Source organism: Argiope bruennichi, chromosome 8, assembly GCF_947563725.1.
Source record: "Argiope bruennichi chromosome 8, qqArgBrue1.1, whole genome shotgun sequence".
NCBI classification, from domain to species: domain Eukaryota; kingdom Metazoa; phylum Arthropoda; class Arachnida; order Araneae; family Araneidae; genus Argiope; species Argiope bruennichi.
Genome location: NC_079158.1, coordinates 110165069 through 110227918, shown reverse-complemented (window position 1 = coordinate 110227918; position 62850 = coordinate 110165069). Strand labels below are relative to the sequence as shown.

General features: G+C 31.4%; 1 protein-coding gene across 1 annotated transcript; it reads left to right on the top strand.

Moving 5' to 3' along the window:
* The first annotated feature begins 6739 nt into the window (after window positions 1–6739).
* Window positions 6740–56241, top strand: LOC129981151 (nose resistant to fluoxetine protein 6-like). The gene is made up of 15 exons (XM_056091855.1): window positions 6740–7139; window positions 18075–18247; window positions 18581–18671; window positions 25282–25387; window positions 28137–28342; window positions 29566–29742; window positions 32833–32926; window positions 33250–33342; window positions 37513–37678; window positions 40288–40367; window positions 41417–41563; window positions 43054–43180; window positions 44819–44993; window positions 46533–46675; window positions 55865–56241. The coding sequence occupies exons 1-15, from the start codon at window positions 6797–6799 to the stop codon at window positions 55982–55984; spliced, it is 2241 nt and encodes a 746-aa protein (XP_055947830.1). The 5' UTR covers window positions 6740–6796; the 3' UTR covers window positions 55985–56241.
* Window positions 56242–62850: the final 6609 nt, after the last annotated feature.

The window sequence follows — 62850 nt, the reverse complement described above, 5'->3', positions numbered from 1 at the left end:
TCCTTTAGTTATGTTTATAATTAACAAGTGGATAGAGTTGAATTGGGTTAAGGCTTATATTGGGATTAGGGATTGCAATACCGGATCAAAGTTTCAATACCGGTATTCGGTATTTTTTAAATCATAATACCGGGATACCGGTTTTAATACCGGTATTAGAAATTTTAGAAAAAGAAAGAAAACACAGTTCTATCTTTGTTTTATTTGCCAGTTTTGTTAGAGAGTGTAAATATCACAAAAAATAATTTTTAACTTATAAATTATAACAGTATATAATCACAAAAAAGTAAAGAAAAACCTTTTTATTTAAATCACAAAAAATGTGTAAATATCACTATTCAGTCTGTGGTACTATTACAAATTTTTGAAATGTGATCTTAAAAAACATAATGCAGTCAATTGTACTGTCATTAAGCCTGAAAAATAATTTTGTGTAAAAATTACCAGCTGTCGAAAAAGCTCTTTCGGCATCCACGCTAGTTGATGGTACTGTTAGCAGTGCGCGATATACTTTTTCCAAATATTTACCTCTAAATCCCTCATCTTCAAATAAATCGATGGTTTTGGATATAGCTGATTTCTGTATTCTATTTTGTTTTGTTGAAATTTTTTTATTTATCGCTAATTCTAATTTTTGTTCAAGAGACAATTCCTTTTCACTATCGACAGTAGTGACTTCATAATCTTCTATAATTGAACCGAATTCTTCTGAATGTGGATAGGTTTGTGGGTAAAAAATTTTAAGAAAATTTACTCTAAACTTAATCAGATTTGAATTAGTTATTTTCTTTTCTTCTTTTCCATTTTCCTTTTTAAAATCACTGTAATTATGTAAATACCATAAGACATTTTCTATTTCTGTATGCCTTTCTTCTGTGATGTTTTTCAATGTAATATATAATTCTTCAGATAGTGATGTTCTTTCAGTGACTGCAACAAGAAATTTATTGTTTCATTAGCTGTTAATAAATTAGAATCTATCCGATATAATGTCCCAATAGTCAGTTTTATTGGAAGTAGAGCTGATATAGTTCTGGATATTAAGTCGAATTCACTATCTGAAAAATTAATTTACCGATTTAAGTCGATTATTGCTTTTTTGGATTGGATTTCTCAGTTTCAAAAATCGGTCCATCATTAGGAGTAAACTGTTCCAACGTGTTTTAGAATCTAATATTAACATATATTCTGTTTTATTTTCGGTGAGTATATATTTAAGCAATATATCCTTTTTATAGGGGAACGTTTGAATATCTTAACAATTTTTCGAACTTTCTAAATTATAGGAAGCAATTCTTAATAGGTTAATATTTCATCTTCATTAGCAATATCTTCTTCAACATTTACATTGTCATTATCTTCTTTGTCAATATCACTCTCACTCTTACTCTTTTCAAAGTTGGAATTCGAAGTTTCTATATCCACAGTATTTGGATTCTTCTGTTCTTTATTTTTTTGGTATTATACATCTATTACTCCTAATTGAATTCCATGTGCATAGCACAACTGCTGATTTGCACCAATCAACTTTCCAATTTTTTTCATAATTGTTGCTCGATTAGTCGTTATGAATACAATATCTTTTTTCAGGGATAATCCATGTTTCGCTAATTTAGATTTAAGCCATTAATTAGCTAATAAATTTCGCCCGTTAGGGAGACATAAAAACCAAAACGTATACTAATTTGCTATGTTTGCGATATCTGAACATATGATTGAGGCAATTTAAAAAAAAATTCTAGTAAATACCGAAAAACCGGTGTTTAAACTTGTGAATACCGGTATTACAAAATTGTACAAATGGCTCAAAATACCGGTATTCCGGTATACCGGTATTGCAATCCCTAATTGGGATATATGGTAATGAAAAGGCGGATGAATATGCAAAGTTGGCGGCACAGAAAGAGGGTGTTGATATGGTTGTCCCCAAATCAAATAGTGTCTTAAAATGGGAATTAAGAGAAGAAATAAAGCTACAACGTTTTGACATATGGTATACTATGTCCAAAAAAGGAAGAGTAACTTACCACTTTATTCCTAATCCAGAAATAAAAATAAGAAGAAGCCATCCACTGGTAATCCAAACTATACCACTTCATGGGAGGTTTTCCGCATATTTCCAAAAATTTGGAAGAATGCAGGAAAATAAATGCGTCTGTGGAAGAATCGGAACATTATTTAAAGGAATGTATAGAAATCTCGGAATTAAGAAAGTATCTGAAAGTTGAAAATTATTCCTTAAGTACAGTACTGATGGTGCTAGATAATCTTAAAACTCTGAAGGACATGATGTTAAAAATTGTTAGTTTTTAACCAAATGTTTGAAAGTTTGAAAGTGTTCGCATTTCTGTTGTTGTAAAACGAGAATTTGGAGAAATGTTTAAAATTTCACGGAGATTTTCTTTTAGGGATGGCCTGTTCCTTTTTTTAATAGGAAGATGAGGAGGAATTAGGGTTTATACAAAAACCGACTTTTTGAAAAACCGGTTTTCAAATTCGATATTTCCAAAAAAACCGGTTTTAGCCGGTTTTCGAATTTTTGTCAAAAAAAAATTGAATATTTTTCCCTATTCTATTTTTTTTTAATTTTATTTTAATTTATATAAAATAACAAAAAGCGAAATCAATATCAAAGTCAAAATATAAAAAACAAAATTAAAGATTACATATAGATATTACTTACACAAAATAATGAAAACTCAAACAAAAATTTCAAATAATATTTATATTATTTTCATTAATTTTAATTTCACCTAAGAAAATAGGATTTTAAAAAACATAAAATATCCACTGAACGGTAGCTAAGTCTGGTTCTTATTTTGGACACAATATTGCCTGAAATTGAAAATACTCGTTCACTAGTTACTGAGTTTGGCATCAAATTACAAATCTAAATTTTTTGTTCTTTTATTCGTTTATTCAAATAATGAAAATTGAGCTTTCAGCGTCTTTGGATTTGTAAGTTTTTCTTCAGGGTCTTCAAGAAACTAAACAATTATATTATTTCCGACAATTATTTTATGAACTGCTTTCAAATGATTATGTAGATTGCTCGTAGATGATCCTTTGCAGCTCAACATTTTATCACAATGATTTCAGATTGCCTTGTTTGTACCGAACTTTTTGAAACTATCCCAAACTTCTGACTTACTCATTTTTATCTAAAAATGAAATTAAAGTTATTGCATAAATATTTTTAACGTTTATTTTACAATTTTATTACTTTAACTATTAATATTAATGCAATTTAAAATAATCTAATCTACACATTTTCTAGGAATTTTGAAAAAAACCCCACTTCTTAATTTAATTCCGATGCTTGTTAAAGACATCATTTATGTTAAAACGTTGCGAAAGAAAATATGGAATATTTTAACACCCTGTGTTTTATTTAAAATCCATTAAACAGAAGCCAGAACTTCTTATTTTATACTAATTTTTGATAGAAGAAATTTATATAATAAAATTTAAATTTTAAAATGTAAAATAGAAAATATAAACATAAAAATTAAGCATACTTAGTACTTACGTTATTTTTACCAAATATAACAACTTTATATTTTTTTTTCCAGTTTTCACCTTCACAATATTAAGCAAACCTGTCGTGACTCGAGATGGATCGGATTCTGAGAACACATTTCGACAATTCCATTTCATTAAGGGGTGAGACGCGGAACAATGAGCACATTTGACTTTGGATTTCTCGCATTAGATACTTTTTTAGTTCTATTCTTTTTCACGTGTATGTGAGTGTTATGTCATTTCTGACAGCATTTTATTTTAATTGAATATTTCATATTGATATGGCTAGTTCAAGGGGTGTAAAAAAGCTTTCAGGTGTGATACGAAAAATTTTTTATATGATATCATTAAATAATGTGATCAAGAAGCAGAAAACGGGGAATTATTTATTCCTTTCACACGTTCTTCGAAACGAGTCAGTCAAATTGCTGACGTTTCTATTAGCGCTGACTTCATGCCGATAGACAAATCCGACGAGAAGCAAGAGATGAACTTTATCAAACTTTTGTTTCTCCTAGAAAAAAAAGTGAAAAGGGATGCATGAAAAACAAATTGACGAATTCGAGGCGCAACTGTGCAGTGCGCAAGCACTGGCCAACGCAATTTGCAAAGTTGAAAAAATGTGTTTGCTGCCCTTTGCATAGAATGAATAGCAAATCAAATAAGTTCAAAATTAATTTTTACATAATAATATGAATTCTTAAAACCGGTTTTCTTAATTTAAAAACCGGTTTTCGAATGTGACAAATTTACTTTAAAAAACCGGTTTTTGAAAACCGTCAAACCCTAGCAGGAATGTCAGTAATTGACTATTTTGTGGTTTGGGGTCAATTACCTCGAAGAGAATGTCAATTTGATGAATCGGTCAGTGTAAGGATGAACAATGCTAAAGGAAGCAGTCGGCCACAACAAATCCTGTCGATACTGTTACGTTCAGTAGTGGCGGGGTGGTCGGCTGTACACAAGAAGTCATGTTTATAATATAAAATTTTAAACCTCTGGCTTTTATATATTTAATAAAATTATTTTAAAATCATTTTGAATCGTACAGAAGATTACTGTGTAACTTTAAAAATCTCATTATGCTTTTAGTCTATTACATTGCATCCTAAATTGGAATGATAATTTTTCCTTCGCTGTCGCATTAATTTTAAGAATTTATTTTAAAAAATTGAAGATTATATTGCGTTACTACATTTTATCAAATTATATATTGTTTGGCATTGAAAAGCTGAACTTTCGTGAGAACCGCTGCATTCAGAAATCACGACTAAGGTGAATAGTGAGAAATAAATAAGAAATTCTCTTACTGTGAATCATAAAACATTTTTGTAGCTAAGAGATTCATTTAAATTCAAACATCATTGGCAAAGAAATACCGTTAAGGTTCACGAAAGACTCCTAGCTAAAGAACAAAAGACTGATGATGGGTTATTTTTTTTGTGTGCAATTAAAGAGTCTATGTATTAAATAGGTGGCTGAAACTCTTAGTTCAAAAGCCCCATAAAAGCAAAATTACGAATTTTAAAACATTCTAATTTTATTAAAAGATGATTTTTTGAGAAAAATTCTTGAATGTAAAAGAGGTTCTATAAGCAGAAAGTGAAAGATTTCTTTAAAATTTGACTGAAAAGGGGAAAAGAAAAAAAATGCCTTGTCTTTACAATTATCGGATTTCTGTTATAAAACAAATTTACATCGGTTTTACTATTTATGAAATCACTGAGTTCATTTATGTTTAAAAGTTGACAAAGTCGATTGTTTAAATAACATTTAACTTTATTTGGTAACTTTTAGATATGTTGTAAAGATTGGATAATATAAGCATGGTATGGTGCCCTGGATATTCCTTACTGCCAGAGATTTCACTTCTTTTTTCTTCAAATATCGGCCATCTCAAATTAATAGAATATAATTCAGTTATATCTCAAGAATAAGAGCTCGGTTCTGTAATTCTTCAACCCCCCCCCCGCCCCCTTTTGATTGGAATTATTCCTGCAATGTAGGTTTTCATAGCTATCACAGGAAGTGAGTGTTTGTCTTCTTCTTCTTTACAAAAAAAAAATAACTGATTCTGTAAATACATTAATTAATATCTTGGCCTTCATTTCTTACTTTCTCGTGTACGAAGTATGCGACGATAAAGTACTATAATCAGCAAAAAATTATAACGTAAGATTTTGATGAATGTCCACATTTCAAACCTCCCTGGGGCCGAAAAACACATTTTTAGAATTATTTTGAAAGATTTAGCATCAAAAATATTGATCTGTATCAAATTAATAACAAAATCCAAGAAGGAGCTGACAACCATCTGTTTGCCTATACTTTTGCATGTATATCAGGTGGCATAATATTTAAAAAAAACGACCATCTGTTCGCCTATACTTTTGCATGTATATCAGGTGGCATAGTATTTAAAAAAAACGACCATCTGTTCGCCTATACTTTTGCATGTATATCAGGTGGCATAATATTTAAAAAAACGACTATCTGTTCGCCTATACTTTTGCATGTATATCAGGTGGCATAATATTTAAAAAATTGTGACATGTACAATTCAAAAATTGCTCAAACAGCTTTACAGAGCAGATTTCAGAGCTATGAAATTCTGCACAAATCTACTTTTGGTTAATAGATACTCTCTAAAAATGGGGAAATAAAATATTGATTAAATTTTTAAGTCAAAATTAATCAAACATTTTGCATTTTTTATCAATAACTCAAAGAGTACTACTGCAAAAAAAAAATATACACTACTTCTATAAAAATAATTTTAAAATAATTTTGACCTGCATTCTTTCTGTAATTTCAATGATGTAAAAATCCTTAAGCGTAGGATACAATTATATAATCACGCAGATGAAAAAAAAAGTCAGATAAATCATAGTTGAAGATATCATACTGCGATGTTTTTGGATAAAGGCTTGAATCCCTTAATCTTTAGTCTTCATTTTTTTTTATTTCAACTCTTATCTTTTCTTCCTATGTCACGAATAGATTGTAACAACAAAAAGAAATTCCACATCCAGATTATTTCACTGAATCAAGATGAAAATCAAAAATCAAGGTTGATATTTTCAATTCAAAACATTGATAACAGAGCTAGAGATGATTGTTTTTATTTCGGAGATAAATATCTTATCGTTGTTTCATAATGTCCCGCAATTTGTTAAGTAATAATAAAAAAGCATTTTGATTGTTTATGATACTGAGGACATAGTCACATGGTATTGAAAACAGAGGTGATTGAAATGATGAACGATCTATAAAGATGAAATTAATTAAATACAATATATTAGTTTTTCTCGCTTTCAGTATTTTCTGTGTTTATATCGTTAAATGCCAAAATGGTGAAAGTGAAAATTCATTTCATGATTATGATTTAATCAGATTATATAAGAAATATGCGGAACATGTTAATACATCTCATAGTCTTAAGTTGCTTTCTGAGGAAGATATAAATCTACTAAATGGAATTCAAAAATTTCTTCCGGTTTCCATCAATCCGGAGTTTTTATTGGGTTTGTTTGAAGAAGCTGCTTCGGACAAGTGTGTCAAAGATTTGAAATATGTGTTTCAAAGTTGTCTCTCTCCTGGTGGCTGGGCAATGAAAAGTAAGTATCTACTCACTATATCACATTATTTAAGAACATTAAACAATGGTTCAGTTGAATTTGTATGAGCAATTGTTAATATTAATTTTGTAATTTTTTTAACTCATGAAAAATATTGTTATTGAATATTTAACAGGAAAAAAAACAGACTTTAATAGAAATGTCAAGTTGTAAAACAGAATTAAGGGAAAGTCATATCACCGACTCTCCGACCCACCCGAAGGCACACGGATAACGAAAACTGAAAGACCGGACCGCCGCAACAGCAACACTGGCGGGAACTGTGGTTGAGTCCTAAGGGCCATCACCGGCCACGATATAACCCTCCCTGAAGGAAGTACGTCTCATCATCGATGGGAGGAGTCAGACCCCCCACATTTTTGTGTACCCTCCAGGGTGGTGAGATCCAACCACCATACCGGTAGCATCTCATCCTCATTTCGATATGCCCCCGGGTGTTAGAGTTAAGGGGAAAACGTTCTTAAACAAAATTCTCTAAAAATATAAAAAAAAAATCCCACAGAATTTATTTAAAAATGTAAAACTTTTCTAAAACAATGTATAAACGTCTCAAGCACAGAAAATAACACTAGAAGATAACTTAGTAATTTTTCAGAATTCTTAACGTAAAAATACATTAGAAAAATTGTGAGTCATTAAACATTCATTAAGAATGAAGCATGTTGATTTAAATGCAAATAAGCAGAATGTTTCTTCAAGTACAGAAGTGCAGAATATTTCTTAAATACAGAATGCTGCTTTAAATGGAGAATTGCAGAAAGTTATTTTAGATGCAGAATGCTGATTTAAATGCGGAATGTTGATTTATATGCAGAATGTTGATTTATATGCAGAATGTTGATTTAGATGTAGAAATGCAGAATTCTGTTTTAAATGCAGAATGCTGATTTAAATGCGGAATGTTGATTTATATGCAGAATGTTGATTTATATGCAGAATGTTGATTTAGATGTAGAAATGCAGAATTCTGTTTTAAATGCAGAAGTGTAAAAGGCTGGTTTAAAAGCAGGATTACAAAACTTTGTTTTAGATGCAGAAATGCAAAATGCTGATGTAAGTTCAGAATTGCAGAATATTGTTTGAAGCGCACTTATTATTATTTAAAATTGCAGAATATTGTTTGAAGCGCACTTATTATTATTTATTATTTAAAATTGTAGAATGTTATTTTAAATGCACTAATGCAGAATGTTGTTTTAAATGTCGAAATGTTGAGCATTGTTTTAATTACAGAAATGTAGAATATCTATTTAAATGCAGAATGTTAATCTAAATACAGAAATGCAGAATGCTAATTTAAATACAGAAATGCAGAATGTTGCTTTAAATGCAGGATTGCAGAATATTGTTTTAAATGAAGGATTGCAGAATGTTTCTTTAAATGCAGAAATATAGAATGTTGATTTAAATATAGAGGTGCAGAACTTTGTTTTAAATGCAAAATGTTCGCTTAAATGCAGAATTTTGTTTTAAAATGTAATAATTTCTCCCATGCATGCTTACTATCTTGTAAATGGAATATACAAAGAGAAAGTATTTAAATCCTCTCAAAAATTCAAATCGGAAATTTTCAAACTTGACAAATTTTTAAATTCCCGACTTCCCAAAGTCAGAATACCGCATTTTTGGAATTATATCTATCTGGGAACATAACAACTCAAAAACGCTGTTGGATATACAAATGAAATTTAATGCGGGATCCTTCCACGATATCTATAGATTTGGATCAAATTTGGAATGAAATTCAATCTCATGAAGTGTGTTTTTCTGGCAGTCGGAGCAACCTAATCTGATAATTGCAAAAAAGTAAAGAGCTCGATAGATAAAACTTAGTGCATAGTTTTAGCATTTAAAGTGTAAATCCGAGCCAAAATTAGATTTTCAGGCTTCAAAAACTTGATTGAATTCGGGCTGAACTTTCTCATGCATTTAAACGCGTTAAATCAAAAGTGCAGTGACTTAAATGAATAAAATTTGTTGTGATCTTTTGACTTTAATTTTAGTTCTGTGTCAAATTTTGTCTTCAATAATAAGAAGAAAAGGGGTCTAAAAGGCAGATTCGATTTTTTTACTGTATTATTATGCACAAAGCCCTCGTGTGCTAGGCTCTGAAAATAAAAATCTTACATTTGTGGTGTTAACGGCTTTGCCGAATTTTTTGTACAGGACGACAAGGGATAACACCTATATTAGAGAGTAAGATAAAACTTTTTGCTGATTTAATTTTAATATTGACTAGTTTTTAGAGTATTTAATACTGTAAGTTTACATTTTCTTACAAAAAGCTTCAACAATTACAAAATCAGTAAAACTTATCATCACACTTCCCAAAGAACTGACGATAATTAATTCTCCAATGCAAATCATAAACTTTGAAATGAAATGCGGTATTGAGCTATAGGAATCTTTACAACTTTCCCTTTATAAACTTCTTATAAAAGAAATTAAAAATGTTAACCTAAAATGAATCATTAGTGCTCTGAAAGTATCCTGAAATAAGAATATAAATTGACCTTCTTATTAAAAGAGGAGCATTTAATTTTATCTTTATAAATTTCTTTTTATAAACTTCTCATATAGGAAATGAAAAATATTAACAAAAAATGAATCATTTAGTAGTTAAAAGTATGCTGAAATGTGAAAATAAATTGATCACCTTATTAAAAAAAGGGCCTTAAAATATTCAATGCCTATGGTCACAAAATACCTAAATTCTCATTTTATACGTTGGGTTTCTGGATGTTAGATGACCCGCACAAAGGAAAAACATGTTTTATGGGACATATATTATCGGAACATTTGTGTAAACTAGAACATGTCTTTAGATGGTGATTGAACCTATTGTTAGTGAAGCGTCACTTTTTAAACCTTGACAGATTAGCTATAAATTATTATATTAAAATTTACCTTAATGTTAAAACTGTAAGGTTGAATTACCTCCTCACCGATGACAACACGTATCTCCCATGGAAGAGATCCTTTGTGGGCAATGACAGATCTTAGGACTCATCAATTTGTGCCTTTTTATTATCTCGATAATTTTTATTCAAATTACTTAGCATCTTAAGCGAAGCAAAGTTATTTACTTTGTGGTTATCTTATGCTTGATATGGTATTGTTTGTCATGCAGTGTGAGTTCTAAATGCAGTTTCTCTTCGCCATATTTCAATTTACATTATAAAGGAGTCTACTTTTTTCAGCCTTTTTTTATGAATAACTTGACTGGAGTTTTAATTATGCTATAGCTATCACCTGAACTTTCAGATGGTTTTATTTTATTGACAGTTTTGTTATATGATTATATCTCTTCATTTTATTTATGCAAACTTCAGAATCTAGATTTGTTTCGGAAGGTTTTCTTTAAATTGATCTTTGGATATTTTCAATATCCGATGAAAAATAAGAATTTGTCATTTGTAAATTTTATAAATTAGAATTTCTAAATTTGCTTAGAAGAATTTTTTTGGATAAGTTTAGTTCGATTGCTAAAATTAAAGTTTTAACCGAATGATTTAATTAATATTACATTAATAAATTTTGTATTCTATTACGGGCTAAATTCAACTTATTTTTGTCCCTTACCCATTAATCTATCTTGACAGAGAATACATTAAAATAGGTGTGATTGCAATCTCATGGTGATTGATAATCTAAGACATGAACGATCCGTTTCTTGATTCATTTTCTCATTCTAGTTTTTCTGTGGAATTATTTGTTCTCTAAGGATGTCTATTTCTTTTCATAAACTTGAAACTGCTTTACAATTTAATATTTTTAAAAAGAAATTTCCAAATATGTGCGAAATAAATGATTTTTTGGTGTAATTAAATGTACGAAAAAGATATGTCTTCATTCATTGCCTGATAAATATATGTTTTAAGTTATATAATACCAAGCATAAATTATCAGCATACAAGTAAATGTACTGATATATGCTAATGTTATATACTGTTACGAACCTATAATATTGCTACCCGGCACGAATAGAGTCATCGTAAGAAAGACCGTTGTACGATCGGTCCTGTACGTGCTGAGATCAATGAACTTAGAGCTTGGCGACAGACTTGGCGAGCATTTGGCGGCTTGGCGATAAATTTGGCGAGTTTGGCGACTAAATGGATAGTACCGGAAAGTTCGAGAACTTTCAAGATCCATCCACTAACAACCGAGATGCAGCCAGGTACGCCCTGATTGGTCAGAAGATTCTAGCCCCGCCTCCCGGAACTATAAAAGACGGGCACTCAGAAGCTACGAAGTGGTCGTTGTCGTTGTATTGGTTGTTGTTGAAGTCGTTGTGGTATTCTCGTGTTAGCTTCCGTCATGAACGGTAGCGTTTGCGAAGAAGGTGGAAAGCGCAGATGCGCGGAGACGAATGAAGAAATGATCATTGATGGCAATCATAGTGATCTGCCTCAAACTAAAGAGAAATACACTTGCATCCATTGCAAGGAAAGATTGATGATCCGAGATGCGGTAAAAGTCCTAAGACTTGAAATTGAAGGTATCAACCAAGCCACAAGGCATGCCAAGAGGGAGCAGATTGATTATGCTCACCCGCATCTTGCAGCCATGGAGTCTAGAAGAAAACAAGCGATTCAGGAGATGGAGACCCTTCTGGGTAAGATGAACCTTGTTAGTTCTTGTCAGGACTCGAAATGTGAACACTCTAAGGAACCCTCACTGAACCTGAATAATGATAATTTCGTCTCTCCAACAAAGAGGAAACTTGCCAGAAATAAACCGGAACCCCCTAAAAATGTAATTAACTTAAGCAATAAATTTCAAGTCCTCAATAATATTCCAGTTGAAAATGAAACTCCCAACACTGCAGAACATAAAATACCACCAATAATGTTGAAATATGCAGATAACTTTAATGAAATTTTATCCCAAATTGCCAAAACCTGCGGCAAAACTGTCAACAAACTGAATAAAGGGTTCATTAAAATATTCCCAGAATCGGCTGATCAACACAAAGCCATTCAAAATTTCTGCAGGCAGCAGGGTTATGATTATTATATCATAACCCCCCAAAACAAAAGACCATTAAAAGCAGTCATCAAAGGGCTCCCCCATGAATACGACACAAAAATAATAGCTCAAAACCTAGTTGATAGTGGTTTCCCAGTGACTAGGGTTGTTCAACTTACCCAGCTAAGAACTAAGAGACCTCTTCCATTTTATATGGTTGAACTTAATAAAACTGAAAAAGCCGAGGAAATCTTTAAAATAGAACATCTGGATTACCTTAGTATCACAGTAGAGCCCTACAGAGGTCGCAACCTAGTCTCGCAATGTTATCGTTGCAACTTTTTTCACCATGCAGCGAATAACTGCAACATAAAGCCCAGATGTCTGAAGTGTGGCGAAAGCCACGAAACTAATGCTTGCGTGATAAAAGAAAAAATTGAAACGCCAACTTGCATCAATTGCGGCAAACAAGGGCACATAGCATCTTACCGCGGCTGCGAGGCCTTCCCAAAAATTCAGTCTGCGAGAAAAAATAGGGACAACTATTTTCACAAAAACCAAGCTCTGATCAGGCCAAATGTCAGTTTTGCAGGTCTTTTTAAAAACACAAGCCATCATGAGATGGCGCCTCCATTACACTCTTACCACACAAGCCCACCAGAGCTGGCGCCACAAACCTATCGTCACAAACAAGCCAACAACACCGTTTTAGAAGGCAATGATTTCGCTGACATTATAGAAGCAATGAAAGAACTGAAAAAGCTAACGACCGAGTACCCTTTACTCTTTTCACAGCTTAAAAAACTAAAAACCGCAAACACTGTTATGGAAAAACTGGATATACTCATGAAGGCATTCGATAACCCAAGTCTACCTGTCACTAACTAGTTTTCTCCTGCAATAGCCTTCGCATAGTCTATTGGAACGCAAATGGCATTAACAATAAAATAATTGACCTTCGTAATTTTGTAAATAAGTATAACCCCGATGTAATCCTACTGCAAGAAACCCACCTTAGACCACAAAGAAAAATTTTCCTGGCAAACTATTTCTCATATTACAGTTACAGAGTTAACCAGGCTGGCGGCGGTACTGCAATTTTAATTAAAAATGGTTTACCTCACAGTGAGGTCCCCCCACCTTTACTATAACATGTAGAAGCTAATGTAGTAAAATTAAATTTTAAAAATCAAGATCCAATAACCTTAATCTCTATTTATATCCCCCCTAGTGCAGATAATTCCAATTTTATTTTCGACATCGAAAACCTGATGCAAACAGGACCTAATCAAATAATTTGCGGAGACTTTAACGCTCACCACGTTAGCTGGGATTGTAAGCGTAACTGCCCAAAAGGTAATTCCCTAAAATCATTCGCCCTTCAGGCCGGATTAGACATTATAGCACCGTCCACCCCCACTAGATTTGGGCCTCAGTCAGCCAATACAATAGACCTCACCTTAATTAAAGACTTCCTGTACCCATATGAAATTCACTCCTTACCTGAACTTAGCTCTGACCATAATCCCATCTTATTAAATTTTTTCTTTAAATATTCCCTGCCCAATAATCTTAATAAATTTAAAACAAACTGGAATAATTTTAAATTAACCCTCAGTCAATCAGAAACCCCAAACATTGATGAATTTACAAACCCAGATAAACTTGACCATTTTGTAAACATCTTCGAATCGCAAATTATTAATGCAAAAAATCTAGCCTCCACCCCCATTATAAATAGTCAAAATTTTATTGACCCTAAAATTAGAGACCTAATCAGGGACAGGAACTTTGCCAGGAAAAATTTTCAAAAAACCAGAGACCCAGTCTTCAAGAGACTAATGAACCAAATTAATAAGGAAATTGAAAAACTTAACAATAAAATTCAAAGCAATGAATTTATACACAAATTAATTAGTGTTAACACAGAAGACGGATCAATCTGGAAACTTGTCAAAACTTTTAAAAGTAAAAAACAAAAAATTCCGGTCCTTAAAGGCCCTGCTAGTATTGCAATAACTGATAAAGAAAAAGCAAACTGCCTGGCGGCTAGCCTTGAGAAACAATTTCAACTTAATGAATTGAGCAATTTCACCACAGAACATAATGTAAATAATACAGTCAAAGGCTTTCTCGACTCATTGCCACAAAAATTTATTGATATTCCCCCTCCCTCAACTGATGAATTAAAGGATCATATTAAAAAACTTAATATCAAAAAAGCCCCTGGCCTTGACAGTATTAACAACAAAATGTTAAAAACACTTCCGGACAATTACCTAAAATTTTTAATTAATATAATTCATAGCATTCTCAAATTAGGATATTTTCCCATGTCATGGAAAACAGCTGCAGTTATCCCCATATTAAAACCAGGAAAAGACCCAACTGATCCCTGCAGTTATAGACCCATATCCCTACTCTCTTCTGTCAGCAAAATTGCTGAACAGATAATTCTCAATAGATTAAATAATTACCTAGAAGAACATAATATACTAACACCTGAACAATTTGGATTTCGCCGTAACCTATCTACAACCCACCAATTAATTAGAGCAGTAGAATTCATTGAAGAAGGTTTTGAAAATAAACAAAAAACTGCAGCGGTTTTCCTTGACATTCAGAAAGCTTTTGACAGAGTTTGGCAAGATGGTCTTATATACAAGCTAATTAATTACAACATACCCCCACACCTTATCAAAATTATAATTTCTTACCTCAGTTACAGATTCTTTAAAATCAAGATAAACAATGAATTTTCGGAAGTAAAACCTATTCTTGCAGGTGTACCTCAAGGATCTAAACTAGGGCCAATTTTATTTTCCTTGTTTATTAATGATATCCCCAAGCAATTTAACACTATGTTGTGCATGTACGCTGATGACACTGCAATACTAGCTAGAAACAAAAATCAAAATTTCATTACCATAGCTTTAAACCGACATATTAAATCTCTTGAGGACTGGTTCGTCGAATGGAAAATTGAAATAAATGCTAGTAAAACTGAAGCTATAGTTTTTAATAAAAATAACTGTAAAAAGAATTTCTCCCCAGTTAAAATTAAAAATCAAACTGTCCCGTGGTCTAAGGAATGCAAATATTTAGGCGTTATTCTAGATAGTAAATTAACTTGGAAACCCCACTTTATTTACACAGCTAAAAAGTTTCGAGACCTAACTCGTAAATTTTATCCCTTAATTTCTCGAAACTCCAAAATGAGTAGACAAAATAAAATGCTTATTTACTCTGCCTACTTGCGTCCAGTATTAACTTATGCCTGCCCTGTGTGGGGATATGCTGCCAAGACTAATCTTAGACTTATTGAACGCCAGCAAAATAACTTAATTAGAAATTTCTGCAATATGAAATACTACATGCCCAATGCAAATATGTACTTATGCCTAGACTATCCCCCTCTTAAAAAATTCATTAAAAATCTAGCCACTAACTTCTTTAAAAACATGGATAAGAATGAAAATGAAGCAATAGCTAAAATCCCTAAATATAAACCATCTACAAACTCTAGAAGACCCCGTAATATACTACTTTAATTTATCTCAGCCCCTTAGTTTTTCTTCCTAACTTTTATTTTTTCAAACTCAAATTATACTGTATCTCAATAGCCAATTCTAGCTCACGAGCAGTAAAAACTTACTAAGCCCAACGGCAGCGTATCCCCCCCCCCTTCACCCTAATATCAGACAATCACAATGAGTCCTGACACTCGTCATCTCCAAATTTCGTCGAAGACGGCCACGGCAAAGTATAGACAGCAAAGCACTGTGAAGTCTCTCCTTACCGGGGCTAGGCGCCCCGTCAACCCAACCATCAAGCTACGAAGTATTAGTTGTTGTGTGGATCGTCCGAAGAAGTCGTGTGTATCGTCAGACGTTGTGTGGATAGTCAGAGGCGGTGTGTGGTGAGCAGTCGGAGTCGCCGACAAAATAAGGTATTGGAGGATTAGACGGCAAGAAAGCTGCTGAACTAATGAACTATTAGAGATTAAATGTGCTGCGCTATTACAATTGATTAGCGGTATTTGTAGTAGAAGAAAAAAAAATTTGTAACAATACTTACATTTTTATTATAAATTCTTATGAATTCTTATCACTGTCTAAAAACATCTTTTTCTATCTAAATTTCTACTTAGATACTTGCGGCAGAAATATAAGGAAAAAAAGAAAATAATCTTTAAAGTAACTTTATCTTTTTAACGCACCATCGAGTGTTTCTTAAAAATCCAATAATACTTATTTCACTATTTACACGTTTCATTATTTTTGTATAAATATCGACAGTAATTCAGATTGTAAAACAAAAACGGAGACAGCAAGATTACCTCCTGTAAACACTCTTACATACTTTTTATTTAAAGAGTTAACCCGACATAAAATTGGAAATCTTAGGAAAAATCACGAATCTGTGCATGTCAGTGGCGAAAACTAATTGCGAAATCTTTGATAATAGTGTTACGAAATTTCCGGGGTTCGTTTGGATAGTGGGAGTTATATGGTGTGGAGAACACTCAATCAGCAGGCGGCAGTAGAAAATGAAACAACGACGTTTATTTACACGAAGACACACAGGACAACACAAAGACGACAACTATATACAGCACACAATTATCTTCAGCCGAGACGTGCAGACAACAGCACACAACAGACTCTAATGCAGACCGTAGCGCACAACTTAATTCAGCACTCACTTGACTCCGTCGCTGCTCCGCTAATCTCTGGAAGGCCAGTTCTTCTGTCGATTCCGACTACTCTTCGACTCCACTGGTTCACGACTCAGTTCACCGGTGGTCCACACTACTCTGCTCTGCTCTGCCGCTTCCGACTTCTCAATTCACCGCTCCAGTTCACGACTGCCCGGCAGCTGCGGCTGCTTCCTTATATAGGTCTCAGGAGGCGGGGCTAGAAGCCTCTCAACCAATCAGGAACGTTCGAGGCGTATCTCCGTTCCTACTCGACGTTTCGGGTATAATCCATTTTGGCGCCAAAGTCGCCAAATTCGTCGCCAAGTCGCCAAATGGTCGCCAAGTTTTTCGCCCAGCTCTGGGACCTCCTATGGAACCCACTATGCTGGGAAGCCACATCGCAGGTTCGTAACAATAGTTATTATTTAATCTATGACTAGATTATTGCATTTTTATTGAATCTTCCTACGATCTTTGGCGATTAATTCCGGACATTTAAACTAAAATTTAACATTGAATTGTAATTGTAATCACAAAATCACATACTTATTATTAAAATCATATTATTGTTTATGTGTTTATGAAAGAATAGACCGACAGAAAGTCAACTTTTTAATGGATTTGGTTCAAATTTGATTTCTAACTGCACTTTAGAAGTTAAATCTGTGTTATCAAATTTTATCCATTTAGCTCTTTTCGTTTCGCAATTATCGTGTTTAATTGTATTCAGGTGTCCGGATAGTCAAACTCTCTTTATCAGTTCAGATTTCTTTCAAAATTTGATAGAAATCTATTAATTTGGTATACAAAATTTCATCAGTCTAGCTCAAAGAGTTTTTGAGTTATTTTTGTTACAGTCAGACAGACCGACAGATTGATAAGCATAATTCCAAAAATGTGTTGTTGTATTATTATCGCTATGGTGGAGATAACTATTCAAGTTGATATAGAAATATTATGCTATGTGACAACGAAAATATTTATTAAATGGCTTTGAATATCTGAATCTATAAACGGATTTTATGCATTTTTTTTAATAATGAAACAATATTTTGTGATTTATTATCATAATCAGTTTTTGAAAACGAATTTCACATTTCATATGCATATGCAATTTCACCTAATATCTGTTTCATCGCAAATATAAGAGAATAATTTGTATAAGAATTATGGAAATAAACATTTCAATTTTTGTGGTGTTAAATTTTGGAAATAATTTCTGAACATTTTTGTTTCTTTCCAAGTGCTCGATTCTTATGGAAAGCCCGGAAGTGGTATTTTATTGGGGAACTTGAACTGGCTAGGAGAATATGACGAATGTGTTGGAATTCAGGCCCCGTTGAAGGCAAACGGAAGTGCCGGAGGTTTTCGTGGAAAATACTGCACTCTTCAAGTTTCTTTAAAGTTTGGACGTTCGGTGAGTTGGATTTACAAGAGTAAGAAATTTAGTGCAAATCATAGAATTATAATTCATACAACATACGTATTCTTGTATTTCTCAATTTCCCAACATATGAATTCCTTCCGGGATTCCCAAAGATCCAATTACAAACAATGTGAGTAGTAATATTTTATTCTATTATCAAAAACAACAAAGAGCCTCGAGATTTTTCTTATCAAATAAATTAAATTCACCATATTTCTCGTCTCAGCATACGTTCTGAGATGCTTGGTTATGAAGCTTAGAATATTCTTTTATAATCATTAAGCATTATTTATCTTATTCTGTTCTCAATATTGTTCTTTTCAGTCAATTCCTGTTTCCACGGCTATATGTTTGCCTGATTCTTGTAATCCAAATGGGACCATCTTTAGCACGCTGCAAAATTATAAACTGAATGGTAAGTAAGAAACAATATGTAAAATTTTTAAGAGCCTAATTTCTTCAGAAGTAATCTCACAAAGCATTGGTTTTTTAAAGACAAAAATGAATCGCAGATATGAAAATTGCCCACAGAATGTCTCAAAATCTTTCAGATATTTTTCATAATCACTTTGATTATAAATTCTAGTGTGTTGTGGCTTAAATATTTTTTTACAACAAGAAAACAACAAATCATATTCCCATTGGCTCTTTCCGACTGATTACTATTTAGGATCACTTAAAAAAATATTAACTCAGTATATTTCGATCAGGTATCATATTTGCGTTTAGATTACGTATAAAGGGTGCTCTTAAAAAGTTGCGATAAACTTTCAAGATAAGCCAATCTAGGCAAACGAAACAATTTTATACAGAAAAATACAGGGGGTAATATCCTGGCGATACAGGTCAGAAGTCTTGTTTCTCTTCAATTAAATTAAGGAATTCGAGTCATCATTGTTCCAGTCAAAGGCTTAGCGGAAAAGAATGAAGGTTGCACATCATCATTGATATGGTAAATGTTCTTTCTATCAAGGCCAGTTTGTTAAATTAGTTCAAGTAAGTTAACTAAAGCAGAGCACAGGCATTGTGAAATATTTTCAAGCAGACTAAATATTCCCACCAATTAAAAGTGCATTGGTACAGGAAATTGCTGTATTAGATCCTTTAGATTTAACTGACATGATGTGTGATGACACGGGTGTATTTAAGCATTTTTTTTGTAATATAGCGAGAATACCTTTCAATAAATTTGTTATGTAAGTCATATCCACATAATTTAAAGACAGATATTTCTTGTGGTCTTAACGTGTTCACATGATGCCTACGTTTCTATGTTCCTGTGGAAGAATGATGTGTTTTGGTATCCTTAACCTGCCTTTAAATTTTTGCGCAATCTTTCCGAATTATTCTGTGTTTAAAATTAAAGAAATCGAATCTCAGTACTGAAACAAGCAAAAATCCTTAATAATAAATTAATTATACAAATAAGCTATTAAATATCTATAAACAATAATATTCTTTGTAATAGTTTCAAGAAAATTCTCTTTAGATTTTATATTCATATATTTAATATACATAAATATTTAATACATATGTGGTGGTAACTTCATAAGCCAGATAACAACCTCCGGAAAGGAGTGTACACGTTTGTCTAGTGGCTTTGTTACTCGGCTATGAGCCCTCACGTAGCAAGTTCGAGCCTCAACTTGCATTTATAATACATATTTAAAAATATTATAAATGTTCTCGAAAATTTTAAACATATTGTTACAAATCTGTAATTTTGCTACCCGGCCCGAATAGTGTCATCGTAAGAAAGACAATTGTACGATCTGTCCTGTGCACGTTGAGTGGATGCCGCGTCAATAACCTCGGAGCTTGGCGACAAATTTGGCGAGCATTTGGCTGTTTGGCGATGAATTTGGCGAGTTTGGCGACTAAATGGATACTACTGGAAAGTTCGAGAACTTTCACGATCCATCCACTAAGACCCAAGATACAGCCAGGTACGTCCTGATTGGTCCGAAGATTCCAGCCCCGCCTCCCGGAACTATAAAAGACGGGAACTCTGAAGCGAGAAGAAGTCGTCATTCTCGTGTTAGCTTCCGTCATGAACGGTAGCGTTTGCGAGGAAGGTGGGAAGCGCAGATGCGCGGAGACGAATGAAGAAATGATCATTGATGGCGATCATAGTGATCTGCCTCAAACTAAAGAGAATTACACTTGCATCCATTGCAAGGAAAGATTGATGACCCACGATGCAGTAAAAGTCCTAAGACTTGAAATTGAAGGTATCAACCAAGCCACAAGGCATGCCAAGAGGGAGCAGATTGATTATGCTCACCCGCATCTTGCAGCCATGGAGTCTAGAAGAAAGCAAGCGATTCAGGAGATGGAGACCCTTCTGGGTAAGATGAACCTTGTTAGTTCTTGTCAGGACTCGAAATGTGAACACTCTAAGGAACCCTCCCTGAACCTGAGTAATGATAATTTCGTCTCTCCAACAAAGAGGAAACTTGCCAGAAATAAACCGGAACCCCCTAAAAATGTAATTAACATAAGCAATAAATTTCAAGTCCTCAATAATATTCCAGTTGAAAATGAAACCCCCAACACTGCAGAACATAAAATACCACCAATAATGTTGAAATATGCAGATAACTTTAATGAAATTTTATCCCAAATTGCCAAAACCTGCGGCAAAACTGTCAACAAACTGAATAAAGGGTTCATAAAAATATTCCCAGAATCGGCTGATCAACACAAAGCCATTCAAAATTTCTGCAGGCAGCAGGGTTATGATTATTATATCATAACCCCCCAAAACAAAAGACCATTAAAAGCAGTCATCAAAGGGCTCCCCCATGAATACGACACAAAAATAATAGCTCAAAACCTAGTTGATAGTGGTTTCCCAGTGACTAGAGTTGTTCAACTTACCCAGCTAAGAACTAAGAGACCTCTTCCATTTTATATGGTTGAACTTAATAAAACTGAAAAGGCCGAGGAAATCTTTAAAATAGAACATCTGGATTACCTTAGTATCACAGTAGAGCCCTACAGAGGTCGCAACCTAGTCTCGCAATGTTATCGCTGCAACTTTTTTCACCATGCAGCGAATAACTGCAACATAAAGCCCAGATGTCTGAAGTGTGGCGAAAGCCACGAAACTAATGCTTGCGTGATAAAGGAAAAAATTGAAACGCCAACTTGCATCAATTGCGGCAAACAAGGGCACATAGCATCTTACCGCGGCTGCGAGGCCTTCCCGAAAATTCAGTCTGCGAGAAAAAATAGGGACAACTATTTTCACAAAAATCAAGCTCTGATCAGGCCAAATGTCAGTTTTGCAGGTCTTTTTAAAAACACAAGCCATCATGAGATAGCGCCTCCATTACACTCTTACCACACAAGCCCACCAGAGCTGGCGCCACAAACCTATGGTCACAAACAAGCCAACAACACCGTTTTAGAAGGCAATGATTTCGCTGACATTATAGAAGCAATGAAAGAACTGAAAAAGCTAACGACCGAGTACCCTTTACTCTTTTCACAGCTTAAAAAACTAAAAACCGCAAACACTGTTATGGAAAAACTGGATATACTCATGAAGGCATTCGATAACCCAAGTCAACCTGTCATTAACTAGTTTTCTCCTGCAATAGCCTTCGCATAGTCTATTGGAACGCAAATGGCATTAACAATAAAATAATTGACCTTCGTAATTTTGTAAATAAGTATAACCCCGATGTAATCCTACTGCAAGAAACCCACCTTAGACCACAAAGAAAATTTTTCCTGGCAAACTATTTCTCATATTACAGTTACAGAGCTAACCAGGCTGGCGGCGGTACTGCAATTTTAATTAAAAATGGTTTACCTCACAGTGAGATCCCCCCCACCTTTACTACAACATGTAGAAGCTAGCGTGGTAAAATTAAATTTTAAAAATCAAGATCCAATAACCTTAATCTCTATTTATATCCCCCCTAGTGCAGATAATTCCAATTTTATTTTCGACATCGAAAACCTGATGCAAACAGGACCTAATCAAATAATTTGCGGAGACTTTAACGCTCACCACGTTAGCTGGGATTGTAAGCGTAACTGCCCAAAAGGTAATTCCCTAAAATCATTCGCCCTTCAGGCCGGATTAGACATTATAGCACCGTCCAGCCCCACTAGATTTGGGCCTCAGTCAGCCAATACAATAGACCTCACCTTAATTAAAGACTTCCTGTACCCATATGAAATTCACTCCTTACCTGAACTTAGCTCTGACCATAATCCCATCTTATTAAATTTTTTCTTTAAATATTCCCTGCCCAATAATCTTAATAAATTTAAAACAAACTGGAATAATTTTAAATTAACCCTCAGTCAATCAGAAACCCCAAACATTGATGAATTTACAAACCCAGATAAACTTGACCATTTTGTAAACATCTTCGAATCGCAAATTATTAATGCAAAAAATCTAGCCTCCACCCCCATTATAAATAGTCAAAATTTTATTGACCCTAAAATTAGAAACCTAACCAGGGACAGGAACTTTGCCAGGAAAAATTTTCAAAAAACCAGAGACCTAGTCTTCAAGAGACTAATGAACCAAATTAATAAGGAAATTGAAAAACTTAACAATAAAATCCAAAGCAATGAATTTATACACAAATTAATTAGTGTTAACACAGAAGACGGATCAATCTGGAAACTTGTCAAAACTTTTAAAAGTAAAAAACAAAAAATTCCGGCCCTTAAAGGCCCTGCTAGTATTGCAATAACTGATAAAGAAAACGCAAACTGCCTGGCGGCTAGCCTTGAGAAACAATTTCAACTTAATGAATTGAGCAATTTCACCACAGAACATAATGTAAATAATACAGTCAAAGGCTTTCTCGACTCATTGCCACAAAATTTTATTGATATTCCCCCTCCCTCAACTGATGAATTAAAGGATCATATTAAAAAACTTAATATCAAAAAAGCCCCTGGCCTTGACAGTATTAACAACAAAATGCTGCAAACACTTCCGGACAATTACCTAAAATTTTTAATTAATATAATTCATAGCATTCTCAAATTAGGATATTTTCCCATGTCATGGAAAACAGCTGCAGTTATCCCCATATTAAAACCAGGAAAAGACCCAACTGATCCCTGCAGTTATAGATCCATATCCCTACTCTCCTCTGTCAGCAAAATTGCTGAACAGATAATTCTCAATAGATTAAATAATTACCTAGAAGAACATAATATACTAACACCTGAACAATTTGGATTTCGCCGTAACCTATCTACAACCCACCAATTAATTAGAGCAGTAGAATTCATTGAGGAAGGTTTTGAAAATAAACAAAAAACTGCAGCGGTTTTCCTTGACATTCAGAAAGCTTTTGACAGAGTTTGGCAAGATGGTCTTATATACAAGCTAATTAATTATAACATACCCCCACACCTTATCAAAATTATAATTTCTTACCTCAGTTACAGATCCTTTAAAATCAAGATAAACAATGAATTTTCGGAAGTAAAACCTATTCTTGCAGGTGTACCTCAAGGATCTAAACTAGGGCCAATTTTATTTTCCTTGTTTATTAATGATATCCCCAAGCAATTTAACACTATGTTGTGCATGTACGCTGATGACACTGCAATACTAGCTAGAAACAAAAATCAAAATTTCATTACCATAGCTTTAAACCGACATATTAAATCTCTTGAGGACTGGTTCGTCGAATGGAAAATTGATATAAATGCTAGTAAAACTGAAGCTATAGTTTTTAATAAAAATAACTGTAAAAAGAATTTCTCCCCAGTTAAAATTAAAAATCAAACTGTCCCGTGGTCTAAGGAATGCAAATATTTAGGCGTAATTCTAGATAGTAAATTAACTTGGAAACCCCACTTTATTTACACAGCTAAAAAGTTTCGAGACCTAACTCGTAAATTTTATCCCTTAATTTCTCGAAACTCCAAAATGAGTAGACAAAATAAAATGCTTATTTACTCTGCCTACTTGCGTCCAGTATTAACTTATGCCTGCCCTGTGTGGGGATATGCTGCCAAGACTAATCTTAGACTTATTGAACGCCAGCAAAATAACTTAATTAGAAATTTCTGCAATATGAAATACTACATGCCCAATGCAAATATGTACTTATGCCTAGACTATCCCCCTCTTAAAAAATTCATTAAAAATCTAGCCACTAACTTCTTTAAAAACATGGATAAGAATGAAAATGAAGCAATAGCTAAAATCCCTAAATATAAACCATCTACAAACTCTAGAAGACCCCGTAATATACTACTTTAATTTATCTCAGCCCCTTAGTTTTTCTTCATTACTTTTATTTTTTCAAACTCAAATTAAACAGTATCTCAATAGCCAATTCTAGCTCACAAGCAGTAAAAACTTACTAAGCCCAACGGCAGCGTACCCCCCCCCCCACCCTCACCTTAATATCAGACAATCACAATGAGTCCTGACACTCGTCATCTCCAAATTTCGTCGAAGACGACCACGGCAAAGTATAGACAGCAAAGCACTGTGAAGTCTCTCCTTACCGGGGATAAGCCCCTGCCGGGGCTAGGCGCCCCGTCAACCCAACCATCAAGCGAGAAGAAGTCGTGTGTATCGTCAGAAGTGGTGTGGATCGTCAAAAGTTGTGTGTGAGTGAGAGGAGTCGGAGTCGCCGACAAATAAGAGAAATTAGAGGATGAGACAGCAAGAAAGCTGCTGAACTAATGAACTATTAGCAATTAAATGTGCTGAGTCATTACAATTGATTAGCGGTATTTGTTGAGGAGAAAAATTTTGTAACAATATTAAATTAACAACGTAATGAATCCTGTTTCGCAATGCTTTCAAGAACGATAGTTTTTCTAGAAAAAGTAGTTTTTTAATAATTTTTTTTTCTTATCCATGCAGTTTTTTGAGGATTTATTAGAGAAAAAAATACATTTTTAATAACTAATGAAAACAATACTTAACAGCTCCAAGGCGAAACATTTTTTTAAGGGATTTTACATCGCTTCCAAGAATAAAAATTATTATTATTGATTCTGAAACAGTTCTTTTATTCCAGGATCATTTTCAGTACTGGGGGAGATACTGAAATCAGCATTTAACAATGCGACATTGACTTGCAAAGCCACTTCAAAGAAATTAACTACAGGAGCCATTGTTATAATGTAACTAATTATTTATCATTATTACAGTGCTCAGGACATTTGTTTAAATGATATAATGATTATATATAAGTATATTTATTGATATTTTATTATATAATATGCTACCATGATTTATTACTATCAGTAATTGTATCAGTTCTGCGGTTTTAGAATTGATCCAAGGTGCAATTATATAGAAACTGGAACCACTAAATATTGTTGTGAAATTACCATACGATTAAATTTCAGTCTTATAAAGATTATAAAGATTAATTATAAATATCTTTATTCATTCAAAACCTAATTATATGAACGGTTTTAGAATGAAATGAAAAAAAAAATATGTCAGTTTGAGAAAAGAATAATGGTAGTGTTGTCAATGGTCTGGACGCATTACAATACGGTTGTAACGGCGAACAAAAAGCGATAAGAAAAAAAAATCACCAAATTATAAAATATACTAAAACATGCGATTCACATGCTATATATTTTGATAATTAAAATCGCCAAATTTGCGAATATTTTTTCTTAGAGCTTTTTGGTCACTGTTACAACCGATAAATATCTGCATTCTTTCATTTGTAACCATAATAGTACCATTTGTAACAACTAAATTAGGAGAACATAAGAATTGCATCATTTATGTAATTCTCATCCATAAATATAATGCACCATGATACATAATTTTATTTATGTTTTCCTTTTTTATGAAAATTTTAGAATATTAACAGTTTTCGGTAATACATGCTTATTATGGTTCATGAACCGTTTTTATGTTTTATTTATGCAAATAATACATGATCGACGATTTTTTTTGTTCATTTCTTGAGTTTCATCCAACTTTCAGAATTTCTGCATATCCAAATTACCTGATTACCATTTAATCTGTACAACTGGAGTTCTTTTGTAATTATTTATTCGATGAATATACTGCTGGAGTCGCGATTGAATCATAGTCTTTTACACAATATAACGATAAAATATTTATAATAAAAGCCAGTGAAAAAAGTTTGGCACGCAATATTTAGATTTAAAGACTGCTTGAAATGGGGTTCTATATGACAATGAAAATATACTTTATTATGAAACAGATGCATTGTATCATATGAGGAAAGATACATTATTTTTTTATATTATCATACATATTTTAAAAGAAGTATCTGCGTATATTTTAATTATTATTTGTATTATTTGCATAGCAAATTAATTTATAAAAAGATAGCACTAAAATTATTTCATTCCTTCAATCACCACCTATTTAAAAAAATCCAGTGAAATGAACTATTTTTTGTTATTCAAATTATTGAAATATTAGCCTGGAAGGGTTCCAGGTTCGAGACCCAATTTTTTCGAAGAATAGCCATGCAAGTAATCTTGGTATTCATTAAATCCGTCGGAGTCGGATGTTCTCCCACTGATGTGGTGCGGAAACTTGGAGAACCACTATGGTATTGTCCTCGTCTTCTGATTGCGGTTCAGAATGACGAGATGCGCCCCAAAATAGTCGTAAAACTGTTATTTTAAAACAAGATGTTGATATGAACTAACTAACAGAGAATGAATGTTTTAGTAGTCGTCATCTAATCTTTTGTTTATCAAATTCTTAAGAGCATGGCCTGTCATTGTAATTCGCGATGAAGGTATTGAAATTTTTTCTTAATTTTTTCTGTGAAATAGAAATTGGGGCGTAGAAGTATTCTACGGGACTTAAGAACGAGAGGAAAAGTACGCATGTTCATTGAAGAAGGTCCATACCTCAAAGCAATCATTAATCACTTGGTGAATGAATGGCAGACCAATTAGTCAGTCATCACAAAAAATATCCTTTTATCACTTTAAGAAATTTCTCTTCTTGAAATTTCAAAGTCGCTTTAGGCGTATGGCAAGAAAAGTTGGACAACGAAGAAACTGGCAGAATACGAAACAATGTCCAAGATTTAAATCAGGCATGTAGGATCCTGACGGCCTTCTAGGTATAACATACTTTTGGGTAGGCGGATCTAAATGGGGGAGATCAAGTATGTAGGATGGAATGGAGATGAAGTTATGCTGGTTTCAGAAGACTGGACTTTCTCTTCATTCCTTTTTACCCAATGCATTGTGCTACAAAATGCCCAGCAAGAGTTTTCCAGGCATTTCAACTCAACTACATTATACAGAATAAACTATAATGTCCAGAAAACATCAATGATATTACTTTTAATACATTTCCTATATGATGAAAATAATCTTCTTTCAGAGGGATATTGATTTGCTTTCCACATCGCTTTTAGGCTTGTACTTGTCTTATATAAGAATATGTTATAATTATATTTCATCGTTTCCTTAAAATATAAAAATTTAGCTTCATCTTTCTCTCATTTGGGGACATCTCAGATTTGAGAAAGAGAAGTTTCAGGTATGGTGGTCAGTTCTCGCCACCCGGGTGGGTACAGAATGGTGTAGGGTCGAATGCCCTTTATTAATGATGAGACGGGCTTCTGACGGGAAGAGTTATACTTTGACCTTCGGTTTCAATCTCAGTTTCTACAAATGTCTCAGGGGGGGGGGGGGGGGGTTCGAAGTAGTCAATGTATGATTACCTTCGTCTTTCCAACAAATGAGGTGTATGATTCTGAAAATGGGAATACAAGTAGTGTATTTTTATGCAAAGTCATTGACAGTAGCTTTTACAGACGTTGTAAATTATAATAAGAATAATAACTATTTTTCTTCTTCATTCTCTTTGTAGCATTTTTCTAAATTGCTTATCTTTCATTTATTTTACCAGATTTCTTCTCTCCATATTTGCTGTTCTGGCCTTGACAGGGAGCTCCATTACTGCTTTTGAGTATTTTATGAAAGCAGAGATTTCTCAAGAATGCGAGAATGATACTATGGTTCTTGGAGTGCCAATCAATTCCACAGATTTAAAAAATAAATCCCAAGGGAATGCAGCCATGTTATATGGTTCAAAAGGGAAGATAGAGTTGCCTGGTAACCAATTTGATTTTTATTTTTGAAATAGATTATCAGTTTTTTTTAGCATTTCTTAGAACTTTTTAAAATTTTCTTTACAACTGTATTTTCTCACTACGTCATACTTACATGCCTTGCCCCTATTCCTATTAATTCCTATTAATCATTAAAAAATAATAAAATACTATGAAATTTCAATGTTATCTACTTTTATAAAAAAGTTTTTTCTGAAATGATTTTTATTCTGAAATGTTTCGTTCATTTGAAAGATATAAATTATAAAAGAACTAATGCAATATATTTTCTTTGATGACAAAATTTAAAATGAGTAATATCAACAATAGTTAATTTATGTCCTACTCTAACATTAACCCAAGTAAGTAATGTATTAAGTTATGAATCAAAGTAATTTCTTATATTCTAAGTCCGATAAAAAATGCTAATTTGAGGGGCTTTTTTTCAAATAAATTAAATACAATAATTTAAAAATCTGTTCATTCGATAATAAAATATAATCTCAATGATTACTGTTAATGTATACATTTCAATGAAAGATATAGCTTTTGAAAGATATTACTCTATTTTAATGCAAAACTTGTCATTTCTAATAAAATACAAAATTATTTAAAAACAAGCCTATTTAATATATGATAAAGAAGAATAAAAGATTTTTGTAAAAATCACGTATAAGTTTAATCAAATTATATTATTAGTTCTCCAGTAATTTAAATAACATATCCATTAAAAAAGAATTAAATCTATATAATTTATTGGACCATTTTATAGATTTATTTCGTACTTCTTCATAATTAAAGAACGTTTTATACATTAGGAGAATTGCATTTTGTTTTCAGATTATTTAGAATTCTTTTTCTTTTGCTCTTTTTTTTGTATACTAAAAAAAATCATTTATTTTTTTAAATGATTTTATTAAGAAAAAGATTCGTTTCATATTTGAAAAGAACGAATTCTGTTATCTATTTTCCTCTCCTTGTTGTGCAACAGTTCTGAAATTTCGCATAGTTATTTATTATCGACGACAAAACAATTTTGAAAGTGTAAAAATATTGTTTTGTCATAGAGAATATATAAATGTATGGAATTTCAGAACTTAAATTCAAAATAATTCGAAACGGAAAACAGGTGTAGTTGTATAAGCTCGATTATTTAAAATAAAAATAATTTCTACATTTTTGTGCAAAAGCTTGAGTCTGTTTTTGAAAATTTAATCTTTATTTTAGCTTATTTAGAAAAGTGGAAGCCATTTCTCAATTGCTTTTGCATTTTTACCAATGGCGAAAAATTACTGAATGTCGCAAGTTCTGAAGGACAGCTTCCTTGCCTTCATGGAATTCGTTTTCTGAGCATGACCTGGGTCATTCTCTGCCACACATATGGAAATGTAGCTCATATTGTAAGTGAGTATCTTAGTATCTGTGAGTATCTGTTTCTAATTTTTAATATTGTGCATTTATATATTATATTTGCTTTGTAATGCGCCCATCATTAGAACTGATTTTTTTTTGTCTAGGAAATTCCCAGTGAAATAAAGAAATAAAACTTAGCTATTATTATTTTATCAGCAAAAAACGAAGAAAAAATCTAATTCAAATAAGGTAATTAGACTTACCTTATATTCCAGAGCCGCCACTCTAGATGAGTAATAATATCACATTTGCACAAAAAAAATCCACATTTCTTGAGACAAAACATTTATTCACACTTCACGCACATAAAATAAACAAAATAACGCTTAGAATTAAAGACATCTTAAATTTCAGTTTACAATCTAACCCGAAGACCATATGTTGGTGTTTTTAGTAGGAAGTTTCGGTATCAACTGATTGGAATACAGCGGCTCTGCTGTCGGATTCCAAAGTCCAAGATGGGAGGAGTTTGTGACAACTATAGAGGATATATATATATATTTGTTGTAAATACGACTCCCATTATATCTGATAATATCTTAAAATATGGCTTACTTTTTATATAAAAGGTGGTGAAACCCGACCAATCTAAAGCGGATATGAGGATAGATTGCAAACAGTTGAGCGAAAGTCGGCATAAACAAAACGTAGGTATTTAGCAACGGCTTTCACATTCGTCATATCTTATAACTTCGAAAAATTTCGATGAAATATAATATAAAACTTCTTTAGCGTCTTAAATTGTACTAACGTTCACAGCTTTTTCAACATTTTAGCATCAATTTAGCGTCTTAAATTGTACTAACGTCCACAGCTTTTTCATCAATTTGGCTGGATTTGCTAGGGGTATTCACGAGAAAGGCCGAGCCTCCCAAAATGTGGGAAAAGGCAACGACTAGCATAAATATGTGAAATATATTTATTAAGATTAAAGGACAAAGGACAAACATTACTAACATAGAATATATAAAGATACATGAGCGTGAGCTGTACGTCTTGCAGTCTCACTACACAACTCTCATCTGCTCATAATGGCGGGAAAGCCTTATGTGATGCATGGCACAACATGGCCAACATGGCGCCATACAGGATACGAGATCTTGTCAGCAGTTCCCACATATATAATAGATAAAAAATTAGAAACTAAGAAATCTTCAATTCTAATTGAATTCTGAAAGGATAAATTACATGAGATAATAACGTAAAATACAAAATAACAAACAAAATATACGATATCAGATAATAACAATAAAAGTATTAGATAAACAAAAAAAATGGAAAATGCAAATAAATATAAAATAGCACACACCGTAAGAGTAAAGAATAAAGTAGCAACATAGACAAAAGATAATTTAAAATACTATTAATAATAGAAAAAGTTGGGAAAGTAGAGTGAAGGGACTAGTAAAGGAACATTATACGTATAAGCAATTAATATATGACATTTAGCAAAACATAACACTGCTCAAAAGCACAATATGTAAGTGTTATTTTGCAAAATAGTGTGGTGACAAGCTTATAAGCCAGATAACAGCTACGAAACACGAGTAATTACTTCTGTTTTGTGGTCTTGTTACTCGGCTGCGAATCACAAGGTCCCAGGTTCTATCCTCGCTCATAACAATCCGTTATATTGGTGACCTCGGACGATCATCAACCTTCGTACAGCTGTGGCGCCATCTACCCAAAGCAACCCGAAGTCGATAGACTCACATGACGCAGCAACACAAAGCCGCCAGACTCGCTTGACGCAACAGCAACCACTCACTCACACGCTCTCGCTAGAACGCCTGGCGCTGCTCAAATGGATACAGGCGCATTAGACTCTACAGCTAATACACCACCGCTCAAGAGACATATCGTTTGTCTCAGCTCCGACTCACTGGAGGGAAAGTACTGTGGTGGAAAGCTTATAAGCCAGATAACAGCTACGAAACACTGGCAATTGCTTTTGACTTGTGGTCTTGTTACTCGGCTGCGAACCACAAGGTCCCAGGTTCTATCCTCGCTCATAACAATCCACTACAATAGTCTCCATTATAATTTATTCCATATTCTTGAGCCAAATTTTTCAAGTCTTTTGCCAAGTCAATTCCAAAATTCCCATAATTCTATAACTGTTTGCAAAGAATTTTTCTCTTTTTAGACTGTACTTTGAGCATTCCATCTGTATAATGTCCAACGTTTACTTCATCAATATTGCATTATAATCTGGTGGTTCCCAAAGAAACGGCTTTGCATTAATTTAAAGGCAGATATTTACATTAAAGTTATAAGATTATTCTTAACAAACTTAATTTCGCTTTTGTATCAATGAATAATCTTTAAAAGATTCAATCTCGATGTTGAATTTCCACGTTTGAGCCGTCCCTAATTTAAAAATACAGACAAACCTTTACACTTTCTAGTTTATGAGGCTTATAGAAAAAAAAAAGTACTGTATTTGTCAAAAAATTCAATTTCTAGATCTTGACGAATCTCTCCGTTTTTCAAATTACTTTGAACCTGAAAAACGGCATTTTTAGTATTATGTCTGTATGTCTGTGGGTACGATCGTTCCAAAACTCTTTATCCAGACGGATAAAATTGATGCATGCTCCTTATTCTGAATTTGTAAGTTTCTATAAAGTTTTGAAAGAAACGGAATTTAATCAGAATTTTCTAAATTAAAACTAGCAATTTCGGTTTTATTAAAGTTTGGAACCTGTATCTCGGGTATCGCGCTCACATTAATGAAGTAAAGAGTTTTCGCCTTCATTTGTGAGACAATAATACAACTCACAGCATTATTTTATCTACCAAGAAAGCAGGACCCCGCTTACTTACCTAGTAACTTCTTATTTGCCGAATAAGTAAGGGGTATCTCATATTTCCTATGGTAAAATAGAGTATGGGTTCGAGTTATCTCCAAGCATATGATGGAACAAACATCCTATTGAAAGGATATGATGCTTAAGATTCATCCACAATTCCGTTGTTAGTAATTTTACAACTATTATTCAATGAATTTTCGAATGCCTGATAAAGGCATGGTTAACTTTTTGATCTTCACCGGTTGTTAAAGTATGTTTTATTTTACAGAAAATACTGGAGAGGCAGCTGATTATACAGATCACTGGACATTTCAGATAATTCTAAATGGTTTCTTCTGTGTCGATTCGTTTTTCGTACTCAGGTGAGCATTTATAATTGTCATTTCCATCGTCGTATTTTTAAAACTATGAAAATACTTAAAATTTTTTTGAAGTTGGATTTTGGTTTTATTGAATTGCTTTGTTCAATCATGTATTTTTATGTGCAGCTAATCACACTTCATTTATAACTGTATAAATATTTCCATCTTTGATTCCAATATTTTACATATATACACATTTTTGGATATCGCAAATAAATTAATATTAATGAGATATTAATTCATATCGTAAATGATAGATAGTTTTTTTAAGTATAAAAACAGAATATACAACTATAATTTATTTTTATATTTTTATTTACCAGTGGATTTTTAGTTGGGTATTTATTTCTTCAACAAGCCCAGAAAACTGATGGGGAAATTCCTTGGCTTTATTTTTACGTCCATCGATATGTAAGGTATGAATTTAATTAAGATCTATGTATCACTTAAATGTAATAATAATAATAAATCCCTTAAATGTATCACAAAAAATAGGTTGATTGTTTTTCACTCTTAGCTTATTCTGTGTATTTTTACAAATAGGATGGCCAAATTTGGCTACTTCTCCATCAAATCCAATAAACCAAGCATATTTGCTATGAACTAATAAATAAATTCATTAAAAACAAAATTTTAAAACATACATTCTTATTTATCCGCTAAATAAAGAAATCTTTTTATTTTAATTATTGTTTTCTTTTCAATCTTAAATTTATAATTTATTTCTAAATATTTATAATTTATTTAATTATAATATATCATAATTTTTAATTTATAATTTATTTCTTTAATTTATAATTTATTCTTTTCTTTCTTTATTTTTTTCCCTTCAATGTGTTGTTAGATGGCGCCACCATTTTGTAATTAAAATTAAATTAATTCACTAAACCCAGAAAAAAAAAATTAAAGCAATTTATTGCTATGATGAACATACAGTCGTAGAAAATTTCAAAATTCCAGTAATCATGAAGTCGACGTAACATCGACTGAAAAATTCCATCTTTACAAACATAAAGTAATAAGAATGGAAGATAAGTCTGTGTTTCTGTGTCTCTGTGTTTTTTTTAATATAAGAAAGAAATTTATATCGGTCGCACATTTATTCTTTTCATGCAATTATTGCGATAGTTTGATGTTAAAAATTATTTCTTGTTGTGTAAAGTAAAAACCAAGAACGTTTTGTTTTTCAAAGAATTGGAAATTTTTTTAGTTGATATATAACTGTCGTATTCTTTTTAGTATTTTAAATTTGAAAAACGCAGACAATACTTACATAAAAAAATAAAATAAAAATACGTTTTTTATTATTTTTCTGTTTTCTTATTTACATTAATTATTAATTATTCGATTTATCACCGATTATCTTTAAAAATATGTTTAATTTTTATATACATAAAAAAAATAACTACTACATGAACTAGTTGAAAATTGTCTGCTTATTTCAATTTTATCAGTATTAATGCGAAATTTCATTCTCTAAGGCTGTTAAGATTAGGTAAACTAACTTAACTATTTTCGATAAAATTAAAAACTGAAAACCGTTATTATATCTCCCCGCGTTAAGTCAGAACTCTTTTTTTTATCCGAGTACTTCACATCCAAGTACATATGATATATCGGGGGGGGGGGGGGAGGAAACACGTAACCACGTCAGTGTTAAAAGGACAACGCATACAGATGATGGACGCAGATATCACAACAGAGCGGAGGTAGAAACTAATATTGAGTTTAAAGTACCATCTTTGATTCCGATGCAATTAGGAGATTCTTCCATAGCTGGTACCTCCCCCATACGCATTATTTTACATATAGGAGTGTGTCGTATTGTGATGAGCTATAGAACTTGGGACCTTTTGGCTCGCAATCCAGTAGCATGACCACGATACAAAAGCAATTGCTCGAGTAGCTTAGCTGATAACTGGCTTATAAGCTTTCACCACAGACTCTCCCTCCAGTGAGTCGGAGTGAGACGAACGATATGGCTGTTGAATGGTGATGTATTAGCTGTTGAGTCTAATGTGCCTGTACCCATTTGAGTAGCGCCAAGCGTTATGGTGAGCTTGTGTGGGTGAGTTGTTGCTGATGCTTTTTGCTGCCTGAGTCTGACGACTTTGTATTGCTGCGCCTCCCTTTTTTCTGTGTTGCAGCGTCAAGTTAATCTGACAACTTTGGTTTGCTGTAGGTAGATGGCGCCACAACAGCTGTACGAAGTTTGAAGGATCACATCCGAGGTCACCAATGTAGCGAATTGGCGATGAGCGAGGATAGAACCTGAGACTTTGTGGTTCGCAGTCCAGTAACATGACCACGATACAAAAGAAATTGGTCGGGTAACGCACCTGTTAACTGGCTTATAAGCTTTCACCACAGACTCTCCCTCCAGTGAGTCGGAGTGAGACGAACGATATGGCTGTTGAATGGTGATGTATTAGCTGTTGAGTCTAATGTGCCTGTACCCATTTGAGTAGCGCCAAGCGTTATGGTGAGCTTGTGTGGGTGATTTGTTGCTGATGCTTTTTGCTGCCTGAGTCTGACGACTTTGTATTGCTGCGCCTCCCTTTTTTCTGTGTTGCAGCGTCAAGTTAATCTGACAACTTTGGTTTGCTGTAGGTAGATGGCGCCACAACAGCTGTACGAAGTTTGAAGGATCACATCCGAGGTCACCAATGTAGCGAATTGGCGATGAGCGAGGATAGAACCTGAGACTTTGTGGTTCGCAGTCCAGTAACATGACCACGATACAAAAGAAATTGGTCGGGTAACGCACCTGTTAACTGGCTTATAAGCTTTCACCACAGACTCTCCCTCCAGTGAGTCGGAGTGAGACGAACGATATGGCTGTTGAATGGTGATGTATTAGCTGTTGAGTCTAATGTGCCTGTACCCATTTGAGTAGCGCCAAGCGTTATGGTGAGCTTGTGTGGGTGAGTTGTTGCTGATGCTTTTTGCTGCCTGAGTCTGACGACTTTGTATTGCTGCGCCTCCCTTTTTTCTGTGTTGCAGCGTCAAGTTAATCTGACAACTTTGGTTTGCTGTAGGTAGATGGCGCCACAACAGCTGTACGAAGTTTGAAGGATCACATCCGAGGTCACCAATGTAGCGAATTGGCGATGAGCGAGGATAGAACCTGAGACTTTGTGGTTCGCAGTCCAGTAACATGACCACGATACAAAAGAAATTGGTCGGGTAACGCACCTGTTAACTGGCTTATAAGCTTTCACCACAGACTCTCCCTCCAGTGAGTCGGAGTGAGACGAACGATATGGCTGTTGAATGGTGATGTATTAGCTGTTGAGTCTAATGTGCCTGTACCCATTTGAGTAGCGCCAAGCGTTATGGTGAGCTTGTGTGGGTGAGTTGTTGCTGATGCTTTTTGCTGCCTGAGTCTGACGACTTTGTATTGCTGCGCCTCCCTTTTTTCTGTGTTGCAGCGTCAAGTTAATCTGACAACTTTGGTTTGCTGTAGGTAGATGGCGCCACAACAGCTGTACGAAGTTTGAAGGATCACATCCGAGGTCACCAATGTAGCGAATTGGCGATGAGCGAGGATAGAACCTGAGACTTTGTGGTTCGCAGTCCAGTAACATGACCACGATACAAAAGAAATTGGTCGGGTAACGCACCTGTTAACTGGCTTATAAGCTTTCACCACAGACTCTCCCTCCAGTGAGTCGGAGTGAGACGAACGATATGGCTGTTGAATGGTGATGTATTAGCTGTTGAGTCTAATGTGCCTGTACCCATTTGAGTAGCGCCAAGCGTTATGGTGAGCTTGTGTGGGTGAGTTGTTGCTGATGCTTTTTGCTGCCTGAGTCTGACGACTTTGTATTGCTGCGCCTCCCTTTTTTCTGTGTTGCAGCGTCAAGTTAATCTGACAACTTTGGTTTGCTGTAGGTAGATGGCGCCACAACAGCTGTACGAAGTTTGAAGGATCACATCCGAGGTCACCAATGTAGCGAATTGGCGATGAGCGAGGATAGAACCTGAGACTTTGTGGTTCGCAGTCCAGTAACATGACCACGATACAAAAGAAATTGGTCGGGTAACGCACCTGTTAACTGGCTTATAAGCTTTCACCACAGAAGTAGCGAAAATTTATCCGACAACTTATCATCAACAAACTAGTGGCGTCCTCTGGTGGGAGAACTGAATACTTAAACATTCAATAACAGCTAATATAATCAAACTGTAAGTAATGGATTTTCAAAATCCAATTAAAAATAAGGTGCCAAAAAATGTTTGCAAATAACACAAAATATTGGAATTCTTAGTCAGACACCTGTTATATGTATAATAAACATTCATCAGAATATGCCTATCACAAACTTCGTTTAAACTTATTTTTACTTTTTAAATTTTAATCTAAAAGTACAATTTTTAATACTTTTATTCAATATTAACTTTTATTTAATCTATAAACTTTTAATTAATATTTTTAATTATTTATTTTAGTTAGTAAATTTGTAACTAATGTTTATTTAAAATTTTAAAACTTTAGAGTATAATATGATTTTTTTTCTTTTTTTTAATACTCAAATTAAATTGTATAATATTGTAATGGTTTTTTTTACGTCTCGGTTCTCTAGACTAACGCCAGTATACATGATAGTTGTAGCGTTTTACACAACTATTAGTCCATTTTTGGGTTCTGGTCCCCTTTGGCCTGATTATGACGTGGTCCAGAATTGTAAAGATAACTGGTGGTGGAATTTGCTGTATATAAACAACTTTCAATCTATTAATTATAAACAGGTAAGTGTATTCAAGTCAGCATACTATAATGGTTATTTTTTTTTTATCTTTTTTTTTTTTTTTTTCGTATTGTGATTTGGCATCGAATTTTATCTTCTTTATTAAATTATTTAGACTTAATTCTCAAACTTTTAGAATGAAATGAAAAGAAACACAGAATACATTTTTAAATCATATCGAAATTTTTAGCTTGAAACTACTACTACTAATGTCTTTTCGATTTGAAAATTGAATCTCAGCTTTTAACATATGATTTGAGCACTACTTTTTCAGCAAGTATATAGTTTTGGACAGATGCATTGTAAATTATGATAAAGTTGCAATTCGATTTTATATATTGTTACGAAATTTCCGGGTTCGTTTGGATAGTGGAAGTTATATGGTGCGGAGAACGCTCAATCAGCAGGCGGCAGTAGAAAAAAAACGACGTTTATTTACACGAAGACACACAGGACAGAACAAAGACAACAGCAATATACAGCACAGAAGACAATTATCTTCAGCCGAGACGTGCACACAACAAGACTCTACTGCAGACAGTAGCGCACAGTTTAGTTCAGCACTAGCTTGACTCCGTCGCTGCTCTGCTAATCTCTGGAAGACTCGTTCCTCACCGTCGATTCCAACTACTGCACCCCGGCAGTTGCAGACTGCCTCATTTTATAGGTCTCAGGAGGCAGGGCTAGAAGCCTCTCAATCAATCAGAAACGTTCGAGGCGTATCTCGGTTCCTAATGGATGGATCGGAAAAATTCTCGATGTTTCGGGTATAATCTATTTTGGCCCCAAATTCGCCGCCAAGTCACTAAATGGTTGCCAAGTTTGGCGCCAAGCTCGGGAACCGACGCGACACCTGGACTCCGTCCAATAAAGATGAGTGTAAAACAGTCTTTCTGATGATGGAACCAACTATGCTGGGAAGCAGCATCACAGATTCGTAACAATATAAAACTTAAACAATATTACAACAATCAAAAAAAAATTTTTGAAAATTTTAATTACAAATGCATTGCAGAAATGTCTGGAACATCTTTTGTTAAAAGAACAGATATTTAATTATATTGACCAATCATACATAGTTCTCTTCCAATGGATTAAAATTGCTATCAGTCTCCCTATTTATTGTGGTAAACGCACTAACCAGTTGTGTGGGTGAAACGATATATGTCAAAAAATTCAGTTCTGAAAACTTCTTCTTGCTTACAGCCGACCACCCCGCCACCACTGAACGTAGCAGTATCGACAGGATTTGTTGTGGCCGACTGCTATTCAGTTCTGAAGATTTTCAATTTGAAACTGAAATCCAGTAATAAGGACAAAAGCTATCAAAATTCAAACTATTGTCCTAGGGACTAATGTCCTATTCCGGGGACATTAGTCCGCAAGACAGTCTTAACCTTTCTAGGGGAGTCATTTCTATAGGAGACTTATTAAACGAAACAATTGACCAGATTACTGCAGTTTTTCGAGATCAAGGTCTGGCCCATGTCAAGCGTATCACAATTCGAAGAGATGGTCAGCTCTTTAATATCAAAAGCTGAATTTTGACATTTCGCCTTTTTTTTTTTACCTTTGTTCCTTATCAGAGAATACTTCTTCAATCCTCTTCGATATTACAAATGCCAGGATTTTGGACACTCTAAAGTGCCTGCTATTGGACACTGACTTACGCCCACTAGGCAGAATTGGGTAGCGATGGCATTCAATTTACTTTAATGTACTGTATATATGTTCAATGTACTGAAGGTGTGGTAACTTACTTATTAATTAATGGTGAAGGATTGGCGATTCGTTGGCTAAAATACGATTTTCTTCTGGTAAACTTTGTATACACAGCTTAAACAGATGCTTATTTTCTTCTCATATGTTAGAATCGCGCTCACAGATTGGCGCGTTTTGGTGCTACATTTGGCGAGTTTGTCTCTTTCACTATTAATTAATAAGTGCTGTTAACTGTAAGGGGCACACATCGCATATTGACAAATGTACCCTGCAGGGAAACTTGAAAAAAAAAGGAATTATCTCCACGAAAGTAAAATAAAAGAACGTATATCGTTTTCAGAAGTTAAGAAGCTGATCAAATTCCATCTGCTTTTGCTCAACATTAGTTCCATCTCAATTATAATTTTTTTCTAAAAAAAGAATTTTTCTGGTCATTTCTGCCAATTCTGGTACTAAACCTACTGATCTATCATCTTTGTCTACAACTAGCTCTGACAATTTAACACAAAGTGGTGTGTTTATTTGGAAAAAAAAATTTCTGATACTCCTCAAGCATATCTAAACCCTGAAGATTCAAAATTTCTTACTCATCTAAAAAAATAGACGAAAAAAAAAGGAAAAAAAAAAAGGAGGAAGTCTAAGAATCAGCCTTATTCACAGACATAGGACAAAACTGAAATACCTGTCGATAAACACTCTAAATTTTGGACGATTTCATCCCGAGGTTTTAAATAGTATTTTTATGAATGTTAATGAATCTTCTCCTTCTTATGAAGCAGAAAATACGACCATAGCTTCTAAGTATTTTGTTCCTTTTAATTCTAATAGTTCTAAATATTGTGAACCTGTATTTGTCACACGTATTTTAAAATCCCTTATTATTTACAGTGTATGTCATGGTCTTGGTTCCTGGCAAACGATATGCAGTTTTATGTTGTCAGTCCTTTGTTCTTAATCAGTTTGTGGAGGTATGTGGTAATTTTCATTCATTTTGCTTTAAATTAATTAATTATTTCTGTCAATTCATAGCAATAGCAAAAGATTGCCCCACTTTGAAAGTTATATTGATTCAAAGAGAAACGTTTAAACCTAAAATGATACATCAACTCAAAGTTAACATTGTAAAATTGTTAATACTGTGCAGTTATTTACTCTGTAGGGTGAAAGATCATTATAAAATGATAACGTAGATTTAATATAATGCAAATTTTTAATAGCAAAATTATTCTGTTGGGGGAATAAAAGTACATAAAGCCGTAGGTGACATGACATATATGATAGTGGCCAGTAGGACGTAATATCAACAATAGATTCTTGAAGAAATTTAAAGTAAGTGTTCAATGTATTTACCGAATAGAATAGCACATGCGTTTCTTGTTGTTACTCATACTATTGGATTGTCCCACTTCGGTAAATTTTACTCCATTAACTCTATAAAGTATACTTTAATTTAGAGAATCGTTTTCTTTTATCATCAAAAATCAGGAACCTCCACTTTTATTACAAGATGATTACATTACTTGATCTACTCATAAGTTAGCAATTGACATTTTATTTGAAAATGTTGATCACATTTCATTTCTATATGTGACCACTGTAAGAAAACTGAATTAAATGCCTTTATAACGTCACCAGATGGCTCCATATTTCTCATATCAATTTTAATTAACATTGATGAAAAAATTATTTCTAATGAATACATAGAAAATGGTTCGTATTTTATGCATTTTATAGAATAAATATCACATGTCAATATATGTTCACGAACTGACAATAAATTCTCGCATTGTAATGAAAATTAGAACTGAAATGTTTCTATAAAAAATGAAATTTTAAAACAACCCTCATAATGATTGATTTATAGAATTGAGAAGTTAGTTATACTTCTTAGAATAAATATAAACAATCTTTCAAAGTTAAGGCATCCTTAAAAAATAGCCTGTCTAACTAATTTGTGTAATTGTTTCCTTCTAAATGTGTAGTATTTAGTTTATTAATGGATATCTCATTCCTATAGATGGCCTAAGATCGGATATTCCTTGGTGGGCCTGTTCTTCAGCATCACTTTTGTCTGTAATTTTGCACTTACTTATAAATATGACTTAATGGCAGGCTTTGGAAACATTTTGGAACATTACCAAGACATTCCAAACTTTTTGCCCAGGTAAGATTCTCTTAAAAAGATGTTTAATTCAGTGAACGTATTTTTTTAAAGGTAAATTTTACATGAAGATTAAAATTCTTTCTAGTTAAAATGCAAAAAAATTGTTATAGTCATATACAAAATGTTTTTATCCTTCTTTTATGATGATAATTTTAATAATGGCATTTATTATTATTGATAATGACTTACCGATTTGAACATGCTACAATATGAATTTCTTTTAATATCTATGCATCCAGATCTTTTGCATGATATATTATATTGTTACAAAGATTTTTTCTACAAATACCGTCAATTAATCGTAATAACCCAGCACATTTAATCGCTATTTCAGCAGGTAGCTTGCTGTCAAATCTTGTTACTTGTCGGCGACTCCGACTACTCTCACACACGACTTCTCTGCAGCTTCAGAGTGCCTATCTTTTATAGTTCCGGGAGGCGGGGCTGGAATCTTTCAGACCAATCAGGACGTATCTGAGTGTATCTTGGTTCCTACTGGGTGAATCGTGAAACTTCTCGAACTTTCCAGTATGATCCATTTAGTCGCCAAGCTCAGCACGCACAGGACAGATCTTACAACGGTTTTTCCCACGATGACAATTTTCGTGCCGAATAGCAAAATTACAGATTTGTAACAATATTATAGTCCTATTATTTCTGCTGGTATAGTTTGATTATTTTCCCTCAGACACAAGAAAGCTTAACTTTGGTTGTTTCTCTGATTTTGAGAGAGGTTTAAAATTCGAAAAATAAAGTGATTTCTTCATTAAACTCTATGGAGGAATAAATTTTCCTTTTGGATAATTCATTGTGATATGTTTTAACATTTATATAGTTTCATCAGTTTGAATATGAACAAGTGTTAATATTTATTTATTATCTTTTCCCACAACTAATTAAACAAAGGCTCTAATTAAAAATTGCGATTCAAAAATTTATTCGTTTAATTTTTTAACTAGATCAGAAAAATTATTTATAACAAGATAATAATTATTTATAAAAAGATTGGCTTAAAAATATTTAGATAATAAGTCATGAGCTAGAAGTCACCATAGGTACTAAACTGAATCTATATGGTATAGTTTTCTATTTGCGCTGGTAGCTATGGTTCAGACATTTATCATCAGATATTGTGCTATCATTAGTGGGCTGTGGGGTTTAACTCCATTCAGAATATTCATTTACACAATAAAAAAACGAGTATATGGCTATTGAAATTACTCGACTAAAATAGTTCTCATAATTTAATGCTTAAAAATATTTTTTGAGATAATCATAAAATCAAATTATGCATTAGAGATTTAAATGAAATTAAAGCTGGTGGTCAAAGATAGCTAGCTATTTAATTTAAAAGTTAAATAATTTCAGGTGCTGCTGCAGTTCTGTTACCTTAAAGCATACGTAAAAATTTATTACTCATTTTCTAATACCCATGGTTAATTGATTTTCAGTGAAAAATATATTTCTAAAATTCTTTGTTTTGGTTTCAGAATGAATGCTTTCTACGATATAGTATATAGTAAGCCTTATACAAGAATAGGATCATATCTAGTAGGACTTTTTTTACCATATTATATATACAGAAGAAAATGCAGCAACTCACCCAGACTTAATTGGGTAAGTTTAATTATGCTAACACAGAACATTATGTAAAGAAAGTAAATTCAATAAAGAAAACATAATTTCTACAAAATCCTTTCTTCTCTATATCAAAGGGAAATATTAGACAGAAAACCTTCCCACAAATAAAGTAGAAATCTAGGCCATATTTGAATTTTTGCATATAAAATGGTTTTTGCACCCCATCCAAACAATATAACAGTGGTATCGTACGAAAGATAGCTTTATAGGTTGTTGACCGAATGTTCCTAGATAGTTATTTTTATTGTCACCAGTTATTGGAGGACGTAATCTTAAATTGAACATAGTATTAAAACATTTCAAAACGAAGTATTAACTTTCTTATAATATCGTTTATTGTATACATGCATTTAAGGAGAGACCAAGAAAAGTTTTGCTTAAAAATTTACATAAGCAGCGTGAAGTCTTTTTCGATTTTTACATATACTGAAGCGATATGATACGTTTCGTGTTTTACTTCATTGTATTGTCCTTTAAACTACTTTTGCTGATAAATTAGGTTCCAAATTTTGTATTTATCTTCAGCTGTAATAGTAAAACTCCAAATGTCGTCTATTTTGTTTTCGGTGACTTTTAGTTACAGAATTTATATAGACACATGTAGAAAAGTAAGCAGAAATTCTATCTTTTATTTGATTTAGTCTCAAATTAGATACAGATCTCTAGTTTCAATGAAGAGTTGTTATGCTAAACCCACCTATGTACCTTCTTCCATTTTTGTGATACCCTGTGACTGTAGAAACGAACAGGCTAATCGATTTTGAAGGACTTGATCCATAATTTGATATCAATTTATAACAATAAACAACCATACTCTTTTAACAAGTTCGTTGTGTTTTTCAGCTTTCGTGTTTATAAACAGATCTAATTTCAGAATTGTTTTTTACCTATTTATACGAAACGTTGAGAATCACTAAAATTAAAAGTGAAGAAAATCGGACTTTTTTCATATATTTTACTATGTTTTGTTTTTGTAATGTTGAAATAATACATTCTAGTTTTTCTTCGTTCCGATGTGTTAAAGTATCTACAAGTTTTTGATTTAAAAAAAAATATATTTTAACATTTTTAGAACTTGTTTATCAATAAATCGATTAACAAATTAAATTTTGACTCCATACTGGTAATGCCATCTAATAGTGAATAAATTAAAAATATTATTAAAAAATTCTTAATATTTAAAATAATAAAATATAAGTTAAAATCTGAAATTAGATACAGATCTCTAAATATTAATAAAATCTAATCTCTAAAATTATATAAAATCTAAAATATTTAAATAATTCATTTAAATATTTTCATTTAATTGAAGTGCACTTTTTTAAAAAAAAGTATTTTTATTAAATTTATTTGATTATTTCAGTACTTTAATTTTATATATTTTATTTATATGAGAAAATAAAAATTGTTTCTAGAATTTTACAACTGAAACATATTTCTTTAAAACCTATGATTGCATTCTAAAGATTTTTGGTATATCTCTAAGATTCAGAAATTCCCAAAACAATTTTTTGTGATTCTACATAATACACGGAAACTCATATAAAAATGCACATAATTAAAAAATTGTGAGTTGTAATGCAATTTTTCTTGTTACTTCATTTCTTTTCTCAGGTAACCTTAACCGTGGGTTGGCTAATTGCATCTGGCATAACTCTGACTTGCCAGTTTGGTTTGTATCATCGTGCCGTCACCACCGTTGGGGCTTCTTTCTACAACGCTCTCAGCCGAATTGGGTTTTCAATGGGATTAGGATGGGTCATTTTTGTGTGTGTCATTGGTCAAGGAGGTGAGTTTCATATGCATTGATTATGAAACTGGTAAATGCATTTTTCAGTTTTTAACTGTTAAATGCATTTTGGAATGCATTTAAGTGTTAAAACTGTAATAACTGAAGAACTGTTGAATGTATTTTCTGTTAAATGCATTTTTCGAATTGTTAAATGCATTTTTCAGTTTTTAATCTTTATATTATTAATTTAAGGAAAATACTTTAAATCAACGAGATTTCAAAGAATAAACATAGATACCATGTTCGCTCTTTAAACAATTAAAAGATAGGTTCTTCGGTATTCGACTACCCCTTGAGTAATTGTTCTAGTATTTCCTAGTGTATAATCAAATTAACTATAATGTATGAAAGGATTATTTAAAAGAAGAGAGTAAAATGATCAACAAAGTGTTTAGTATGGAAACGAGTTGGTTCAACAGGAGAAGTGATATCATAATCGTTTATTGGCATAATTGTTGCGTCCACTCTAACGAAATGAGAAAATGTTTCCTAATTCTGTTTCTGTATCGAATTTTCAAGCTAAATTTTTTCGAATACCCTTTTTCTTTCCGAATTTTTTTTGGCATTATACTCTGCTAGCTCATTATTTCGGGGTTTCATCGCCGTGGCTTATGTTTTAAAGCGCAAATCTATTGAGCATATACGATAATACTGTTAAGCATTTCCAACAGAAATCTTCAAATATAACAAGCAATAATTTGGATAAATGTTTTTTAAAATTATTTTACAATCACGGTTTATCTTTTTTTCTTTCTTATTTTAAATACATTCATTGAGATAAATTAGTGTATTTTGATAGAAGAGCCTTTTGCTGCTTCGCAGGTAAAATGATGAGCTTTGGATAAAATAAAATAATTTTTTCGTTCTTATTGGGAACATGGTATCGCATTCTTAAAAGAATACCTCAGGAGACAAAATAACTATTTAGAAATTTAAGGGAGAATTTTACTTCAAAATACATGAAAACATCTCAAGCGTCGTCTCCTTTTTGTAAATAAGACTTAAAAAATATATGATCTATATTTATTGGAATAAAGTGCACATTTCTTTTCTATAAAATAAGACTTTTTTCCCTTGAATTACTTGCTTTAACTTTATTCGTTGCAAAATCAAATATCAAAATTTATCAACTGAAATATGATGGACGAGTCTTTTCCAATCTTACGAACAATGCAAAATCGTTTACATAAACCTATATAATCTCAAAATCATTAATTTGTCCAAAATTTTAAAAATCAAAATTATTTTTAAACTTGTTTTCAACTTTAAGGTTTGTATTTGTTTGTAAGCAATTCAACAAAAGACTATCAAGATTTGAATCTATCATTAAAATGTTCTAAAACTCTTCGAGATCCCTTGCTTTGTTGCGAAGCAATCATTTTAAAATCAAAAGTAAATATAATTTTTTAAGAGACTTAAAATTTTTAATCCAGATTAGAAATTTCTTGAATTTTGCTAATAATAAAATGTTTCATTTACATGTTTTTTGATGAATATAAAATCACTTTGACATATGGATTAACAATTTTTTTCCAGGAGTTGTGAACAGAATTCTATCATGGAAGGCTTTGATTCCACTGAGTCGCTTAACTTATTGCGCCTATCTTCTTCATCCGATTGTGGCGACAACATACTCATCTTCTGTGAGGACATTCATTAATTTTAATCATGTCAATACGGTATGTACGATGATTTATCTAAACATGTAATATATATTTTTTAAATCCTTTTTTGTTCAATCTTTGTAAATGTATTTAAAGGAAACTGGGACGTTTTTGCTGTATAATAATAATATAAAAAAATCTTTTTAAAATTTTTAATCTCATAAAATTTTTATTGATTCCTGAAATGTATAATTTATTTAGCTTGAAAAGCTAAAATTTCATAAGCAGTTTTTAAATAAATTGCAGGAATTAATAAAATAATATCAAATAATTTCCTGCATGTTCTTAAATTAAACTTTTTTTTCCACCTTCAACTTTAATTGGACGAAAATAAAATTGTTTCCATTGCTTAAAAATGTAGAATTTTATGCTGTAATACTTATTACCATTATATGTTTGCAATTAAATTCTAACAAATAACCATTTGTCTACAGATTTAAAATAACAATAGATTTGCTTTCTTTGCACAACTTCAATAAAAATCATAGAATATTGTCAAACATATAAATAAAGTATAAAAAAAAAACTAAGTAAAGATAAATTAAAAAAAAAATTCGTCTTATTTAAGATATCTAATCTGTATGCACACATGGTTAGTACACTAAATGGCCATTAGACCAAAATAGACATCATTTATATCTAATATAGTGCATTCCATAGCAAGTCATGCTTAGTAATTATTGGATATAAACGTATTTAAATTTGAAAGTCACTTGAAAGGCGACTTGTCAATAGATATCAATACAATAAATGGCCATTATGCTATGACAAAGCATTTTTCATGTCAAATTCACTATCGAATAACAAACAATTCGTTATGCTGGTTTATTATTTGATATAATTATTAAAATATGAATGTCTTGTGGAAAATGATTTATCAGTAATTATCAGTACAAGAAATGGCCATTACATTTTGAAAGCCATTCATATGTAATACAATGTAGAATCACAGAAGTTTGCAATGTTGAATAATCATTTCATAAAATAGTATTTAAGTACGAATGTCATTTGAAAGTGGTTTATTAATTGTTATCAATACAGTAAATGGCCATTACATTTTGAAAGCCCTTCACATGTAATACAATGTAGAATCACAGAAGTTTGCAATGTTGAATAATCATTTCATAAAATAGTATTTAAGTACGAATGTCATTTGAAAGTGGTTTATTAATTGTTATCAATACAGTAAATGGCCATTACATTTTGAAAGCCATTCATATGTAATACAATGTAGAATCACAGAAGTTTGCAATGTTGAATAATCATTTCATAAAATAGTATTTAAGTACGAATGTCATTTGAAAGTGGTTTATTAATTGTTATCAATACAGTAAATGGCCATTACATTTTGAAAGCCATTCATATGTAATACAATGTAGAATCACAGAAGTTTGCAATGTTGAATAATCATTTCATAAAATAGTATTTAAGTACGAATGTCATTTGAAAGTGGTTTATTAATTGTTATCAATACAGTAAATGGCCATTACATTTTGAAAGCCCTTCACATGTAATACAATGTAGAATCACAGAAGTTTGCAATGTTGAATAATCATTTCATAAAATAGTATTTAAGTACGAATGTCATTTGAAAGTGGTTTATTAATTGTTATCAATACAGTAAATGGCCATTACATTTTGAAAGCCCTTCACATGTAATACAATGTAGAATCACAGAAGTTTGCAATGTTGAATAATCATTTCATAAAATAGTATTTAAGTACGAATGTCATTTGAAAGTGGTTTATTAATTGTTATCAATACAGTAAATGGCCATTACATTTTGAAAGCCCTTCACATGTAATACAATGTAGAATCACAGAAGTTTGCAATGTTGAATAATCATTTCATAAAATAGTATTTAAGTACGAATGTCATTTGAAAGTGGTTTATTAATTGTTATCAATACAGTAAATGGCCATTACATTTTGAAAGCCCTTCACATGTAATACAATGTAGAATCACAGAAGTTTGCAATGTTGAATAATCATTTCATAAAATAGTATTTAAGTACGAATGTCATTTGAAAGTGGTTTATTAATTGTTATCAATACAGTAAATGGCCATTACATTTTGAAAGCCCTTCACATGTAATACAATGTAGAATCACAGAAGTTTGCAATGTTGAATAATCATTTCATAAAATAGTATTTAAGTACGAATGTCATTTGAAAGTGGTTTATTAATTGTTATCAATACAGTAAATGGCCATTACATTTTGAAAGCCCTTCACATGTAATACAATGTAGAATCACAGAAGTTTGCAATGTTGAATAATCATTTCATAAAATAGTATTTAAGTACGAATGTCATTTGAAAGTGGTTTATTAATTGTTATCAATACAGTAAATGGCCATTACATTTTGAAAGCCCTTCACATGTAATACAATGTAGAATCACAGAAGTTTGCAATGTTGAATAATCATTTCATAAAATAGTATTTAAGTACGAATGTCATTTGAAAGTGGTTTATTAATTGTTATCAATACAGTAAATGGCCATTACATTTTGAAAGCCCTTCACATGTAATACAATGTAGAATCACAGAAGTTTGCAATGTTGAATAATCATTTCATAAAATAGTATTTAAGTACGAATGTCATTTGAAAGTGGTTTATTAATTGTTATCAATACAGTAAATGGCCATTACATTTTGAAAGCCATTCATATGTAATACAATGTAGAATCACAGAAGTTTGCAATGTTGAATAATCATTTCATAAAATAGTATTTAAGTACGAATGTCATTTGAAAGTGGTTTATTAATTGTTATCAATACAGTAAATGGCCATTACATTTTGAAAGCCATTCATATGTAATACAATGTAGAATCACAGAAGTTTGCAATGTTGAATAATCATTTCATAAAATAGTATTTAAGTACGAATGTCATTTGAAAGTGGTTTATTAATTGTTATCAATACAGTAAATGGCCATTACATTTTGAAAGCCATTCATATGTAATACAATGTAGAATCACAGAAGTTTGCAATGTTGAATAATCATTTCATAAAATAGTATTTAAGTACGAATGTCATTTGAAAGTGGTTTATTAATTGTTATCAATACAGTAAATGGCCATTACATTTTGAAAGCCATTCACATGTAATACAATGTAGAATCACAGAAGTTTGCAATGTTGAATAATCATTTCATAAAATAGTATTTAAGTACGAATGTCATTTGAAAGTGGTTTATTAATTGTTATCAATACAGTAAATGGCCATTACATTTTGAAAGCCATTCATATGTAATACAATGTAGAATCACAGAAGTTTGCAATGTTGAATAATCATTTCATAAAATAGTATTTAAGTACGAATGTCATTTGAAAGTGGTTTATTAATTGTTATCAATACAGTAAATGGCCATTACATTTTGAAAGCCATTCATATGTAATACAATGTAGAATCACAGAAGTTTGCAATGTTGAATAATCATTTCATAAAATAGTATTTAAGTACGAATGTCATTTGAAAGTGGTTTATTAATTGTTATCAATACAGTAAATGGCCATTACATTTTGAAAGCCATTCATATGTAATACAATGTAGAATCACAGAAGTTTGCAATGTTGAATAATCATTTCATAAAATAGTATTTAAGTACGAATGTCATTTGAAAGTGGTTTATTAATTGTTATCAATACAGTAAATGGCCATTACATTTTGAAAGCCATTCATATGTAATACAATGTAGAATCACAGAAGTTTGCAATGTTGAATAATCATTTCATAAAATAGTATTTAAGTACGAATGTCATTTGAAAGTGGTTTATTAATTGTTATCAATACAGTAAATGGCCATTACATTTTGAAAGCCATTCATATGTAATACAATGTAGAATCACAGAAGTTTGCAATGTTGAATAATCATTTCATAAAATAGTATTTAAGTACGAATGTCATTTGAAAGTGGTTTATTAATTGTTATCAATACAGTAAATGGCCATTACATTTTGAAAGCCATTCATATGTAATACAATGTAGAATCACAGAAGTTTGCAATGTTGAATAATCATTTCATAAAATAGTATTTAAGTACGAATGTCATTTGAAAGTGGTTTATTAATTGTTATCAATACAGTAAATGGCCATTACATTTTGAAAGCCATTCATATGTAATACAATGTAGAATCACAGAAGTTTGCAATGTTGAATAATCATTTCATAAAATAGTATTTAAGTACGAATGTCATTTGAAAGTGGTTTATTAATTGTTATCAATACAGTAAATGGCCATTACATTTTGAAAGCCATTCATATGTAATACAATGTAGAATCACAGAAGTTTGCAATGTTGAATAATCATTTCATAAAATAGTATTTAAGTACGAATGTCATTTGAAAGTGGTTTATTAATTGTTATCAATACAGTAAATGGCCATTACATTTTGAAAGCCATTCATATGTAATACAATGTAGAATCACAGAAGTTTGCAATGTTGAATAATCATTTCATAAAATAGTATTTAAGTACGAATGTCATTTGAAAGTGGTTTATTAATTGTTATCAATACAGTAAATGGCCATTACATTTTGAAAGCCATTCATATGTAATACAATGTAGAATCACAGAAGTTTGCAATGTTGAATAATCATTTCATAAAATAGTATTTAAGTACGAATGTCATTTGAAAGTGGTTTATTAATTGTTATCAATACAGTAAATGGCCATTACATTTTGAAAGCCATTCATATGTAATACAATGTAGAATCACAGAAGTTTGCAATGTTGAATAATCATTTCATAAAATAGTATTTAAGTACGAATGTCATTTGAAAGTGGTTTATTAATTGTTATCAATACAGTAAATGGCCATTAGATTTTGAAAGCCATTCATATGTAATACAATGTAGAATCACAGAAGTTTGCAATGTTGAATAATCATTTCATAAAATAGTATTTAAGTACGAATGTCATTTGAAAGTGGTTTATTAATTGTTATCAATACAGTAAATGGCCATTACATTTTGAAAGCCATTCATATGTAATACAATGTAGAATCACAGAAGTTTGCAATGTTGAATAATCATTTCATAAAATAGTATTTAAGTACGAATGTCATTTGAAAGTGGTTTATTAATTGTTATCAATACAGTAAATGGCCATTAGATTTTGAGAGGCATTCATATGTAATACAATGTAGAATCACAGAAGTTTGCAATGTTGAATAATCATTTCATAAAATAGTATTTAAGTACGAATGTCATTTGAAAGTGGTTTATTAATTGTTATCAATACAGTAAATGGCCATTAGATTTTGAAAGCCATTCATATGTAATACAATGTAGAATCACAGAAGTTTGCAATGTTGAATAATCATTTCATAAAATAGTATTTAAGTACGAATGTCATTTGAAAGTGGTTTATTAATTGTTATCAATACAGTAAATGGCCATTAGATTTTGAAAGCCATTCATATGTAATACAATGTAGAATCACAGAAGTTTGCAATGTTGAATAATCATTTCATAAAATAGTATTTAAGTACGAATGTCATTTGAAAGTGGTTTATTAATTGTTATCAATACAGTAAATGGCCATTACATTTTGAAAGCCATTCATATGTAATACAATGTAGAATCACAGAAGTTTGCAATGTTGAATAATCATTTCATAAAATAGTATTTAAGTACGAATGTCATTTGAAAGTGGTTTATTAATTGTTATCAATACAGTAAATGGCCATTAGATTTTGAAAGCCATTCATATGTAATACAATGTAGAATCACAGAAGTTTGCAATGTTGAATAATCATTTCATAAAATAGTATTTAAGTACGAATGTCATTTGAAAGTGGTTTATTAATTGTTATCAATACAGTAAATGGCCATTAGATTTTGAAAGCCATTCATATGTAATACAATGTAGAATCACAGAAGTTTGCAATGTTGAATAATCATTTCATAAAATAGTATTTAAGTACGAATGTCATTTGAAAGTGGTTTATTAATTGTTATCAATACAGTAAATGGCCATTACATTTTGAAAGCCATTCATATGTAATACAATGTAGAATCACAGAAGTTTGCAATGTTGAATAATCATTTCATAAAATAGTATTTAAGTACGAATGTCATTTGAAAGTGGTTTATTAATTGTTATCAATACAGTAAATGGCCATTAGATTTTGAAAGCCATTCATATGTAATACAATGTAGAATCACAGAAGTTTGCAATGTTGAATAATCATTTCATAAAATAGTATTTAAGTACGAATGTCATTTGAAAGTGGTTTATTAATTGTTATCAATACAGTAAATGGCCATTACATTTTGAAAGCCATTCATATGTAATACAATGTAGAATCACAGAAGTTTGCAATGTTGAATAATCATTTCATAAAATAGTATTTAAGTACGAATGTCATTTGAAAGTGGTTTATTAATTGTTATCAATACAGTAAATGGCCATTACATTTTGAAAGCCATTCATATGTAATACAATGTAGAATCACAGAAGTTTGCAATGTTGAATAATCATTTCATAAAATAGTATTTAAGTACGAATGTCATTTGAAAGTGGTTTATTAATTGTTATCAATACAGTAAATGGCCATTAGATTTTGAAAGCCATTCATATGTAATACAATGTAGAATCACAGAAGTTTGCAATGTTGAATAATCATTTCATAAAATAGTATTTAAGTACGAATGTCATTTGAAAGTGGTTTATTAATTGTTATCAATACAGTAAATGGCCATTAGATTTTGAAAGCCATTCATATGTAATACAATGTAGAATCACAGAAGTTTGCAATGTTGAATAATCATTTCATAAAATAGTATTTAAGTACGAATGTCATTTGAAAGTGGTTTATTAATTGTTATCAATACAGTAAATGGCCATTACATTTTGAAAGCCATTCATATGTAATACAATGTAGAATCACAGAAGTTTGCAATGTTGAATAATCATTTCATAAAATAGTATTTAAGTACGAATGTCATTTGAAAGTGGTTTATTAATTGTTATCAATACAGTAAATGGCCATTAGATTTTGAAAGCCATTCATATGTAATACAATGTAGAATCACAGAAGTTTGCAATGTTGAATAATCATTTCATAAAATAGTATTTAAGTACGAATGTCATTTGAAAGTGGTTTATTAATTGTTATCAATACAGTAAATGGCCATTACATTTTGAAAGCCATTCATATGTAATACAATGTAGAATCACAGAAGTTTGCAATGTTGAATAATCATTTCATAAAATAGTATTTAAGTACGAATGTCATTTGAAAGTGGTTTATTAATTGTTATCAATACAGTAAATGGCCATTAGATTTTGAAAGCCATTCATATGTAATACAATGTAGAATCACAGAAGTTTGCAATGTTGAATAATCATTTCATAAAATAGTATTTAAGTACGAATGTCATTTGAAAGTGGTTTATTAATTGTTATCAATACAGTAAATGGCCATTACATTTTGAAAGCCATTCATATGTAATACAATGTAGAATCACAGAAGTTTGCAATGTTGAATAATCATTTCATAAAATAGTATTTAAGTACGAATGTCATTTGAAAGTGGTTTATTAATTGTTATCAATACAGTAAATGGCCATTACATTTTGAAAGCCATTCATATGTAATACAATGTAGAATCACAGAAGTTTGCAATGTTGAATAATCATTTCATAAAATAGTATTTAAGTACGAATGTCATTTGAAAGTGGTTTATTAATTGTTATCAATACAGTAAATGGCCATTACATTTTGAAAGCCATTCATATGTAATACAATGTAGAATCACAGAAGTTTGCAATGTTGAATAATCATTTCATAAAATAGTATTTAAGTACGAATGTCATTTGAAAGTGGTTTATTAATTGTTATCAATACAGTAAATGGCCATTACATTTTGAAAGCCATTCATATGTAATACAATGTAGAATCACAGAAGTTTGCAATGTTGAATAATCATTTCATAAAATAGTATTTAAGTACGAATGTCATTTGAAAGTGGTTTATTAATTGTTATCAATACAGTAAATGGCCATTAGATTTTGAGAGGCATTCACATGTAATACAATGTAGAATAGGAAAGTTTGCAATACCGCATAATCATTTTGTAAAATTGTATTTAAATATGAATGTCACTTGTAAGTGGCTTATCAATTGTTATCAGTACAATAAACGGCCATGACAGGCATTGCTCATATCTATTAATTCGATACTGAATGAAACTCAATTCATAACAGTAAGCTATTATTTAATATAATTGCATCTAATTATGAATTTTTCATAGCAGAAGGTTTATCAATAGTTTTGTATAGTAAGCTATACAAAACTGCAGAGTTCTCAAATACATATATTTATTGCTCAAGGTATTTACAGAAGTGACTAATGTACAAGAAAGAGTTTTTAATATGTACTAATGAAAGTAAATACACATAGCGCGACCTATTCTTTAGACATTATATCTTAAACTTAATTCGGAATATATTCCAAGAGGAATTTTGTTGTTAAAATCAAGAATGCATTCCAGGTTTTTGAGATGCTGCATGAAGCGTTTATCTTTTTGCGACAAATTAAGAAAATTTATTTTGTGTTTAGTATACGGAGATGGCAGATTATTATAATGTTTGACTTGACTTTAATCTGCTATTTCTGATATTCTAATTTTTAACATAAATTCCGTGTGATAACTAAAGATTTTTAAATCTTAAAAAATGCCATAGAGGAAAAAGCAGTATGAAGAAAATTCAATAAAGTTATATCGTTTCATTTAAAAAATGATAGGATAAACAGTGTCTTGTAAATTTCTTAATGAGTTGAATTTTAATGATTAAGCTTATGATTACATAGTAACAGTTAGTATGACTTGGTTGACTTCATAATATAAAAATACGGAATTAAAATAAATTTATCTATTTTTTGTATTTTTCATAACAGTGATGAATTAAGAGAATTAAAAAAGGACCAAATTTAGAAACATTTACATAAACTATCGAAAATTTTAAATACATCAAGCATGTGGTTATGTTTCCTCATTATTGTTATATTTCTGATAATGAGTTGATAACATTAAGATACTTCCGAAAGATATTATAAAAATATTCACAATATATAAAGACGCAAATTAAATATTTTCACACGTTATGGAACAATTAAAATTTCGAAAGAGTGTTTTATATACAAATATAAAAATATTTTTGAATGCTTATATACTTTTCTTCCTTTTCTTTTCAGATCATGTTATTTCTTGGTTATCTTATTATTTCTTATGCCGTTTCAATGGTGACATCTTTGTTGTTTGAATCCCCTTTGATAAGACTGGAAAAACTTATCAGAAATAAATCAGCCTCTTGATGAAATATTAGGTATTAGCTTGTGAAAAAAGAGAAATCGAAAAAAAAATGTATTTAAATAAATTTTCTCAAAAATAAAATATCACATTTTTGTATGAATATTATTTTAACACGAATATATAACTCTAATAGCAAATAAATCTATATCTTAAATTTATCACATTTGTTTTAAGAACATTCTTTTCATACGCAACATTTTTTTTTTCTATTCTCAAAAAATCATAATTATTTTCATTGATTGGGTTTGTTTTACATCTTCTAATTGGTTTATTCCTATTATTGAAGCTTATCATTTTGTTTAATGCATGTATGGATATGACATAAGCCAGCTATTATATATTCAACAACAATTTTTTAAAAATAATAAATAGAAATTTTATGCCTTTGAAATATTAGTTTTTTTTTAGAAATTGTTTCTATTGAGTGAATTCAGAAATTGTTTCTGTTTTCTTATTTTTTTTTTCCTTTTCACTTTCTCATATAAGTCATCATTCTTTCTCATATCATCAAAAAATTTGAAATCGAGGTTTTGATGAATCTTCACGTTTCAAACCTCCTTGAGTTCAAAAACACATGCTTGGTATCAAATCTATCTGTTTTTTCGATACACTACGAATATTATAAGTAAAAGTAAAAAGGCTTTAAGCTAGACGGCTGAAATTTGGTATGTGGAGTTTCGACCAAATTTATAGATTTCTATCAAACGTTGAAGGAAATTTATGCACCGAAAGTCTTTCTGTCTGTCTTTTTGCTCGAATACAAGCAAATTCAAGAACTACAAAACATAAAATGATAGATAAATATTACTTGATATGCAGATTTAGCTGCATATCAAATTTTGAACCAAATTCATCAAACAGTTGATCGCCTGTCGGTCTATACTTTGGCATGCATATTAATGTAATAACTCATAAATACAATTATTTAAATGAATAGAATTCGATATGTTATCTTGTGACTACACATGTAGATTTATGTCAAAATGTGGCTTCGATTGGCGAGCAAAAAGATGTCCAAAATACATATTTTCGCTATACATTCAGTAAAAATGTTCGATTCACTCTTTAGATTAATTACCTAAAGGCATTATTTTAATTCAGAGGAAACAGGGTTAGTTCTTGAAGAGTATACAAGAAAGTTTCTGGGAGACCATTCCACGGTTATTTTGAATCACATTGAAGATGTGATATTTAAAGCACTAGATTTTATTTTGTTGTTTCTAATGAAATAAAGTTGACAAATAACAATATTATGGAAATGCGATCGGGTACCATTAGATTTTATAAAACTGAAAAGCTGAATCAAATAATACTTAATATTGTATCAAATATAATCAATCAATAATAATATTATATCAAATCTAATCATTCAATAATATTATATCAAATATAATTATTCAATAATAATATTATATCAAATATAGTCATTCAATAATAATATTATATTAAATAAAAATCTATAAATTTTAGTGTATATAAAAATTAGTTCAAAATTCACATTTTAAGTTAAAAACATTCGATCATTGATAATATAGTCATTGAGGATCAATGAAAGGTATATTTTTATTAAAATTCAAATAGCTTTTGCATAGGGATTGCAATACCGGTATACCGGGATACCGAATACCGGTATTTTGAGCCATTTGTACAATTTTGTAATACCGGTATACACAAGTTTAAATACCAGTTTATCGGTATTTACTAGAAATTTTTAAAATTTCTCCACTTATATGTTCAGGTATCGCGAACATAGCAAAATTGTATACGTTTTTGGTTTTATGTCTTCCTAACGGGCGAAATTAATTAGCTAATTAACGGCTTAATTAGTTGCTTAAATCTAAATTAGCGAAACATGGATTATCCCAGAAAGAAAATATTGTATCCTTAACGACTGATGGAACAACAATTATGAAAAAAGTTGTAAAGTTGATTGGTGCAAATCAGCAGCTGTGCTATGCACATGGAATTCAATTAGGAGTAATAGGTGTATAATACCAAAAAAATAAAGAACAGAAGAATCCAAATACTGTGGATATAGAAACTTCGGATTACGACTTTGAATAGAGTAAGAGTGAGAGTGATATTGACAATGAAGATAATGACAATATAATTGTTGAAGAAGATATTGCTAATGAGGATGAAATATTGACCTATTAAGAATTGCTTCCTATAATTTATAAAGTTCGAAAAATTGTTAAGATATTTAAACGTTCCCCTATAAAAAGAATATTTTATTAAAATATATACTAACTGAAAATAAAACAGAATATATGTTAATATTAGATTCTAAAACACGTTGGAATAGTTTATTCTTAATGATGGAAATCCAATCGAAAAAGCAATAATCGACTTAAACCTGTAAATTAATTTTTCAGATAGTGAATTCGACTTAATATCCAGAACTATATCAGCTCTACTTCCAATAAAACTGACTGTTGAGGCATTATGTCGGAGAGATTCTAATTTATTAACATCTAATGCAACAATAAATTTATGTTGCAGTCACTGAAAGAACAGCACACATCACTATATGAAGAATTATATATTACATTGAAAAATCGCACAGAAGAAAGGCATACCGAAATAGAAAATGTCTTATGGTATTTACATAATTATAATGATTTTAAAAATGAAAAGGAAAAAGAAGAAAAGAAAATTACCAATTCAAATCTGATTAAGTTTAGAGTAAATTTTCTTTAAATTTTTTACCCACAATCATATCCACATTCAGAAGAATTCGGTTCAATTATCGAAGATTATGATGTCACTACTGTAGATAGTGAAAAGGAATTGTCTCTTGAACAAAAATTAGAATTAGCGATAAACCAAACGATATTAGCGATATTCAACGAACCAAAATACAATACAGAAATCAGCTATACCCAAAACCATCGATTTATTTGAAGATGAGGGATTTAGAGGTAAATATTTGGAAAAAGTATATCGCGCACTGCTAACAGTACCATCAACTAGCGTAGATGCCGAAAGAGCTTTTTCGACAGCTGGTAATTTTTACACAAAATTATTTTTCAGGCTTAATGACAGTACAATTGATGCATTATGTTTTTTAAGATCACATTACAAAAATTTGTAATAGTACCACAGACTGAATAGTGATATTTACACATTTTTTGGGATTTAAATAAATAAGATGTTTCTTTACTTTTTTGTGATTATATACTGTTATAATTTATAAGTTACAAATTATTTTTTGTGATATTTACACTCTCTAACAAAACTGGCAAATAAAACAAAGATACAACTGTGTTTTCTTTCTTTTTCTAAAATTTCTAATACCGGTATTAAGATTTAAAAAATATAGAATACCGGTATTTAACTTTTGGTCCGGTATTGCAATCCCTACTTTTGCATCATAAAATTTATAAAATCTTAATGAATAAAACCCAAGAAAATATTATAAAAACTTTACATATAATTGTGCATTCCACTGATATTCAAGATATTTTTCTTATAAATTTGGCATCCATCACGCATCAGGTGAACATCATTTTTAAATTTGTAATTTATCACTACAAGAAACCTCTATTCATCAGTATCAACTTATTATGTGTGAGTAATTACGAAGATATTTATTGAAATTTAGGGTCAAACGATAGTATTTATTGCTTATTATTTTTCAAATGTCATTTCGATCTGAATTATAAATGATGAATTTCTAACATTCTAATTTACCCAGCATTAAAAATTTGCGAAAGTTTTTATTACAATGCACACCTCGTATTTGACAAATAATCACTAAAGCCCATTTTTGGAAACATGAATTCATTATATTATTCAATCGAAAAAATATGTATTATTGTAAAAGCAAAATATCCACTACTGCAACTGTCAACAGTATTATCTTCTTTTTTTAACACAGAATAAAAAAAGTGTCATTGTTATCCGTCAATAAATTTTTTGAGAAAAAAGGGTTTTTAGTAAAGCTTTTTATACAATGCTATCAACTAAAAATAAACAATGAATTTCGCTTCTTATCATTTCATCACCGATATGTGTCTTCCTACATCGATAAACATGGAACTTCTTTTGATGTCTTAAAACGCTGATTATTACTAACACACGAAAACTCGAAAAGATATTTATCGATAAAAAGTCGCTACATATTATATATAAATTCAAATAACGCATCATTTTCAATTACGAATTCAAGAGATCAATTCCCTGACTTATATTTTAAATATACGTAAAAACGCGTGTCAACCTTGCTGAAGGTCACGTGGGGTGAACCACGGAGTGTAACCCCCTTCTTCGCCAAGTTGCAATAATGCACCAAAGCTGGCAACCTCAGTTTTCTCTAGACTGACAAACTAATTATCTTTCGCCTTTATTATGCGCTATGATTGGACATCTGCTCCCTCGCTTTTGAACATTTCGCAAAACACGGCGCAAGACCATTGTTGGCGAGTTGGAGATTTTTGAAAATTGCGCCAAGCGTAACGGTCACGTGTTATCATATATCTCCGGTATAGAAATTCGATTTGAAGGATTTTATGATTGATCAAATCAATTTTTGCTTAAAAAAGCGACCGAGAATAGTCTCCCCATAACGTTCTTCTATACTCTCTAAAAATATACTTATGTATAATTAACTACATGCCATTAGCAAGAATATTATCTTTGGCAACCTTTTTGGCGATAAATCGTTTAGATGCAATTAATGCACAAGCACCGGAAACACAACGTGTATTTTGGATTCTTATTTTCGAACAATTGCAGCCCAAATTTGATATGAAATTGCACATAAAGTCACAAGATTAGCCGTGTTAATTATTTTTTTTTAAAGTTATCATGTTCACATACATGTGAATGTACGGACGGACAGATGATCAATCATCTGGCAGATTCGATTCAAAATTTCATGTGGATCTATATTTTAGATGTTAGATGTTTTAGACAGAAAAGATATTCAACGTCAAAAATAATATATATATATATATATATATATATATATATATATATATATATATTTATAAGGATCAAGAATAAATCGGAACTGGTGTGAAATCAAATATAACTGTAAACGTCTTTGAATGGAAACTGTATAAATTCTTCTTTACGGTAATTGTTAGCTCCTCAATTATCAGTGTCCTCAAAAGTGATTTCTACTGCTGATAAGTATTCCTCAAAAGTGATATCTGCTTCCAGAAGAAAGCGAGCTTTCTCAGCGCCGAATATAACATATATCCAAATATTTTCGTCATATAAATGAAGTAATTTACGGTTATAAATGTTACAAATGAATCAGAATTATGATAAACTTTGTGTAAATGTAAAAGTCACGTAAAAAGGAAATGTAAAAACTCTTTTTTGCTGTAATTGTATTGAGTTCACAAAAAAATCAGAATGTGTATTAACATCAACATTTTTTTTTTTTTAATTTTTAATACAGACATATGAATATTTCTTTCTTATTAATTTTATGTGAGATAAAATAATCTTATAATGATGTTCTAAATTAACTTTACCATACTCAGTGTGTTCATAAGTCATGAGATGAGTCACGATTCCGATTGTTCACCTATTGTTCAAAGCAAGTCACAGCTATAAAACGGCGAGAGATATGCATAGAAAGGGTGAAAGTTTTTGTAGAATGGATATCCTGCTAAAAATATTTAGAAACAATGGTGGAATGCAATTGTAGTATCCCTTACTGCTTTATGATTGAAGGTATAATTAGTCAAAACAGGTGAATAATTGTTTCATCAAGACGAAAAACGCTTGCACTGAATTTTAAAGAAGTTAGGATTTGTAAAGTGGTTTACCAAATATAAATATATTTTCATTTAAACTTTTGGCACTTGTTAGAATCCTATATACTAGAATACTACATGAAAGAACATCTCAAAGAGTTTGAGAAATATTTGAGCACAGGTGGCCGTGACTTTAGCAAGATTTGAATGATTACTTCACTCATTTTTATGTCAGCCAGTTAGCCTAAGTTGGCGATCCTTTGGAGAATGCTGTTTTCACCTGTATGAAAAGGATCTTGTTGAAAGAAACGATGATGCTTAAGAGGCATTAACTTCCTAGATTTGAATTCTGCAAAACAGAAGAGACAACTTTCTTTTGGACCATTTATGTCATGAGTAAATTAAGTCACCCCACCTTCATATAAATATTTACTCATATGCCATGAAACTTCTACACTTTTCCAAAACTTTTAGTGATGTTCATTTATATAGTAGAAGTATTATAGTTATATTTTGTTTTGTTTTGTAATAATAGGAATCGTAAAATGTTTTGCAATTACATAAAATGATTGTGTAATTGTAATTCATTGTATATAAAATAATTTTGAGTTTGAAAAAACAAGATGAGTTTGAAAACAAAGATTTTTACATAATGTGCGTATGTCTGTGACAAAGATACCTCAAAAATTATTTGAGCTAATCGATTGAAAATTGATATACGGTCTTTAGCACCAAATTTGCAGATTTCTATCAGATTTTGAGTAATATCTAGTAAGAGGAAGTCCATCTGTCCAACTATTCGAATATTAGTTAACAGGATAATTACAAAACGAAGATGGCTAGATAAATAAAATTTGGCACATAGATTTAATATCTAGAGTGAAGGCACCTATCAAATTTTGATCCAAATCCAACTACGTTTTGACTGACTGTCGGCCTGTATTTTCAGAAACATGCAAACGCGATAATTCAAAAGCGCAATGACTTAAATATAGCAAATGTTATGTGGGATTTCGTGATTACAAGTATAGTTTTGTGTCAATTTTTTTTCTCTATCGGTTGAGTCTAAAACACAAATTCGATTTCTTTGGATACTATTAACGCTTGCGCCAGGGATTCATTGCCAAATAATTCGCCAATGAGAAAATTTGGGTAGA

What these genes read in the sequence shown, in the direction of transcription:
- LOC129981151 (XM_056091855.1), top strand. Translation starts at nt 6,797, where the DNA reads ATGAAATTAATTAAATACAATATATTAGTTTTTCTCGCTTTCAGTATT. An exon ending in AGGGAAGATAGAGTTGCCTG is followed by an intron (nt 28,343 to 29,565) that starts GTAACCAATTTG and finishes TCTTTATTTTAG; the next exon opens with CTTATTTAGAAAAGTGGAAG. An exon ending in ATTTTAATCATGTCAATACG is followed by an intron (nt 46,676 to 55,864) that starts GTATGTACGATG and finishes TTTTCTTTTCAG; the next exon opens with ATCATGTTATTTCTTGGTTA.